The sequence below is a fragment of the Salmo salar genome, chromosome ssa26 (assembly GCF_905237065.1).
Source record: "Salmo salar chromosome ssa26, Ssal_v3.1, whole genome shotgun sequence".
NCBI classification, from domain to species: domain Eukaryota; kingdom Metazoa; phylum Chordata; class Actinopteri; order Salmoniformes; family Salmonidae; genus Salmo; species Salmo salar.
This window is the reverse complement of record NC_059467.1, coordinates 45,821,064-45,892,752: the sequence shown is the minus strand read 5'-3', so window position 1 is coordinate 45,892,752 and position 71,689 is coordinate 45,821,064.

Sequence of the window (71,689 nt, the reverse complement as noted above, 5' to 3'; positions counted from 1 at the left end):
TATCCTCGTCTCAGTTTGCAGGTACTGAAGAGGTTGCCACATGCGGACGCGGTGGTGACTGACAGACCTCGACAGCCACTGAGGGTGTTGAAGCACAAACAACCAGGAGATTTGGTTGAAAGGTTACAGCCATTCTCATAATAACGCGGCCACTGACAACTCGTACATAGGGTCCGACCTTTTCGTTTGCGCCTCGGACACCAACGCCACCCGCTGGTGGGGGTTCCCGAGACACAAAGGGGGGGAATAGTAGCCCAGACCCATGATGAGCCTCATCGAGGCCGGTGGGGGGGTCGAGCCTACGGACAACACCGTACGAGGCCGCCAGAGCATAAATCAAATCTAGTTGTAAACTCCCCTATGAGAACAGTGAGGAGCAGACAGGCCCCTAGACGGGGATTATCTTAGAACACATCTAAGATAGTTCTGAGGTGTACCACACTGGTCGTAAAGGAAGTCCAGTGGACTTGTCCACCTCCAAAACAAATGGCAACAATAATCATTCCTTGCCATGTGTAGGTTCAACTACAATACAACTAGTAATATGCTCCAATCATGTGTTCCGGTAGATAATATTTCAGAATAAATCGGTAGGACAACTGGACCCCTTGAATACCAGTACCAATACCACAGTCAGTCCAGCAACACTCAGTAAGAGGATTAGTAACCTCACAAGTTAAATTGCTATTGATAATAGCAACATAGGAGTCACTCAGAGTGCAACACGGGGAAGGGAATCTCCATTGCACTCTTCCAATGGTTAACACATGCCACTAATAAATAGAACCCTCCATTCAGGAGAAAAGTTATTAGAAGTCATGAACCATGATCACACCACGTACGACTGGTCTAATACTTAGAGTACTTCCGTCGTGAGGTTAGCTCCTCCGTGGATAACATAGCTATGAAATAGACTTCATACCTACCGCCAGTACAATAGTGGAAGACACAGTGACTTGTAGAAAAACTACTACAGACTCCCTTGACACCAATTCTGACTGACCTCCAGGCATTGACCTGAAAATTACCTGACTACGTCAGACTCATTCTGAACAAGTTGTAATCTGCCAGGATACTTGGTTTTCTTCCCTTGACATGCGTGATTGTGTAAGCATAAACGCACATGCACAACGGAACATCCAATTAGGATTTATGCTAGGAACACTTAAGGGTCCAAGCAAAATACCAGCCTTAGTAAAGTTGAACATTTACTTCTAGGCCTTTGACTCTACAGCACTCACCAGTTTTCTAACCAGAAGTCCATAGGTCATCCCTGTAGACTGCCCAAAACTAGTGCCTTACAGCTGTAGACTTATCATATAGTTGTCAACTTAGGATAGTACCCTAAGGGCCACCCCGCAAATTAGGAAAGCCCTAGATATGACATTAAACAATGCCATGATAGGGTCATTTTGCCAAGAACATGGACGTAGATGGAATACAGTCCAATTAGATTATTAAGGTGGCATAACTATATTTTGTTTTGTTTATGCTTTCATTCATTTTGTTTCATTTTCTTCGGCACATAGAAAGTGATAGAGCCATAAACAACTCCCCCATACAACCATCAGTTAGTGCCACAACGCCGCTCATTTGGGAGGAAATGTAATGATATATTTCATGAGTGTGTGTGCGTTGTTAACATCTGCCTAAGTTACTGCCCAGATATTCCAGTCTGGACGACCAGACGACGGGTCCGGAACGGCGATCCCAATCCGGACATCCGCTGCCGAGCCATGGAACGGACATCTTCATTTGCAGAGACCCTACCCGGGTCGACCACCAGAGGGGGGACTGCAATAGCAACCACCAACTGGACATCTGCTGTCCTGAAGGACTGCTGTCCTGTTAAATATAGAGTCAGGGAACATCAAACAAATGGGGAAAGGAACCATATTTTGGTAATAAAACCAGTTGGAAATATGCTTTGGAACGTAATGAGTATGTATGTCAGTTCGGTTGTCATCTGAGACATTATGACTGATGACAGGACGACATAAACTGTACCTGGGAAAGTATACACCCTCTAGTTATCAGAGTCACATGGAATTGTTATGCAATTGAAATGTTTGATATTGAAATTGTTTGTTAGGAGATTAAATGTAATTTTAGCTTCCAAATGAGAGAATTGGGTTTTCATAAGGAAAGTGCCCTGCTTGATCAGTGGCCCACCCCTGTGAAGAGACAGGGGTTATAAACGATGAAACACATCCTTCCCCCTCTCCACTATATAAGCCTTTGACGAAAAGATAACCACATGTTCCAGTACGTGAGGTCTGCAGCCTCTACGTTAGAAGGACACACGTCAAGTACAGAACTAAGCCAACCTAGGCGTGAGCTTTGGTGGCGAATGGTATGAACTTTGAGCTTATTCACTACAGAAGTGATACTTCCTAGCCGTTGAGTTAGCAGCGGCCGCTGTAGACGTGTGCTAGGAAAGGACGGACGACGGATCCAGTCTAACAGACAGACGAAGATACCACCACGTATCCAATTTACCACCAGAGACATTCTTCCGAGGACAGGAAGATCTGTTGGCCAACCCGGCCAGCATCTACGACCAATCTACCGAAGCGCAGCTCAGAGTAAATATTTATTGCATTTTCCTTTTCCAAATGGGCGGTAATTTAGAATGCATAAGATAATGTATTTACGATAGCATAGCTGCTGTTTCTTTGTTCCTAAGTCTTCCCGCTCTTTCATTCAAGCCCAACCCCCTTTCCTTTGTGTAACCAGCCATCATGTATGACATCATTTGTATTTGGTGTATTTGTAATTCTGTGTGATTAGTTTAGGTATTTAGTAAATAAATAATTAAACCCAATTTTGTATTGCTGATTCAACTTGTTAGCCAGGGTTCGTGAAGATAGCCAAGAATTTACAACTTTCATTATGAGACTGAAAATAAGATAAGGGTTAATATTGACTGCTATCGATGTAAAATATGACTATGTATTTTAAGAGTTTATTCGGAAGATAACGGCTCTATAAACGTTCTTCCGTGGTGCCCCGACTTTCTAATTAATTACATTTACATGATTAGCTTAATCAGGTAATATTAATTACAGAGAAAGGATTTTATAGGTTAGCATGTCATATCACTTAATCCGGCATAGCCAAAGACACGACAACTATATAGGGAATAGGGCTCTGCTCTATAGTAGTGCACTATATAGGGAATAGGGCTCTGGTCTATAGTAGTACCACTATATAGGGAATAGGGCTCTGGTCTATAGTAGTGCACTATATAGGGAATAGGGCTCTGATCTATAGTAGTGCATTATATAGGGAATAGGGCTCTGGTCTATAGTAGTGTTCTATATAGGGAATAGGGCTCTGGTCTATAGTAGTACCACTATATAGGGAATAGGGCTCTGGTCTATAGTAGTACCACTATATAGGGAATAGGGCTCTGGTCTATAGTAGTGCACTATATAGGGAATAGGGCTCTGGTCTTTAGTAGTACCACTATATAGGGAATAGGGCTCTGGTCTATAGTAGTACCACTATATAGGGAATAGGGCTCTGGTCTATAGTAGTACCACTATATAGGGAATGGGGGCCATTTTGACTAACCCGTGCCTTTCTCTAACTACCAGATACCACAGCACATTGACTCGGTACCGGTACTCCTTGGATATAGCTTCCTGATTGTTATTGTATTGTGTTACTATTTTTACTATTTATTTAGCACATTTTCCATGATGACTTTTTAAACTCTGCGTTGTTGGGTATCAGGTCTTAATGTAAATCCAGGTTGACGGTTTAGCTTTAATGGAAGACTTGTCATGGTGTATTTGTTGAAATTCCTGTGTTTCTATGTCAAACAGTTTTGTTATAGTTCAGTCTTCTGTACTGTATATAAAGTGTAATATTGGGATGTAAACTCAAAATGTAATACATTTCAACTCTATATCTGACGTGATCTTCTGTTTGTTAAGCCCATAACCATGTGTGTGAGGTGTAAACTTTTGTTTCAAAGTAGATTTAAGACCAAGAAGCACTCTGTGTGACCGTGATTTAGCCCACTGCAGTAAAAGGTTCTGTGTGACCCTGATTTAGCCCACTGCAGTAAAAGGTTCTGTGTGACCCTGATTTAGCCCACTGCAGTAAAATGTTCTGTGTGACCCTGAATCAGCCCACTGCAGTAAAAGGTTCTGTGTGACCCTGATTTAGCCCACTGCAGTAAAAGGTTCTGTGTGACCCTCAATCAGCCCACTGCAGTAAAATGTTCTGTGTGACCCTGAATCAGCCCACTGCAGTAAAAGGTTCTGTGTGACCCTGAATCAGCCCACTGCAGTAAAAGGTTCTCTGTGACCCTCAATCAGCCCACTGCAGTAAAAGGTTCAGTGTGACCCTGAATCAGCCCACTACAGTAAATGGTTCTGTGTGACCCTCAATCAGCCCACTGCAGTAAAAGGTTCTGTGTGACCCTGAATCAGCCCACTACAGTAAAAGGTTCTGTGTGACCCTCAATCAGCCCACTGCAGTAAAAGGTTCTGTGTGACCCTGAATCAGTCCACTGCAGTAAAAGGTTCTGTGTGACCCTGAATCAGCCCACTGCAGTAAAAGGTTCTGTGTGACCCTGATTCAGCCCACTGCAGTAAAAGGTTCTGTGTGACCCTGAATCAGCCCACTGCAGTAAAAGGTTCTGTGTGACCCTCAATCAGCCCACTGCAGTAAAAGGTTCTGTGTGACCCTGAATCAGCCCACTGCAGTAAAAGGTTCTGTGTGACCCTGAATCAGCCCACTGCAGTAAAAGGTTCTGTGTGACCCTGATTCAGCCCACTGCAGTAAAAGGTTCTGTGTGACCCTGATTCAGCCCACTGCAGTAAAAGGTTCTGTGTGACCCTGATTTAGTCTGGGTTCAGTGGGTTATGGTTAGTGATCTCTGTCTACCCCCCCCTCTCTGCCTCTGTCTACCCCACCCCCCTCTCTCTGCCTCTGTCTACCCCACCCTCCTCTCTCTCTCTCTGCCTCTGTCTACCCCACCCCCCTCTCTCTGCCTCTGTCTACCCCACCCTGCTCTCTCTGCCTCTGTCTACCCCACCCCCCCCTCTCTGCCTCTGTCTACCACCCCCCCTCTCTTTGCCTCTGTCTACCCCCCCTCTCTCTGCCTCTGTCTACCCCACCCTCCTCTCTCTGCCTCTGTCTACCCCACCCTCCTCTCTCTGCCTCTGTCTACCCCACCCTCCTCTCTCTGCCTCTGTCTACCCCACCCCCCCTCTCTCTGCCTCTGTTTACCCCCCCTCATCTCTGTCTCAGTCCATGCGGGGCTAGGTAGAGGAGAGGAGAGGAGAGGAGAGGAGAGGAGAGGAGAAGAGGAGAGGAGAGGAGAGGAGAGTTCCCTTCTGTCCCCAGGTCAGGTGCTCAGGTGCTCAGGTGCTCTCTCTCATCCCAACATTAAACACTAAAGGCTGTCCTGTCCTGTCCTCCCGTCCTGTCCTATCCTGTCCTCCTGTCCTGTCCTCCTGTCCTGTCCTGTCCTCCTGTCCTGTCTTGTCCTGTCCTATCCTGTCCTCCTGTCCTGTCCCGTCCAGTCCCGTCATGTCCTGTCCTGTCCTCCTGTCCTGTCATCCTGTCCTGTCCTCCTGTCCTGTCCTCCTGTCGTCCTGTCCTGTCGTCCTGTCCTGTCCCGTCCCGTCCTGTCATGTCCTGTCCTCCTGTCCTGTCCTGTCGTCCTGTCCTGTCGTCCTGTCCTGTCCTCCTGTCCTGTCCTCCTGTCCTGTCCTCCTGTCCTGTCCTCCTGTCCTGTCTACCCTTGTTCAGCCCAGTGGTGACTCAACAGATCTGTTAGGACACACTAGCTCTACTCTTATTGGCTCTCAAGCCAATGAGTCCAGCCCAGCTGTGATTAGCTGTGACCTAATTGATCCAAACGCTCCACCCAATATGGCCGCTCCACCCACCATAAATGTAAATATCCGTTGTACTGATTGTAAGAACAAGTCACACACTGTTCTGTGCCAGTTAACCAGGATACTAGGTTAATCCTTAACCAGCAATATCAGTACTATAAAGGCCTGGACGACAGGACAGAGCAGTGGAAAAAACCCTCGGTTTGTGTGTGTGTGTGTGTGTGTGTGTGTGTGTGTGTGTGTGTGTGTGTGTGTGTGTGTGTGTGTGTGTGTGTGTGTGTGTGTGTGTGTGTGTGTGTGTGTTATCCCAGCTGTACCTCAGTGTGGTGCTGATAGGTTCAGAACATAGAGCTCTACCTCACCATAGCTACCCAGGAACAGCTGTACCTCAGTGTGGTGCTGATAGGTTCAGAACATAGAGCTCTACCTCACCATAGCAACCCAGGAACAGCTGTACCTCAGTGTGGTGCTGATAGGTTCAGAACATAGAGCTCTACCTCACCATAGCTACCCAGGAACAGCTGTACCTCAGTGTGGTGCTGATAGGTTCAGAACATAGAGCTCTACCTCACCATAGCAACCCAGGAACAGCTGTACCTCAGTGTGGTGCTGATAGGTTCAGAACATAGAGCTCTACCTCACCATAGCAACCCAGGAACAGCTGTACCTCAGTGTGGTGCTGATAGGTTCAGAACATAGAGCTCTACCTCACCATAGCTACCCAGGAACAGGGGTTCTTACTCCGTCCTCCATGGCTGTGGAAATTAATACATGAAACAAGATAACAGACTGATGTGCCTTCCAAATGGCACCCTATACCCTATATAGTGCGCTACCCCATAGGGCTCTGGTCAAAAGTAGTGCACTATATAGGGAATAGGGCTCTGGTCAAAAGTAATGCACTATATAGGGAATAGGGCTCTGGTCAAAAGTTGCACTATATAGGGAATAGGGTACCATTTTGGACATAAACTGAATCCTAGCTAGAGAAGCAACAAGCTCTCACAGTCTCTCACAGAGAATCTGACGTTTGTCCACAAACATCACATTTCGAACGTTAAAGTTTAGGTTTGGGATAGGGTTCAAACAAAAAAATAAAAATCGAATGCCTCAGCACGGGGACCCTCGGAGCCAGAGCTCACGGCTTACGCCCATCCGTCCACGACGCCCTAGCAAAACCAAAGCCTACTTTTACAGTGATAGCGCTCACCGTTGCCCCTAGTGGCCAGTTTTGAAGTCATCTTCCGACATACTGCTTACCTGGACATACGTTGAATTTTGCAGTGGATCTTGAGCGACCTGACTGAGAGAAGATCCTGTAATGTGAAGAACTGAACACAGTAGTGATATTGACCCTGTTGTTTTATCTGTAATGTGAAGAACTGAACACAGTAGTGATATTGACCCTGTTGTTGTATCTGTAATGTGAAGAACTGAACACAGTAGTGATATTGACCCTGTTGTTTTATCTGTAATGTGAAGAACTGAACACAGTAGTGATATTGACCCTGTTGTTGTATCTGTAATGTGAAGAACTGAACACAGTAGTGATATTGACCCTGTTGTTGTATCTGTAATGTGAAGAACTGAACACAGTAGTGATATTGACCCTGTTGTTGTATCTGTAATGTGAAGAACTGAACACATGTCACGTCCTGACCAGCAGATGGAGCTGTTGTAGTTTTGGGGTCAGGACGTGGCAGTCTTGTGTGTGTGATTGTTCTGTGTTGGTCTTGTGACTCCTGATCAGGAACAGCTGGGGATCGTTGTTCCTGATTGGGAGTCATATATGTAGGAGTATGTTTGTCACTTGGTTTTGTGGGTAGTTGTTTTTGCACTGCGTGTTGTGTGCCTGCAAAACTGTTCCTGTCTTATATATTGTTTGAATTATTAAGTGGATGCTCTACTCCTTTATTTTAAATAAAGATGAGTATTCACATACCTGCTGCGCCTTGGTCCATTTTTACAGAAGACAGCCGTTACAGAACTACCCACCACCAAAGGACCAAGCAGCGGAGAAGAGGACAGAGGCAAGTGAGGGAGGAATGTTGGAGGCAGCCCCAATAATTTTTTAGGGGGGGCACAAGGGCTATTTGGCGGGGCGAGATTACAGCCCCAGGCCAGCTCCCCGTACCCTTGTAGGGCAGACTGGACAGGTCCCGTGCTTTGGGGTTGGGGCTGTGGTGAGGCCTGGGATTTTCAGGCCGGTAGGCAAGGTACCAGCGCCCCGCATGTGCCAGGGCGAAGTAAGCATCGAGCCGGAAGGGGTGATGCCAACCCTGCGCTCAAGACCGCCAGTGCGCCCTTTCGGTCCGGTGTTTCCCGCCAGACGCACTAGCATGGAGGTGCGTGTCTCCAGGCTGGCACGTCCTATACCAGCCCCACGCATCAGGAGTCTAGTGTGTCAACCCAGCCTCGCCAGTCAACAGTCACCGGAGCTGCCCGCCAGTCAACAGTCGTCAGAGCTGCCCGCCAGTCAACAGTCACCAGAGCTGCCCGCCAGTCAACAGTCACCAGAGTTGCCCGCCAGTCAACAGTCGTCAGAGTTGCCCGCCAGTCAACAGTCGTCGGAGCTGCCCGCCAGTCAACAGTCGTCGGAGCTGCCCGCCAGTCAACAGTCGTCGGAGCTGCCCGCCAGTCAACAGTCGCCGGAGCTGCCCGCCAGTCAACAGTCGTCGGAGCTGCCCGCCAGTCAACAGTCGTCGGAGCTGCCCGCCAGTCAACAGTCGTCGGAGCTGCCCGCCAGTCAACAGTCGTCGGAGCTGCCCGCCAGTCAACAGTCGTCGGAGCTGCCCGCCAGTCAACAGTCGTCGGAGCTGCCCGCCAGTCAACAGTCGTCGGAGCTGCCCGCCAGTCAACAGTCGTCGGAGCTGCCCGCCAGTCAACAGTCGCCGGAGTGGCCGGACTGCGCTGAACTGCTGGAGTGGCCGGACTGCGCTGAACTGCCGGAGTGGCCGGACTGCCCTGAACTGCCGGAGTGGCCGGACTGCCCTGAACTGCCGGAGTGGCCGGACTGCCCTGAACTGCCGGAGTGGCCGGACTGCCCTGAACTGCCGGAGTGGCCGGACTGCCCTGAACTGCCGGAGTGGCCGGACTGCCCTGAACTGCCGGAGTGGCCGGACTGCCCTGAACTGCCGGAGTGGCCGGACTGCCCTGAACTGCCGGAGTGGCCGGACTGCCCTGAACTGCCGGAGTGGCCGGACTGCCCTGAACTGCCGGAGTGGCCGGACTGCCCTGAACTGCCGGAGTGGCCGGACTGCCCTGAACTGCCGGAGTGGCCGGACTGCCCTGAACTGCCGGAGTGGCCGGACTGCCCTGAACTGCCGGAGTGGCCGGACTGCCCTGAACTGCCGGAGTGGCCGGACTGCCCTGAACTGCCGGAGTGGCCGGACTGCCCTGAACTGCCGGAGTGGCCGGACTGCCCTGAACTGCCGGAGTGGCCGGACTGCCCTGTTCTGCCGGAGTGGCCGGACTGCCCTGTTCTGCCAGAGTGGCCGGACTGCCCGGTTCTGCCAGAGGTGCCCGCCTGCCCTGATCTGCCAGGGTGCCCGGCCTGTCAGGATCAGCCCGAGTGGTCCTCCTGCCCTCCGGTCCAGCCCGAGTGGTCCTCCTGCCCTCCGGTCCAGCCCGAGTGGTCCTCCTGCCCTCCGGTCCAGCCCGAGTGGTCCTCCTGCCCTCCGGTCCAGCCCGAGTGGTCCTCCTGCCCTCCGGTCCAGCCCGAGTGGTCCTCCTGCCTTCCGGCCCAGCCCGAGTGGCCCGCATGCCTTCCGGCCCAGCCCGAGTGGCCCGCATGCCTTCCGGCCCAGCCCGAGTGGCCCGCATGCCTTCCGGCCCAGCCCGAGTGGCCCGCATGCCTTCCGGCCCAGCCCGAGGGGCCCTCCTGCTCTCCGGCCCGGCCCGAGGGGCCCTCCTGTCCCCCGGCCCGGCCCGAGGGGCCCTCCTGTCCTCCGGTCCGGCTCGAGGGGTCCGTCTGCCTGGCGCAGCTATCGGCTCCACCGAAGTGGGCGACGCCGAGGGTGGAGCAGGGTCCACGTCCTGCACCGGAGCCACCTCCAGGATAGGTGGGTTGGGGAGGGAGGGTGTAGCACAGTGCCGTCGTTGACGGCAGCCACCCTCCCTTCCCTCCCTTATTGTTTAGGGGTTATTGTTTATGGGTTTTGTTGGGGATTTTGTTTGTTGGTGTTTTTTCGTTGTTAGGTGCATTCCGGGGTCTGCACCTTGAGGGGGGTACTGTCACGTCCTGACCAGCAGATGGAGCTGTTGTAGTTTTGGGGTCAGGACGTGGCAGTCTTGTGTGTGTGATTGTTCTGTGTTGGTCTTGTGACTCCTGATCAGGAACAGCTGGGGATCGTTGTTCCTGATTGGGAGTCATATATGTAGGAGTATGTTTGTCACTTGGTTTTGTGGGTAGTTGTTTTTGCACTGCGTGTTGTGTGCCTGCAAAACTGTTCCTGTCTTATATATTGTTTGAATTATTAAGTGGATGCTCTACTCCTTTATTTTAAATAAAGATGAGTATTCACATACCTGCTGCGCCTTGGTCCATTTTTACAGAAGACAGCCGTTACAACACAGTAGTGATATTGACCCTGTTGTTTTATCTGTAATGTGAAGAACTGAACACAGTAGTGATATTGACCCTGTTGTTGTATCTGTAATGTGAAGAACTGAACACAGTAGTGATATTGACCCTGTTGTTGTATCTGTAATGTGAAGAACTGAACACAGTAGTGATATTGACCCTGTTGTTTTATCTGTAATGTGAAGAACTGAACACAGTAGTGATATTGACCCTGTTGTTTTATCTGTTAGAGCTGTTACCATGGTGCTGGATTAGACTGGAATGGGGTTGAAGGGAAATTTAACCACTAATCTATAATCTCATTCTGAACTACTGGGACAGAATGAATGTCTGGTAACCCAGGTTACATAAGAGAGGAGGACAGAATGACTGTCTGGTAACCCAGGTTACATAAGAGAGGAGGACAGAATGACTGTCTGGTAACCCAGGTTACATAAGAGAGGAGGACCGAATGACTGTCTGGTAACCCAGGTTACATAAAAGAGGAGGACATAATGACTGTCTGGTAACCCAGGTTACATAAGAGAGGAGGACAGAATGACTGTCTGGTAACCCAGGTTACATAGAAGAGGAGGACAGAATGACTGTCTGGTAACCCAGGTTACATAAGAGAGGAGGACAGAATGACTGTCTGGTAACTCAGGTTACATAAGAGAGGAGGACAGAATGACTGTCTGGTAACCCAGGTTACATAAAAGAGGAGGACAGAATGACTGTCTGGTAACCCAGGTTACATAAAAGAGGAGGACAGAATGACTGTCTGGTAACCCAAGTTACATAAAAGAGGAGGACAGAATGACTGTCTGGTAACCCAGGTTACATAAGAGAGGAGGATAGAATGACTGTCTGGTAACCCAGGTTACATAAGAGAGGAGGACAGAATGACTGTCTGGTAACTCAGGTTACATAAGAGAGGAGGACAGAATGACTGTCTGGTAACCCAGGTTACATAAGAGAGGAGGACAGAATGACTGTCTGGTAACCCAGGTTACATAAGAGAGGAGGACAGAATGACTGTCTGGTAACTCAGGTTACATAGAAGAGGAGGACAGAATGACTGTCTGGTAACCCAGGTTACATAAGAGAGGACAGAATGACTGTCTGGTAACCCAGGTGACATAAGAGAGGAGGACAGAATGACTGTCTGGTAACCCAGGTGACATAAGAGAGGAGGACAGAATGACTGTCTGGTAACCCAGGTGACATAAGAGAGGAGGACAGAATGACTGTCTGGTAACCCAGGTGAAATAAGAGAGGAGGACAGAATGACTGTCTGGTAACCCAGGTGACATAAGAGAGGAGGACAGAATGACTGTCTGGTAACCCAGGTGACATAAGAGAGGAGGACAGAATGACTGTCTGGTAACCCAGGTGAAATAAGAGAGGAGGACAGAATGACTGTCTGGTAACCCAGGTGACATAAGAGAGGAGGACAGAATAGAGAGGAGTCTCTCTTTCTCTGTGTGTGCCTGAAGGTTCTCTGAGGTCACAACCATAATTACTGTAATAATGGGACAGATCAATAACGAGTGGCCTGTTGTGTGTGGCAGACAGAGGAGGATAGTATCAGAGATGGAGACAGAGGAGAACAGTATCGGAGATGGAGACAGAGGAGGACAGTATCGGAGATGGAGACAGAGGAGGACAGTATCAGAGATGGAGACAGAGGACAGTATCGGAGATGGAGACAGAGGACAGTATCGGAGATGGAGACAGAGGAGGACAGTATCAGAGATGGAGACAGAGGAGGACAGTATCAGAGATGGAGACAAAGGAGGACAGCATCAGAGATGAAGACAGAGGAGGACAGTATCAGAGATGGAGACAGAGGAGGACAGTATCGGAGATGGAGACAGAGGAGGACAGTATCAGAGATGGAGACAGAGGAGGACAGTATCGGAGATGGAGACAGAGGAGGACAGTATCAGAGATGGAGACAGAGGACAGTATCAGAGATGGAGACAGAGGAGGACAGTATCACAGATGGAGACAGAGGAGGACAGTATCAGAGATGGAGACAGAGGACAGTATCAGAGATGGAGACAGAGGAGGACAGTATCAGAGATGGAGACAGAGGAGGACAGTATCAGAGATGGAGACAGAGGAGGACAGTATCGGAGATGGAGACAGAGGAGGACAGTATCAGAGATGGAGACAGAGGACAGTATCAGAGATGGAGACAGAGGACAGTATCGGAGATGGAGACAGAGGACAGTATCAGAGATGGAGACAGAGGAGGACAGTATCAGAGATGAAGACAGAGGAGGACAGTATCAGAGATAGAGACAGAGGACAGTATCGGAGATGGAGACAGAGGAGGACAGTATCAGAGATGGAGACAGAGGAGGACAGTATCAGAGATGGAGACAGAGGAGGACAGTATCAGAGATGGAGACAGAGGACAGTATCAGAGATGGAGACAGAGGACAGTATCAGAGATGGAGACAGAGAACAGTATTTGAGATGGAGACAGAGGACAGTATCAGAGATGGAGACAGAGGACAGTATTTGAGATTGAGACATAGGACAGTATCAGAGATGGAGACAGAGGACAGTATTTGAGATGGAGACAGAGGACAGTATCAGAGATGGAGACAGAGGATAGTATCAGAGATGGAGACAGAGGACAGTATCAGAGATGGAGACAGAGGAGGACAGTATCAGAGATGGAGACAGAGGACAGTATCAGAGATGGAGACAGAGGAGGACAGTATCAGAGATGGAGACAAAGAACAGTATTTGACATGGAGACAGAGGACAGTATTTGAGATGGAGACAGAGGACAGTATCAGAGATGGAGACAGAGGATAGTATCAGAGATGGAGACAGAGGATAGTATCAGAGATGGAGGCAGATGAGAACAGTATTTGAGATGGAGACAGAGGACAGTAGCAGAGATGGAGACAGAGGAGGACAGTATCAGAGATGGAGACAGAGGAGGACAGTATCAGAGATGGAGACAGAGGAGGACAGTATCAGAGATGGAGACAGATGAAGCCATGACTGCAGGGGACAGTTTCCTGCACCCACATTAAGCCTTCTCCTGGACGTACGGATAAAACGTTGCTCAGTAAAGAATCTAAATGAAGTGCTTTTTAGTCCGGGATTGGCTTCATTTGGGTCCGCTAAACGATTTGTGACTCAGATATCTTCAATGGCAAAAGTACAAGAAAAGAGAAATGTAAAATGTACAATTAGCATTGAGTTAAGTGCAGCTGAGCCATGAAAATCTATTTTTATTACTCAGTGGAGACATTGTGTACGTATTTTCAGTAATGTGGCAGGCTTGATTTGTGCCTCAGACGCTGCGTTGGTTACTTTTAAAGGGCAGAAGGAGCTGAAACATGATGCCCCCTCTCACTGGAGTCCTTTTTACAGACTGCGTAACTCTTCTTAGTCATGCATGAGTGGTGGTTGTCTCACACACACACACACACACACACACACACACACACACACACACACACACACACACACACACACACACACACACACACACACACACACACACACACACACACACACACACACACACACACACACACACACACACACACTCACACAAAAAGACACACACACACACACACACACACTCACACACACCTCTGAGAGCTGGATGAACACATCTTGTAGAATTCCACCGGTCTATATTACATGTTGTTGAAACACACCAAGTTTATTGGGCACGTGTCTAACCTGAATACAAAATAGACTTTCTGTCTTGTGTGTGTCCTACTTACCGGCCTGGATAGCCTCTTCTGGGAGAGCGTTGTTGTGAAACTTTCCATCCCAAATGGAACCCTATTCCCTATATAGTGCACTACTTTAGACCAGAGCCCTATGGGTCCTGATCAAATGAAGTGAACTATGCAGGAAATAGGGTGCCATTTGGGATGGAAACAAAGTCTGACAGGAGGAAACGACTGAGCAGGAAGTCTACTGTTACAGGTGACTGACAGGAGGAAACGACTGAGCAGGAAGTTTACTGTTACAGGTGACTGACAGGAGGAAACGACTGAGCAGGAAGTCTACTGTTACAGGTGACTGACAGGAGGAAACGACTGAGCAGGAAGTCTACTGTTACAGGTGACTGACAGGAGGAAACGACTGAGCAGGAAGTTTACTGTTACAGGTGACTGACAGGAGGAAACGACTGAGCAGGAAGTCTACTGTTACAGGTGACTGACAGGAGGAAACGACTGAGCAGGAAGTCTACTGTTACAGGTGACTGACAGGAGGAAACGACTGAGCAGGAAGTCTACTGTTACAGGTGACTGACAGGAGGAAACGACTGAGCAGGAAGTTTACTGTTACAGGTGACTGACAGGAGGAAACGACTGAGCAGGAAGTCTACAGTTACAGGTGACTGACAGGAGGAAACGACTCAGCAGGAAGTCTACTGTTACATCCGTTCACCTACTCTGTGTCTCACAAAGACACAGCGGTTGGTACCAAAAATCGCAAATTCGGACTTATCAGACCAAAGGACAGATTCTCACTGGTCTAATGTCCGTTGCTCGTGTTTCTTGGCCCAAGCAAGTCTCTTCTTATTATTGGTGTTCTTTAGTAGTGGTTTCTTTGCAGCAATTCGACCATGAAGGCCTGATTCACTCAGTCTCCTCTGAACAGTTGATGTTGAGCTGTGTCATTTATTTGGGCTGTTATTTCTTAGGCTGGTAACTCTAATGAGCAGTCCTTATGTGGCGGTCCTCATGAGAGCCAGTTTAATTATAGCGCTTGACATTTTCCGGATTGACTGACCTTCATGTCTGAAAGTAATGATGGACTGTCGTTTCTCTTTGCTCATTTGAGCTGTTCTTGCCGTAATATGGACTTGGTCTTTTACCAAATAGGGCTATCTTCTATATACCACCCTTACCTTGTCACAACACAACTGATTGGCTCAAACGCATTAAGAAGGAAAGAAATTCCACAAATTAACAAGGCACAGCTATTCATTGTAATGCATTCCAGGTGACTACCTCATGAAGCTGGTTGAGAGAATGTCAAGAGTGTGCAAAGCTGTCATCAAGGCAAAGGGTGGCTACTTTGAAGAATTTGTTTACCACTTTTTTGGTTACTACATGATTCCATATGTGTTATTTCATAGTTTTGATGTCTTCACTATTATTCTACAATGTAGAAAATAGTCAAAAATAGTTAAAAAAAACGTATCGAATTTTTATGAGTAGGTGTGTCCAAACTTTTGACTGGTACTGTATATACAGTACATGGTTAGGTCCCAAATGGCACCCTATTACCTATATAGTGCATTACTTCAGACTTGTAACACGGGTCGTATAAAGGGGACCAAGGCGCGGCGTGTAGAGTGCTCATATTTACTTTAATGATAACACTTAAACAAAAAACAACAAAACGACAGCCAACAGTTCCGTCAGGTGATACTCACAAAACGTTACAGAACTACCCACCATGATTGGATCAAACGGCGTGCCCAGGCAGAAATGGACACCTGGTCACATAAGGAGTGGATAGAAAGGAGAAACTGGACTTGGGGGCAAGTGATAGAGAGATATCGGAGCCTACCTGGGAAGAACAGGAGGCACCCCCAAAAAATGTTTTGGGGGGGCACACGGGTAGTTTGGCTGGGCCAGGACTGAGACCTGAGCCAACTCCCCGTGCTTATTGTGGTGAGCATGTGCCTGCCTCCCGCGCTCTCTCTCCAGTGCGTCTCCGTAGCCCAGTACGTCCTGTGCCTGCTCATCGCGCTCTCCCTCCAGTGCGCTTCCATAATCCAGTACATCCTGTGCCTGCTCCTCGCGCTCTCCCTCCAGTTCGCCTCCATAGCCCAGTACGGCCGGTGCCTGCTTTGAGCACTCGGTCCTCAGTGCGTCTTCCTAGTCCGGTGAGACCTGTTTCAGCTCCACGATCTAAGCCTCTAGTGATAAGCAATGGTTCGAAGCCTATAGAGATGATTCGTGGCACGAAGCATCTAGTGATGATCCATGGCCCGGAGCCTGTAGGGATGTTCCATGGCACAACGCCTCGAGATGTAATCCATGGCCCGGAGCCTGTAGAAATAATCCTTGGCAAGAAGTCTGAAGGGATTATAAATGGTCCGGAGCCTGTAGGGATAAACCCTGGCACGAAGCCTGTAGGAATAATCCATGGCCCGGCACCTGTAGAGATCATCCATGTTATGAAGCCTCCTGTGATGATCCATGGCACGGAACCTGTAGAGATGATCCATGGCATGGAGCCAGCAGCAGTGGTCAATAGACTGGAACCGATAATGACGCTTCCCAGTCCGGAGCCTCCGGCGACGCTCCTCTGTCCGGAGCCTCCAGCGACACTCCTCAGTCCAGAGCCTCCAGCAACGCTCCCCAGGTCCGGAGCTTCCAGCAACGCTCCTCAGTCCGGAGCCTCCAGCGACGCTCCTCAGTCCGGAGCCTCCAGCGACGCTCCTCAGTCCGGAGCCTCTAGCGACGCTTCCCAGTCCAGAGCCTCCAGCGACGCTTCCCAGTCGGGAGCCTCCAGCGACGCTCCTCAGCCCGGAGCCTCCAGCGACGCTCCCCAATCCGGAGTCTTCAGCGACGGTCTGCAGCCCAGAGCCTTCAGCGGCGGCCTTCAGCTCAGAGTCTTCAGCGGCAGTTGGCGTTTCAGATCCTCCAGCGATGACCCACGGTCTGGTTCCTCCGGACATACAGAAGCGGGGGGATCAGCGGGCGGTGGGGGTGCTACGCCCCGAACCAGAGCCGCCGCCGAGTACAGATGCCCACCCGGACCCTCCCCTATAGGTTCAGGTTTGCAGCCGGGAGTCCGCACCTTTGGGGAGGGGGGGGTACTGTCACGCTCTGACCTATGAGAGCTGTTTTTTCTCTGGTTAGTTTGGTCAGGGTATGATATGGGTGGGCAGTCTATGTTTTTTGTTTCTATGTTTTGTTCTTGTTTTTCTATTTCTAGGTTGAGTTTTGGATGATCTCCAATTAGAGGCAGCTGGTTCGTGTTGTCTCTAATTGGAGATCATATTTAAGTTGGGGTTTGTCTATGGGGTTTTGTGGGTAGTTGTTTTCCGTTTTGTGAGTATCACCTGACGGAACTGTTGGCTGTCGTTTTGTTGTTTTTGTTTAAGTGTTATCATTAAAGTAAATATGAGCACTCTACACGCCGCGCCTTGGTCCTCTTTATACGACCCGCGTTACAGCCCTATTCCCTATATAGTGCACTACTTTAGACCAGCGCCCTATTCCCTATATAGTGCACTACTTTAGACCAGGGCATGTAGGGGGAAATATAGGGTGCCATCACTATGGGCTATAGGGTGCTATTTGGGACACAGTCTGAGAAACCCATGTGTCTTGTCTTGGTGGTTGACCTATCTAGCTCTAATGATGTGATGTGTAACCTTGTCACAGAGCATTCCCCCATACACATTACATTAATAACCTGTCACAGAGCATTTCCCCATACACATTACATTAATAACCTGTCACAGAGCATTTCCCCATACACATTACATTAATAACCTGTCACAGAGCATTCCCCCATACACATTACATGAATAACCTGTCACAGAGCATTCCCCCATACACATACATGAATAACCTGTCACAGAGCATTCCCCCATACACATTACATTAATAACCTGTCACAGAGCATTCCCCCATACACATTACATTAATAACCTGTCACAGAGCATTCCCCCCATACACATTACATTAATAACCTGTCACAGAGCATTTCCCCATACACATTACATTAATAACCTGTTGGGGCTAGGGGGCAGTATTGACACGGCCGGATAAAAAACGTACCCGATTTAATCTGGTTACTACTCCTGCCCAGTAACTAGAATATGCATATAATTATTGGCTTTGGATAGAAAACACACTAAAGTTTCTAAAACTGTTTGAATGGTGTCTGTGAGTATAACAGAACTCATATGGCAGGCAAAAACCTGAGAAGATTCCTTACAGGAAGTGCCCTCTCTGACAAGATCTTGTTCTTCTTGTCTCTGTTTATTGAAGACTGAGGATCTTTGCTGTAACGTGACATTTCCTACGGCTCCCATAGGCTCTCAGAGCCCGGGAAAAAGCTGAATGATATCGAGGCAGCCCCAGGCTGAAACACATTATCGCTTTTGGCAAGTGGCCGATCAGAGGACAATGGGCTTAGGCGCGTGCACGAGTCGACCCCGTGCTTTATTTTCTTTCGTCTTTTTACCTAAACGCAGATTCCCGGTCGGAATATTATCGCTTTTTTACGAGAAAAATGGCATAAAAATTGATTTTAAACAGCGGTTGACATGCTTCGAAGTACGGTAATGGAATATTTAGAATTTTTTTGTCACGAAATGCGCCGTGCTCGTCACCCTTCTTTACCCTTTGTTTGGATATAACTATGGATTATTTGGGACCAAACCAACATTTGTTATTGAAGTAGAAGTCCTGGGAGTGCATTCTGACGAAGAACACCAAAGGTAATCAAACTTTTCTAATAGTAAATCGGAGTTTGGTGAAGGCTAAACTTGCTGGGTGTCTAAATAGCTAGCCCTGTGATGCCGGGCTATCTACTTAGAATATTGCAAAATGTGCTTTCACCGAAAAGCTATTTTAAAATCGGACATATCGAGTGCATAGAGGAGTTCTGTATCTATAATTCTTAAAATAATTGTTATGCTTTTTGTGAACGTTTATCGTGAGTAATTTAGTACATTTTTTGTAAATTCACTGGAAGTTTGCGGGGGGTATGCTAGTTCTGAACGTCACATGCTAATGTAAAAAGATGGTTTTTGATATAAATATGAACTTGATTGAACAAAACATGCATGTATTGTATAACATAATGTCCTAGGGTTGTCATCTGATGAAGATCATCAAAGGTTAGTGCTGCATTTAGCTGTCTTCTGGGTTTTTGTGACATTATATGCTAGCTTGAAAAATGGGTGTCTGATTATTTATGGCTGGGTACTCTGCTGACATAATCTAATGTTTTGCTTTCGTTGTAAAGCCTTTTTGAAATCGGACAGTGTGGTTAGATTAACGAGAGTCTTGTCTTTAAAATGGTGTAAAATAGTCATATGTTTGAGAAATTGAAGTAATAGCATTTCTAAGGTATTTGAATAACGCGCCACGGGATTTCACTGGCTGTTACGTAGGTGGGACGAAATCGTCCCACTGGCCCTAGAGAAGATAACCTGTCACAGAGCATTTCCCCATACACATTACATTAATAACCTGTATATATTTCCAGGTGAGTATAAAGAGATCTTACCAGAGTTGTTATATTCTGTTGTTTAGTACAGTAGATCTGAATCAGAGTCATGTATACTGATATCAGTGGAGGCTGCTGAGGGGAGGAGGGCTCATAATGTCACGTCCTCTCCCACTCCACATCTCTCAAAGCGGTCCTGGCAACCCATCATTATGCAAACCCTGGCAACCCATCATTATGCCCACCTGGCATCCTATCGTTATGCCCACCTGGAAACCAATCATTATGCCCACCTGGCAACCCATCGTTATGCCTACCTGGCAACCAATCGTTATGCACACCTGGCAACCCATCGTTATACACACCTGGCAACCCATCGTTATGCACACCTGCGCCTCCTCATTAGGCATACCTGGACTTCATCACTTCCCTGATTTCTTCCCCTTTATTTAGCCCTCTGTGTTCATCAGTCCTTAGGTGTTATTGATTGTCTCTCACGTTCAGTAGGCTTCCATGATTGTTATTTTGTATCTGTTAAGTATTAAACTCACCTTCTGCACCTGCTTTCTGACTCCCGGCGTACACGTAACACATAATAATTGCTGGAATGGAGTAAATGGAATAGCATCAAAAACATGGTTTTCATGGGTTTGATACCGTTCCATTACACTCCGTCCCATCCCTTACACTCCGTCCCATCCCTTACACTCCTGTCACGTCCTGACCAGTAAAGGGGCTGTTTGTTATTGTAGTTTGGTCAGGGCGTGGCAGGGGGTGTTTGTTTAGTGTGGTTCGGGTTTGTTTGGGTTATGTTCTATGTTAGTGTATTTCTATGTTATTTCTAGTTGGTCTATTTCTATGTGGTGTTTATTGGGTTGACCTTCAATTGGAGGCAGCTGCTTCTCGTTGCCTCTGATTGAAGGTCCTATTTATAGGGGTGTTTGTTCTATGGGGGTTTGTGGGTAGTTGTTTCCTGTTTAGTGTTTGTTGCACCTGACGGGACTGTTTGGAGTCGTTTGTTTTGTATACGTGTTTATTTTGTTTTTCCTTCTTCAAATAAAAAAAGAAGATGAGTATACATTTTCCCGCTGTGTTTTGGTCCACTCCTTACGACAATCGTGACAACTCCGTCCCATCCATTACACTCCGTTCCATCCCTTACACTCCGTTCCATCCATTACACTCCGTTCCATCCCTTAGACTCCGTTCCATCCATTACACTCCATTCCATCCCTTATTCTCCGTTCCATCCCTTATACTCCGTTCCATCCCTTATTCTCCATTCCATCCCTTATTCTCCATTCCATCCCTTATTCTCCGTTCCATCCCTTATTCTCCATTCCATCCCTTATTCTCCATTCCATCCCTTATTCTCCATTCCATCACCTTATTCTGCATTTCATCCCTTACACTCCATTCCATCCCTTATTCTCCATTCCATCCCTTATTCTCCATTCCATCCCTTACACTCCGTTCCATCCCTTACACTCCGTTCCATCCCTTACACTCCATTCCATCCCTTATTCTCCATTCCATCCCTTATTCTCCATTCCATCCCTTATTCTCCATTCCATCCCTAACACTCCATTCCATCCCTTATACTCCATTCCATCCCTTACACTCATTCCATCCCTTATTCTCCATTCCATCCCATATTCTCCATTCCATCCCTTACACTCCATTCCATCCCTTATTCTCCGTTCCATCCCTTATTCTCCATTCCATCCCTAACACTCCATTCCATCCCTTATTCTCCATTCCATCCCTAACACTCCATTCCATCCCATATTCTCCATTCCATCCCTTACACTCCATTCCATCCCTTATTCTCCGTTCCATCCCTTATTCTCCATTCCATCCCTAACACTCCATTCCATCCCTTATTCTCCATTCCATCCCTTATTCTCCATTCCATCCCCTACACTCCATTCCATCCCTTATTCTCCGTTCCATCCCTTATTCTCCATTCCATCCCTAACACTCCATTCCATCCCTTATTCTCCATTCCATCCCTTACACTCCGTTCCATCCCTTATTCTCCATTCTATCCCTTATTCTCCATTCCATCCACTGCACTCCGTTCCATCCCTTACACTCCGTTCCATCCCTTACACTTCATTCCATCCCTTATTCGCCATTCCATCCCTTACACTCCGTTCCATCCCTTACACTCCATTCCATCCCTTATTCTCCATTCCATCCCATATTCTCCATTCCATCCCTTACTCTCCATTCCATCCCTTATTCTCCATTCCATCCCTTATTCTCCATTCCATCCCTTATTCTCCATTCCATCCATTACACTCCGTTCCATCCCTTACTCTCCATTCCATCCCTTATTCTCCATTCCATCCCTTACTCTCCATTCCATCCCTTATTCTCCATTCCATCCCTTACACTCCATTACATCATTTATTCTCCATTCCATCCCTTATTCTCCATTCCATCCCTTATTCTCCATTCCATCCCTTATTCTCCATTCCATCCCTTACACTCCATTACATCATTTATTCTCCATTCCATCCCTTATTCTCCATTCCATCCATTATTCTCCATTCCATCCCTTATTCTCCATTCCATCCCTTACACTCCATTACATCATTTATTCTCCATTCCATCCCTTATTCTCCATTCCATCCCTTACACTCCATTACATCATTTATTCTCCATTCCATCCCTTATTCTCCATTACATCATTTATTCTCCATTCCATCCCTTATTCTCCATTCCATCCCCTACACTTCATTCCATCCCTTATTCGCCATTCCATCCCTTACACTCCGTTCCATCCCTTACTCTCCATTCCATCCCCTACACTCCATTCCATCCCTTATTCTCCGTTCCATCCCTTACACTCCGTTCCATCCCTTATTCTCCATTCCATCCCTTACACTCCATTCCATCCCTTATTCTCCGTTCCATCCCTTATTCTCCATTCTATCCCTTATTCTCCATTCCATCCCTTACACTCCGTTCCATCCCTTACACTCCATTCCATCTCTTACTCTCCATTCCATCCCTTACTCTCCGTCCCATCCCTTACACTCCATTACATCATTTATTCTCCATTCCATCCCTTACACTCCATTCCATCCCTTATTCTCCATTCCATCCCTTACTCTCCATTCCATCCCTTACTCTCCATTCCATCCCTTATTCTCCATTCCATCCCTTATTCTCCATTCCATCCCTTATTCTCCATTCCATCCCTTACACTCCATTACATCATTTATTCTCCATTCCATCCCTTATTCTCCATTCCATCCCTTATTCTCCATTCCATCCCTTATTCTCCATTCCATCCCTTATTCTCCATTCCATCCCTTATTCTCCATTCCATCCCTTATTCTCCATTCCATCCCTTACACTCCATTCCATCCCTTATTCTCCTTTCCATCCCTTACACTCCATTCCATCCCTTATTCTCCATTCCATCCCTTACACTCCATTCCATCCCTTATTCTCCATTGCATCCCTTACTCTCCATTCCATCCCTTATTCTCCATTACATCCCTTATTCTCCATTACATCCCTTACACTCCATTCCATCCCTTATTCTCCGTTCCATCCCTTACACTCCGTTCCATCCCTTATTCTCCATTCTATCCCTTATTCTCCATTCCATCCACTGCACTCCGTTCCATCCCTTATACTCCGTTCCATCCCTTACACTTCATTCCATCCCTTATTTGCCATTCCATCCCTTATTCTCCATTTCATCCCTTACACTCCATTCCATCCCTTAGTCTCCATTCCATCCCTTACTCTCCATTCCATCCCTTACTCTCCATTCCATCCCTTACTCTCCGTCCCATCCCTTACTCTCCATTCCATCCCTTATTCTCCATTCCATCCCTTATTCTCCATTCCATCCCTTATTCTCCATTCCATCCCTTACACTCCATTACATCATTTATTCTCCATTCCATCCCTTATTCTCCATTCCATCCCTTATTCTCCATTCCATCCCTTATTCTCCATTCCATCCCTTATTCTCCATTCCATCCCTTACACTCCATTCCATCCCTTATTCTCCATTCCATCCCTTATTCTCCATTCCATCCCTTACACTCCATTACATCATTTATTCTCCATTCCATCCCTTATTCTCCATTCCATCCCTTATTCTCCATTCCATCCCTTATTCTCCATTCCATCCCTTATTCTCCATTCCATCCCTTATTCTCCATTCCATCCCTTACACTCCATTCCATCCCTTATTCTCCATTCCATCCCTTATTCTCCATTCCATCCCTTATTCTCCATTCCATCCCTTATTCTCCATTCCATCCCTTACACTCCATTCCATCCCTTATTCTCCATTCCATCCCTTATTCTCCATTACATCCCTTATTCTCCATTCCATCCCTTACACTACATTCCATCCCTTATTCTCCATTCCATCCCTTATTCTCCATTCCAGCCATTATTATGAGGCTCCACTGACTGATATGTAGATACAGGGCCTTTGGCATTATGGGGTATTCTGTGTAGGCCAGTGGCAAAATCTCAATTTAATCCAGTTTAAATTCAGGCTATGACACAACAAAATGTGGAAAGAAGACACTGTATGTAGTGGCATTGGTTGACCTGATGTGTGTGTGCTCTTTATGTAATTTAAATGATCCTGTGGCGGTGTTATGATGCACGGACGCCCTCAGACCACCTCAGTAGAGAATTATATAACTCTGAAAAATATAAACTGACAAAATAACCCCCCCCACACACACACACACACACACATTTCATCAACGCACTAACAAACATCACAGTCAAAATATAAGTCAATATTAGTATCTCTCCCTGGTCCTAAACAGAGAGCCCCAGGGTCAGTCAGTTCTCATGACAAGCTTACTATATATCCAGTCACATGGAATTCAGATGATCTGGCAAAACTCCTCAGCTATTTCTGCACTGTGTTGGTGCCAGTGTGTGTCTCTGTGTGGGTTTGTCTATGCTTTCTGTACACAGTGAATACTGTTTCTTTATCTGTCTCTCTCACTTTCTCTCTCTCTCTCTTTCACACACACACACAGACAGACACACATACACACACACAGACACAGACACACACACACATACACACACACATACACACACCTCCTCTGCAGTTCTTTTAATAAAGCCATCCATATATTTTCTGTGGATTCCTGAGAAAGTTCTCTGTCAGACTAAGAATAGTGGTCTGACTGTACAGTTATTTGGTCTGCCTGTCTAAGGGAGCTAAGACCACCCTACATGTCCTCTGAGCCCCTGGCAGTCCAGTCACGGCTATATAGCCTGTCTGTCTGGGGGAGCTAAACTTAACCCTACATGTCCTCTGAGCCCCTGGCAGTCCAGTCATGGCTATATAGCCTGTCTGTCTGGGGGAACTAAACTTAACCCTACATGTCCTCTGAGCCCCTGGCAGTCCAGTCATGGCTATATAGCCTGTCTGTCTGGGGGAACTAAACTTAACCCTACATGTCCTCTAAGCCCCTGGCAGTCCAGTCACGGCTATATAGCCTGTCTGTCTGGGGGAACTAAACTTAACCCTACATGTTCTCTGAGCCCCTGGCAGTCCAGTCATGGCTATATAGCCTGTCTGTCTGGGGGAACTAAACTTAACCCTACATGTCCTCTGAGCCCCTGGCAGTCCAGTCATGGCTATATAGCCTGTCTGTCTGGGGGAACTAAACTTAACCCTACATGTTCTCTGAGCCCCTGGCAGTCCAGTCATGGCTATATAGCCTGTCTGTCTGGGGGAACTAAACTTAACCCTACATGTCCTCTGAGCCGCTGGCAGTCCAGTCATGGCTATATAGCCTGTCTGTCTGGGGGAACTAAACTTAACCCTACATGTTCTCTGAGCCCCTGGCAGTCCAGTCATGGCTATATAGACTGTCTGTCTGGGGGAACTAAACTTAACCCTACATGTCCTCTGAGCCCCTGGCAGTCCAGTCATGGCTATATAGCCTGTCTGTCTGGGGGAACTAAACTTAACCCTACATGTCCTCTGAGCCGCTGGCAGTCCAGTCATGCCTATATAGCCTGTCTGTCTGGGGGAACTAAACTTAACCCTACATGTCCTCTGAGCCCCTAGCAGTCCAGTCATGCCAGAAATGACAAAGGTACGTAACACTTTTGTAACATCATACAGTGAGTAGCATTTGATTTTAACATCAAACCTATAACCATAACTATAACTCTATAACCATAACTCTATAACCAACCCTCTAACCATAACTCTATAACCATAACTCTATAACCATAACTATAACTCTATAACCATAACCATAACTCTATAACCAACCCTCTAACCATAACTCTATAACTATAACTCTATAACCAACCCTCTAACCATAACTCTATAACCATAACTCTATAACCATAACTATAACTCTATAACCAACTCTATTACCATAACTCTATAACCATAACTCTATAACCAACTCTATTACCATAACTATATAACCATAACTCTATAACCATAACTCTATAACCATAACTCTATAACTTTAACTCTATAACCATAACCCTATAACCATAACTCTATAACCATAACTCTATAACCATAACTCTATAACCATAACTCTATAACCATAACTATAACTCTATAACCAAACCTATAACCAAAACTCTATAACCATAACTCTAGAACCATAACTATAACTCTAGAACCATACCTCTATAACCATAACTCTATAACCATAACCATAACCATAACTTTATAACCATAACTCTATAACCATAAATATAACACTATAACCACAACTATATAACCAACCCTATAACCATAACCATAACTCTATAACCATAAATATAACTCTATAACCACAACTATATAACCAACCCTATAACCATAACCATAACTCTATAACCATAAATATAACTCTATAACCACAACTATATAACCAACCCTATAACCATAACCATAACTCTATAACCATAACTCTATAACCATAACTCTATAACCATAACCATAACTCTATAACAATAACTCTATAACCATTACCACATAACCAACTCTATAACCATAACTCTATAACCATAACTCTATAACCATAACTCTATAACTATAATTCTATAACCATACATCTATAACCATAACTATAACTCTATAAACATAAATCTATAACCATAACTCTATAACCATAACTCTATAACCAACTCTATAACCATATCTATATAACCATAACCCCATAACCATAACCATAACCCTATAACCATAACTCTATAACCATAACTCTATAACCAACTCTATAACCATATCTATATAACCATAACCCCATAACCATAACCATAACTCTCTAACCATAACTCTATAACCATAACTCTATAACCATAACCATAACTCTATAACCAAACCTATAACCATAACTCTATAACCAAACCTATTACCATAACTCTATAACCATAACCATAACTCTATAACCATAACTCTATTACCAAACCTATAACCATAACTATAACTCTATAACCAAACCTATAACCATAACCATAACTCTATAACCATAACTATAACTCTATAACCAAACCTATAACCATAACTCTATAACCAAACCTATAACCATAACCATAACTCTATAACCATAACCATAACTTTATAACCACATTTATAACCATAACTCTATAACCAAATCTATAACCATAACTCTATAACCAAACCTATAACCATAACCATTACTCAATAACCAAACCTATAACCATAACTTGAAGACAACTAGCTCATGTACTAGTCCATGATCAAATCAAATCAAATCAAATGTATTTATATAGCCCTTCGTACGTCAGCTGATATCTCAAAGTGCTGTACAGAAACCCAGCCTAAAACCCCAAACAGCAAGCAATGCATGTGAAAGAAGCACGGTGGCTAGGAAAAACTCCCTAGGAAAAACTCCCTAGAAAGGCCAAAAACCTAGGAAGAAACCTAGAGAGGAACCAGGCTATGAGGGGTGGCCAGTCCTCTTCTGGCTGTGCCGGGTGGATATTATAACAGAACATGGTCAAGATGTTAAAATGTTCATAAATGACCAGCATGGTCAAATAATAATAATCATAGTAGTTGTCGAGGGTGCAACAAGCACGTCCGGTGAACAGGTCAGGGTTCCATAGCCGCAGGCAGAACAGTTGAAACTGGAGCAGCAGCACGGCCAGGTGGACTGGGGACAGCAAGGAGTCATCATGCCAGGTAGTCCTGAGGCATGGTCCTAGGGCTCAGGTCCTCCGAGAGAAAGAAAGAAAGAGAGAAAGAGAGAATTAGAGAGAGCATATTTAAATTCACACAGGACACCGGATAAGACAAGAGAAATACTCCAGATGTAACAGACTGACCCTAGCCCCCCGACACATAAACTACTGCAGCATAAATACTGGAGGCTGAGACAGGAGGGATCAGGAGACACTGTGGCCCCATCCGATGAAACCCCCGGACAGGGCCAAACAGGCAGGATATAACCCCACCCACTTAGCCAAAGCACAGCCCCCACACCACTAGAGGGATGTCTCCAACCACCAACTTGTCCTTTCTGACAATGCCATCTACTGACTACTCAGAGAGGACCTCCAGTCTGGGAACTTGTCCACTGCAGTCCACCTCATGCTATTTCCCCACGGTGTAAAGAACAGCAGAGGACCTTTAGCTCTCCATACCATGGTGTAAAGAACAGCAGCCCTCCATACCACGGTGTAAAGAACAGCAGCTCTCCCTACCACGGTGTAAAGAACAGCAGAGGACTTTTAGCTCTCCATACCACGGTGTAAAGAACAGCAGCTCTCCATACCATGGTGTAAAGAACAGCAGAGGACCTTTAGCTCTCCATACCAAGGTGTAAAGAACAGCAGCTCTCCATACCACGGTGTAAAGAACAGCAGCTCTCCCTACCACGGTGTAAAGAACAGCAGCCCTCCATACCACGGTGTAAAGAACAGCAGAGGACTTTTAACTCTCCATACCACGGTGTAAAGAACAGCAGCTCTCCATACCACGGTGTAAAGAACAGCAGCTCTCCATACCATGGTGTAAAGAACAGCAGAGGACTTTTAGCTCTCCATACCACGGTGTAAAGAACAGCAGCTCTCCATACCACGGTGTAAAGAACAGCAGCTCTCCATACCACGGTGTAAAGAACAGCAGCTCTCCATACCACGGTGTAAAGAACAGCAGCCCTCCATACCACGGTGTAAAGAACAGCAGCTCTCCATACCATGGTGTAAAGAACAGCAGAGGACCTTTAGCTCTCCATACCATAGTGTAAAGAACAGCAGCTCTCCAGACCATAGTGTAAAGAACAGCAGAGGACCTTTAGCCCCCCATACCATAGTGTAAAGAACAGCAGCTCTCCATACCATGGGAACCAGGCAGCAGGCCGTCATTGTAAATAAGAATTTGTTCTTAACTGGCTTGCCTAGTTTTAAATAAAGATTAAATAAAAAAATATTTTAAAAAGCAGCAGCATATACAGGGCATGGGATACTGCATGACTCGCCAGGGAAGAATGAGAACAAAAGAGAGAGAGTTAGAGAGACAGAGAGAAAGAGAGAGAGAAAGAGAGAGAGAGAGAGAGAGAAAGAGATCACAGAGAGGGGTGTTTTAGCCATGGAGACTTTCAACGACCAGTAACGATGTGGTCTAGTCTGCCTGGCTAATCACTCTAGTGACAGGCCAGAGAAAACAACGGTCACACTTTATTTGGATGGTCATGATTTTCCATGTGGAGATGCTCTACAGATGGTCATACTATCAACAAACTATCCGCTGATAGGCAACTGCTTGCTATGGTTACGGTTAGGGTTAGGTTTAGAATAAGGGTTAAGTTTAGGGTTAAGGTTAGGGTTAGTAGATAGTTAGTTGAAATGTTACTGATAGTCCATCTGGAGATGCTCTACAGACTATCTAAATAAAGTGTCAGCAAAGCAGCCAGATGTGGTGACTATAAGTGAGGAGGTGACCGATAACCCACAGTGGAATCCAGCACCACAAGCACGGATGGAAATTAAACCAGCCCGCTTGCCCGAGGCTAGTACTTTTCATGACGGGCTGGTAGAAAATGTGCCAAATTAGCCCAGCTGTGCAAAAACCTCAACTACATTCCTGACTACTAAATGCAGTACAGATGTGGGATCTTAATTTGATTACCCTGTTGTATGAGAGGTTTAAAAAAATATTATTTTCTTACTGTAGCAAACTGGCTCAAATTAAGATCCTACATCTGTACATCCACAGCCGCTTAACTATCTCTGTTACATCAACGTCTAACCACAGAACAGAACCCTCAGAGGGACTGGAGAAGCTTTCGTTTCCGTCAGCAAAAAGAAAACTGTTGAGTCATTTATTGTATGAGGGACTGAGACTGAGGCTGCAGACGATAGTAAATAATTAGAAATGAACATTAACATTTTGGTCTGAACACTAAACCCTGACAGTCTAACATGTACTGAACATCAACTGACTGACTGAATGACAATGACTGAATGACTGAATGACTGGGTGTGAGGTATAAGGACAGAACAGGAGGACAGGACAGAACAGGTCAGGACAGGGTTTGGCTGACTCCTTAACCTCTACACACGCAGAGATATCAATCTCCACACGCCTCTACCTCTCCTTCCCTCTCCTTCCCTCTCTTTCCGTCTCTACTTCTCCTTCCCTCTCCTTCCCTCTCTTTCCGTCTCTACCTCTCCTTCCCTCTCCTTCCCTCTCCTTCCCTCTCCTTCCTCCTTTCCCTCTCCTTCCTCCTCTACCTCTCCTTCCCTCACCTTCCTCCTCTACCTCTCCTTCCCTCTCCTTCCCTCTCTTTCCGTCTCTACTTCTCCTTCCCTCTCCTTCCTCCTCTACCTCTCCTTCCCTCTCCTTCCTCCTCTCCCTCTCCTTCCCTATCCTTCCCTCTCCTTCCTCCTCTACCTCTCCTTCCCTCTCCTTCCCTCTCCTTCCTCCTCTACCTCTCCTTCCCTCTCCTTCCTCCTCTACCTCTCGTTCCCTCTCCTTCCTCCTATCCCTCTCCTTCCCTCTCCTTCCTCCTCTACCTCTCCTTCCCACTCCTTCCTCCTCTACCTCTCCTTCCCTCTCCTTCCCTCTCCTTCCTCCTCTCCCTCTCCTTCCCTCTCCTTCCTCCTCTACCTCTCCTTCCCTCTCCATCCTCCTCTACCTCTCCTCTACCTCTCCTTCCCTCTCCTTCCTCCTCTACCTCTCCTTCCCTCTCCTTCCTTCTCTACCTCTCCTTCCCTCTCCTTCCCTCTCTTTCCTCCTCTACCTCTCCTTCCCTCTCCTTCCTACTCTACCTCTCCTTCCCTCTCCTTCCCTCTCCTTCCTCCTCTACCTCTCCTTCCCTCTCCTTCCTCCTCTACCTCTCCTTCCCTCTCCTTCCTCCAATACCTCTCCTTCCCTGTCTAACAGACCTCAGCAGACCACAGACCCCATCACAACACAACAGACCCCAACACAACACAACAGACCCCAACACAACACACATATACACACACACACACACAAAACGGTATGATATCCTAAGAATGGGTAGTATGGGAGGTGTCAGTAGAACCCAGTAGTAAAGGCTGTGTTCTGCAGTAAAACGCTGAGCTGTAGGCTCATGACATGTTGATCATGTGTTGTTGAAACAAACACTACTAATCTCCCAGTGGAGGTATGTAGGTGGGCACAGAACCTTCCAGATCAATCCTGACCTGCTAGTTAAACTGATTATGTCCGAACCAAATGTTAAAGTCCTGACACACGATCTAGCAGGTCAGGTCAGACCCAAAACACGGTTAGAGAACACAATCTGTGTCCCAAATTGCACCCTGTTCCCTATGGGCCCTGATCAAATGTAGTGCACTATATAGGGAATAGGGCATTGGTAAAATCTAGTGCACTATGTAGGGAATAGAGCCCTGGTCAAAAGTAGTGCACTATATAAGGAATAGGGCCCTGGTCAAAAGTAGTGCACTATATAGGGAATAGGGCTCTGGTCCATAGTATTGCACTATATAGGGAATAGGGCCCTGGTCAAAAGTAGTGCACTATATAGGGAATAGGGCCCTGGTCAAAAGTAGTGCACTATATAGGGAATAGGGCTCTGGTCCATAGTATTGCACTATATAGGGAATAGGGCCCTGGTCAAACGTAATTTACTATATAGGGAATAGGGTGCTATTTGGGACACAGACACAGTTTGAGGCTGATTAGCTACAAGGTTTACAGTTGTTATCCCCTAAAGCTCGACTGGCAACAGACTGTACAGGAGACCACGCTGAGCATAATGGTTACATGACTACAACTGTCTTAATACTGTAACAACACAGTCATTATGAGCACTGAGTGTGGAAAATGTGCTGAACAAATTAAATATGGGGAGGGAGGGGGGGGGGTATGAAAAAGGTATGAACTCACTACTGTAAATTGCTCTGGATAAGAGTGTAAGGAGCCATTTGGGACCCAGTCTTGGAGTGAAGGTGGTCCCGTGTGGCTTAGTTGGTAGAGTATGGCGCTTGTGATGCCTGGGTCGTGGGTTTGATTCTCACCGGGCGGCCTGTATGAAACATGTATGAACTGTGTGAGTCGCTCTGGATAAGAGTGTCTGCTAAATGACTAGAATGTAAAGTGAGGATCTCTGTTCTAACTAATGCCAGGACAGTGTGGGTGTGTTTGATATCCTGAACACTCACAGAACTACAGGTGGCTCATCTCTCCGTTGGTGTGGGATATACTTTTCCCATGAGGCTGTTGATCATCGTTGATGTCTATCCTCTGATTGGGAGAGTTTTTTCCTCCTGTATCCTGATTCAGCGTGTGTAAATGTGTCCCCGTCTTATTGACTCTGCCTCTCTGTAATCTGTGGTTATGAAACGGCCCTGCAGTGAACTACATAAGGAGATGCAGTAGTTCTGCTCCCTGCATATACAGAGCATTCACAGTATTCAGACCCCTTCCCTTTTTACACATTTTCTTACATTACAGCCTTATTCTAAAATGGATAAAAAAATTGTTTTCCCTCATCAATCTCCACACAGTATTCAGACCCTTTGCTATGAGACTCGAAATTGAGCTCAGGTGCATCCTGTTTCCATTCATCATCCTTGAGATGTTTCTACAACTTCATTGGTTCACCTGTGGCAAAATAAATTGATTGGACATGATATAGAAAGGCACACACCTGTCTATATAAGGTCCAACAGTTGACAGTGCATGTCAGAGCAAGGACCTCAGACTGGGTCGAAGGTTCACCTTCCAACAGGACAACGACCCTAAGCACACAGCCAAGACAACGCAGGACTGGCTTCGGTACAAGTCTCTGAATGTCCTTAAGTGGCCCAGCCATAACCCAGACTTGAACTCGATCTAACATCTCTGGAGAGACCTAAAAATAGCTATGCAGCGACGCTCACCATCCATCCTGACAGAGCTTGAGAGGATCTGCAGAGAACAATGGGAGAATCTCCCCAAATTCAGGCTGTAATTGCTGCCAAAGGTGCTTCAACAAAGTACTCAGTAAAGGGCGTGAATACTTATGTAAATGTCATATTTCTAATGTTTTTAGTTTTTTTTTACATTTGCAAACATTTCTAAAAACCTGTTTTTGCTTTGTCATTATGGGGTATTGTGTGTTGGTTGATGTGGAAAATCAATATTTTTTTATACATTTTAGAATGAGGCTGTAATGTAATAAAATGTGGAAAAGGTCAAGGGGTCTGAATACTTTCTGAATGCACTGTATGTAGAAATAATGCCCCAGTGATCTATTTCCTGTGTTTATATATAAATAATGCCCCAGTGATCTATTTCCTGTGTTTATATATAAATAATGCCCCTGTGATCTATTTCCTGTGTTTATATATAAATAATGCCCCTGTGATCTATTTCCTGTGTTTATATATAAATAATGCCCCAGTGATCTATTTCCTGTGTTTATATATAAATAATGCCCCTGTGATCTATTTCCTGTGTTTATATATAAATAATGCCCCTGTGATCTATTTCCTGTGTTTATATATAAATAATGCCCCAGTGATCTATTTCCTGTGTTTATATATAAATAATGCCCCTGTGATCTATTTCCTGTGTTTATATATAAATAATGCCCCTGTGATCTATTTCCTGTGTTATATATATAAATAATGCCCCTGTGATCTATTTCCTGTGTTTATATATTTAAATAATGCCCCTGTGATCTATTTCCTGTGTTTATATATAAATAATGCCCCTGTGATCTATTTCCTGTGTTTATATATAAATAATGCCCCTGTGATCTATTTCCTGTGTTTATATATATAAATAATGCCCCTGTGATCTATTTCCTGTGTTATATTCCCTCTTCCTTTACTGTGTCCCTCCTTCAGAGAATCAGACACAGTCATGCCACCAGTAGAGCCCTCTGTTAAAGTGGTCTAATATAAATCCTCACTCTTGACATTAACATTAACAAGAAGAAGTGTTACATTAATTCAGGACATCTGACTCAGTCGCTCTGTTTTTTATTATGTTCTATGGACACAAACTGTTTTTAGAACATACGATTGATTGAAGCTGGATCGGATTCATTAAGTAGTTAAATGACGCAAGTACCCCAAAAAGGTTAGACATTAGAGATGTGATTTGACATCATCGTACAGGCACACAGTGTATTTAGGCTAAGGAGCGACTCCCAGGGTGAGTCCAAAATGGCACCCTATTCTCTATGGGCCCGGGTCAAATGTAGTGCACTATATAGGTTTAGGAAGTAGGGTGCCATTTGGGACGGACCGGTGCTGTGTGATAAATCCCCCCCCCCCACTACTTCTAAATCTGGTTTCATTTGAATGTACATAGCATTCAGATGACTCTTGACATTAACGATGAGATGTGTTACACCAATACAAACACAGCCATGATGGGAAAGACCTCGTTCAGGGGCGGACTGGGACTAGAACATTTCTAACACACCGGACTATTTCCTTCCCTGTGGCACCACCCACTATTAGCCACTATTAAGATGGACCAGCCCAGCTGGCATTTGCCGAAACTACACAATGGCCAGTTCATTTCTGACCTTGTCTGGTAATATTTCATAACTGATGTGTAGATATAAAAAAGCATTTCAGAAAAGAGGATTGATATACAAAACGATTTGTGTAATACAGTCACTTTGAGGTGGCAGGTTGGGACAGTAACTGAAAGGTCACTAGTTCAAGTCCCTGAGCTGACAAGGTGAAGTCTGTTGATGTGCTGTTAAGCTGTTAACCCCTAAATTGCTCCAGAGTTGCTGTTGATAATGGCAGACCCAGGTTGTGACCCCACTCTCAGGGGGAGTCAGAATATGCAAAAAAAAAACACATTTCCAATTCACACTTGTACATGTGTGAAATGGGACAAATATAAGCACCCACGAAATTAATATGCACAATTATTGGCACCCTTGATGAAAAATACAAACACTGAGCTATATTGTATGATATAAAAAAATGGGAAATTATATAATTTTATACTAATACAATTTCTCAGAGAACAATATATAGTTTAACAAGTAGTATTTTTTATTTTTCTCTAAAAGATAGGTGTCAAAATATTGGCACTCCTAAAAATTCGTATAAATAAAATTAGGGCAACAATTAAGAAGTTTAAAGCCACTGGAACAGTGTATCTGTAACAGTCGTCGTATATAGTGGACCAAGGCGCAGCGGGTTGAGTGCTCATATTAACTTTTATTAGAACACTTACAAAAACAAAACAAGAAAACGAACGAACGAACAGTATTGCAGGCTAACACAGCAGTGCAAAAACAACTTCCCACAAAGGACAGGTGAAAACAGGGCTACCTAAGTATGACTCCCAATCAGCAACAACGATGTACAGCTGTTCCTGATTGAGAGCCATACCAGGCCAACACAAAGAAATACACAACATAGACAGAGCATAGAAATACAAAACATAGAACATAACCAAAAACCCCGGAATACTCTAAACAAACACCCCTCTACATAAACACATATCCCAACAAACCCCGAACCACATAAAACAAACACCCCCCTGCCACGTCCTGACCAAACTACAATAACAAATAACCCCTTTACTGGTCAGGACGTGAAAGTATCTTGTTCCCAAGCACAGCGAGGAAGTTGGTTCGGGAGGCAAATAGAAACTCCTGGAGTTTGTTTAACGGCATTGGATTGGAACCGTTGCTGTGGTCAGATCAGACAAAAATAGAGGTCTTTGGCCACGCACACCAGCGGTGGGTTTGGCCTTTAAAAAAAGAATGCATGAGCAGAAAATAACCTCATCTCTACTGTAACATATGGTGGTGGATCTTTGATGTTATGGGTCATCTCTACTGTAACACATGGTGGTGGATCTTTGATGTTATAGGTCATCTCTACTGTAACATATGGTGGTGGATCTTTGATGTTATGGGTCATCTCTACTGTAACACATGGTGGTGGATCTTTGATGTTATAGGTCATCTCTACTGTAACACATGGTGGTGGATCTTTGATGTTATGGGTCATCTCTACTGTAACACGTGGTGGTGGATCTTTGATGTTATGGGTCATCTCTACTGTAACATATGGTGGTGGATCTTTGATGTTATGGGTCATCTCTACTGTAACATATGGTGGTGGATCTTTGATGTTATGGGTCATCTCTACTATAACACGTGGTGGTGGATCTTTGATGTTACGGACTGTTTTGCTTCCACAGGTCCTGGAGCTCTTGATAAGTTCAACAGCATCATGAACTTCACCTAGTAACAGGACCTTTTAGCCAGAACAACCTGATTGCCTCTGCCAGGAGGCTGAAACTTGGCCACAGGTGGATCTTCCAGCAAGACATTAACCCCAAGAACACGTCAAAATCCACAAAGAAATGGTTAATTGACCACAAAATTTACATTTTGCAAAGTCCATTTCAGTCTCTGGACTTGAACCCCATTGAAAACCTTTGAATTTAAGAGGGCAGACTGAAGGATATAAAAGATCTGGAAAGATTCTGTATGGAGGAATGGTCTCAGATCCTTCAATCGATAAAAAACATGATAGAAAAAGTGTTTTTATCCTCGCAAGGGGAGGGTGCACAAAGTATTTAAAACAAGGTGCCAATAATTTGGGATTTTAGATTTGGATTTTTGTATTACTAAACTAAATCTCTTTCTCTGAGCCATTGTATTACTATAAAATTATATAATTTCCCACTCTAATTTTGTTGCATACAATATAGCTCAGTATTCTTTGCTCATTTTTATCAAGGGTGCAAGTCTTTTCGATTTAACAAAAAGTAGCAGACTCATACTTGTCCAACACACATTGGCCTTTTCTAGATTTTCTGTTTGGCTCCAATGTCAGTCTCAAAGCAAAGCCAACAGACAAACCAACAGACACGTGCCATTACAGTTATTTCAAAGCAGAACATTCATGACAGCGGCAGGGTAGCCTAGTGGTTAGAGCGTTGGACTAGTAACCAGCAGGTAGCCTAGTGGTTAGAGCATTGGACTAGTAACCAGCAGGTAGCCTAGTGGTTAGAGCGTTGGACTAGTAACCAGCAGGTAGCCTACTGGTTAGAGTGTTGGGCCAGTAACCAGCAGGTAGCCTAGTGGTTAGAGCGTTGGATAATAACCAGCAGGTAGCCTAGTGGTTAGAGCATTGGACTAGTAACCAGCAGGTAGCCTAGTGGTTAGAGCGTTGGACTAGTAACCAGCAGGTAGCCTACTGGTTAGAGTGTTGGGTCAGTAACCAGCAGGTAGCCTAGTGGTTAGAACGTTGGATAGTAACCAGCAGGTAGCCTAGTGGTTAGAGCGTTGGACTAGTAACCAGCAGGTAGCCTAGTGGTTAGAGCGTTGGACTAGTAACCAGCAGGTAGCCTAGTGGTTAGAGCGTTGGACTAGTAACCAGCAGGTAGCCTAGTGGTTAGAGCGTTGGACTAGTAACCAGCAGGTAGCCTAGTGGTTAGAACGTTGGATAGTAACCAGCAGGTAGCCTAGTGGTTAGAACGTTGGATAGTAACCAGCAGGTAGCCTAGTGGTTAGAGCGTTGGACTAGTAACCAGCAGGTAGCCTAGTGGTTAGAGCGTTGGACTAGTAACCAGCAGGTAGCCTAGTGGTTAGAGCGTTGGACTAGTAACCAGCAGGTAGTCTAGGGGTTAGAGCGTTGGACTAGTAACCAGCAGGTATCCTAGTGGTTAGAGCGTTGGGCCAGTAACCAGTAGGTAGCCTAGTGGTTAGAGCGTTGGACTAGTAACCAGCAGGTAGCCTAGTGGTTAGAGCGTTGGACTAGTAACCAGCAGGTAGCCTAGTGGTTAGAGCGTTGGACTAGTAACCAGCACGTAGCCTAGTGGTTAGAGCGTTGGACTAGTAACCAGCAGGTAGCCTAGTGGTTAGAGCGTTGGACTAGTAACCAGCAGGTAGTCTAGGGGTTAGAGCGTTGGACTAGTAACCAGCAGGTATCCTAGTGGTTAGAGCGTTGGGCCAGTAACCAGTAGGTAGCCTAGTGGTTAGAGCATTGGACTAGTAACCAGCAGGTATCCTAGTGGTTAGAGCGTTGGACTAGTAACCAGCAGGTAGCCTAGTGGTTAGAGTGTTGGGCCAGTAACCAGCAGGTAGCCTAGTGGTTAGAGCGTTGGACTAGTAACCAGCAGGTAGCCTTGTGGTTGGACTAGTAACCAGCAGGTATCCTAGTGGTTAGAGCGTTGGACTAGTAACCAGCAGGTATCCTAGTGATTAGAGCGTTGGACTTGTAACCAGCAGGTAGTCTAGTGGTTAGAGCTTTGGGCCAGTATTCAGCAGGTATCCTAGTGGTTAGAGCGTTGGACTAGTAACCAGCAGGTATCCTAGTGGTTAGAGCGTTGGACTAGTAACCAGCAGGTATCCTAGTGGTTAGAGCGTTGGACTAGTAACCAGCAGGTAGTCTAGTGGTTAGAGCGTTGGGCCAATAACCAGCAGGTATCCTAGTGGTTAGAGTGTTGGGCCAATAACCAGCAGGTAGCCTAGCGGTTAGAGCGTTGGACTAGTAACCAGCAGCTAGTCTAGTTGTTAGGGCATTGGACTAGTAACCAGCAGGTAGCCTAGCGGTTAGAGTGTTGGGCCAGTAACCAGCAGGTAGCCTAGTGGTTAGAGCGTTGGACTAGTAACCAGCAGGTAGCCTAGTGGTTAGAGTGTTGGGCCAGTAACCAGCAGGTAGCCTAGTGGTTAGAGCGTTGGACTAGTAACCAGCAGGTAGCCTAGTGGTTAGAGCGTTGGACTAGTAACCAGCAGGTAGCCTAGTGGTTAGAGCGTTGGACTAGTAACCAGCAGGTAGCCTAGTGGTTAGAGCGTTGGACTAGTAACCAGCAGGTAGTCTAGGGGTTAGAGCGTTGGACTAGTAACCAGCAGGTATCCTAGTGGTTAGAGCGTTGGGCCAGTAACCAGTAGGTAGCCTAGTGGTTAGAGCGTTGGACTAGTAACCAGCAGGTAGCCTAGTGGTTAGAGCGTTGGGCCAGTAACCAGTAGGTAGCCTAGTGGTTAGAGCGTTGGACTAGTAACCAGCAGGTAGCCTAGTGGTTAGAGCGTTGGACTAGTAACCAGCAGGTAGCCTAGTGGTTAGAATGTTGGACTAGTAACCAGCAGGTATCCTAGTGGTTAGAGCGTTGGACTAGTAACCAGCAGGTAGTCTAGTGGTTAGAGTGTTGGGCCAGTAACCAGCAGGTATCCTAGTGGTTAGAGCGTTGGACTACTAACCAGCAGGTATCCTAGTGGTTAGAGCGTTGGACTAGTAACCAGCAGGTATCCTAGTGGTTAGAGCGTTGGACTAGTAACCAGCAGGTAGTCTAGTGGTTAGAGCGTTGGGCCAATAACCAGCAGGTATCCTAGTGGTTAGAGTGTTGGGCCAATAACCAGCAGGTAGCCTAGCGGTTAGAGCGTTGGACTAGTAACCAGCAGGTAGTCTAGTTGTTAGGGCATTGGACTAGTAACCAGCAGGTAGCCTAGCGGTTAGAGTGTTGGGCCAGTAACCAGCAGGTAGCCTAGTGGTTAGAGCGTTGGACTAGTAACCAGCAGGTAGCCTAGTGGTTAGAGTGTTGGGCCAGTAACCAGCAGGTAGCCTAGTGGTTAGAGCGTTGGACTAGTAACCAGCAGGTATCCTAGTGATTAGAGCGTTGGACTTGTAACCAGCAGGTAGTCTAGTGGTTAGAGCTTTGGGCCAGTATTCAGCAGGTATCCTAGTGGTTAGAGCGTTGGACTAGTAACCAGCAGGTATCCTAGTGGTTAGAGCGTTGGACTACTAACCAGCAGGTATCCTAGTGGTTAGAGCGTTGGACTAGTAACCAGCAGGTAGTCTAGTGGTTAGAGCGTTGGGCCAATAACCAGCAGGTATCCTAGTGGTTAGAGTGTTGGGCCAATAACCAGCAGGTAGCCTAGCGGTTAGAGCGTTGGACTAGTAACCAGCAGCTAGTCTAGTTGTTAGGGCATTGGACTAGTAACCAGCAGGTAGCCTAGCGGTTAGAGTGTTGGGCCAGTAACCAGCAGGTAGCCTAGTGGTTAGAGCGTTGGACTAGTAACCAGCAGGTAGCCTAGTGGTTAGAGTGTTGGGCCAGTAACCAGCAGGTAGCCTAGTGGTTAGAGCGTTGGACTAGTAACCAGCAGGTAGCCTAGTGGTTAGAGCGTTGGACTAGTAACCAGCAGGTAGCCTAGTGGTTAGAGCGTTGGACTAGTAACCAGCAGGTAGCCTAGTGGTTAGAGCGTTGGACTAGTAACCAGCAGGTAGTCTAGGGGTTAGAGCGTTGGACTAGTAACCAGCAGGTATCCTAGTGGTTAGAGCGTTGGGCCAGTAACCAGTAGGTAGCCTAGTGGTTAGAGCGTTGGACTAGTAACCAGCAGGTAGCCTAGTGGTTAGAGCGTTGGGCCAGTAACCAGTAGGTAGCCTAGTGGTTAGAGCGTTGGACTAGTAACCAGCAGGTAGCCTAGTGGTTAGAGCGTTGGACTAGTAACCAGCAGGTAGCCTAGTGGTTAGAATGTTGGACTAGTAACCAGCAGGTATCCTAGTGGTTAGAGCGTTGGACTACTAACCAGCAGGTATCCTAGTGGTTAGAGCGTTGGACTAGTAACCAGCAGGTATCCTAGTGGTTAGAGCGTTGGACTAGTAACCAGCAGGTAGTCTAGTGGTTAGAGCGTTGGGCCAATAACCAGCAGGTATCCTAGTGGTTAGAGTGTTGGGCCAATAACCAGCAGGTAGCCTAGCGGTTAGAGCGTTGGACTAGTAACCAGCAGGTAGTCTAGTTGTTAGGGCATTGGACTAGTAACCAGCAGGTAGCCTAGCGGTTAGAGTGTTGGGCCAGTAACCAGCAGGTAGCCTAGTGGTTAGAGCGTTGGACTAGTAACCAGCAGGTAGCCTAGTGGTTAGAGTGTTGGGCCAGTAACCAGCAGGTAGCCTACTGGTTAGAGCGTTGGACTAGTAACCGAAAGTTTGCACAGTTAGAATCCCCGAGCTGACAAGGTAAACATCTGTCGTTCTGCTCCTGAACAAGGTAGATAGTTAGTTGTTTCTAGGCCGTCATTGAAAATTAGAATTTGTTCTTAACTGACTTGCCTAGTTAAATAAAGGTAAAACAAGACTCCCCTTTGATTTCCTGTTAGAAGTGCTAGAAATGGAATCTCTCAATATAGACAACTCTCTACCCATCACAACATTGATCATCTCAATAAACAGTTAGTCTAACATATTGAAACCATGTATGACTGGACATTAACATACTGCTCTTATGTTTTGACTGTTGCTGGGTCAAGTACTGTGTTTTCTTTCTGTCTTATGGCCGTGTTTATAAAAAGCATGGCCTGGGAAAACGGTCAAACTGTTCTATCAGAAACATAACAAAAACAGACCACGCTGTGTTCTTAGGTTGTTGTGTTCTGATTTCATCACATTCAGTCTTGATTTGTTTTTGAATTCATTTATGTGTTTATGTAGAAATTGAGGCACTTTAATATAACCATTTAGCCTGCTCTCTCTGCTCTCTGACACTGTTATGATGTTGGCCCATATAGGTCATCTACTGCTGCAGTTCTCTACCAGTTATCTAACCGGTCAGATGGTGAGAGAGAGAGGCGGTTAGAGAGAGAGAGAACGAGGGGGGGTTAGAGAGAGATAGACCTGAGACAGGAGAGAGAATGAGAGAGGCAGAGAGACAGAGGGAGAGATGGGCCTACTACCGAGAGAGGGGGACAGAGAGAGAGAAAGAGAGAGAGATGGGCCTACTACAGAGAGAGAGAGAGAGAGAGAGAGAGAGAGAGAGAGAGAGAGAGAGAGAGAGGGTAAGAGAGAGATGGGCCTGAGACAGGAGAGAGAAAGAGAGAGGCAGATGCAGAGAGAGGGAGGGAGGGAGAGAGAGATGGGCCTACTACAGAGAGAGACAGGGAGGGAGAGAGAGATGGGCCTACTACAGAGAGAGAGAGAGAGAGGGAGAGAGAGAGAGGGAGATGGGCCTACTACAGAGAGAGAGAGGGAGAGAGATGGGCCTACAACAGAGAGGGAGAGAGAGAGAGAGAGATGGGTCTACTACAGAGAGAGAGAGAGAGAGAGAGAGAGAGAGAGATGGGCATACTACAGAGAGAGGGAGAGACAGCACATAGAGAGAGCAATAGAGCGAGAGAAGGAGCGAGAGAGGAAGAGATAGATAGATGAGCTGGCAGTGGTAAAGGAGGAGATAGATAAACAGAGGTTAGTGGTAGAGGAGGAGGTAGATGAGGAGGTAGAGGAGGTGGTAGAGGAGGAGGTAGATAACCAGGGGTTAGTGGTAGAGGAGGAGGTAGATAACCAGAGGTCAGTGGTAGAAGAGGAGGTAGAGGAGGAGGTAGATAAGGTGGTAGATAACCAGAGGTCAGTGGTAGAGGAGGAGGTAGATAACCAGAGGTTAGTGGTAGAGGAGGAGGTAGATCACCAGAGATCAGTGGTAGAGGAGGTGGTAGATAACCAGAGGTCAGTGGTAGAGGAGGAGGTAGAGGAGGAGGTAGATAACCAGAGGTTAGTGGTAGAGGAGGAGGTAGAGGAGGTGGTAGATAACCAGAGGTTAGTGGTAGAGGAGGAGGTAGATAACCAGAGGTTAGTGGTAGAGGAGGAGGTAGATAACCAGAGATCAGTGGTAGAGGAGGAGGTAGATAACCAGAGGTTAGTGGTAGAGGAGGAGGTAGATAACCAGAGGTCAGTGGTAGAGGAGGAGGTAGAGGAGGAGGTAGATAACCAGAGGTTAGTGGTAGAGGAGGAGGTAGATAACCAGAGGTTAGTGGTAGAGGAGGAGGTAGAGGAGGTGGTAGATAACCAGAGGTTAGTGGTAGAGGAGGAGGTAGATAACCAGAGGTTAGTGGTAGAGGAGGAGGTAGATAACCAGAGATCAGTGGTAGAGGAGGAGGTAGATAACCAGAGGTTAGTGGTAGAGGAGGAGGTAGATAACCAGAGGTCAGTGGTAGAGGAGGAGGTAGAGGAGGAGGTAGATAACCAGAGGTTAGTGGTAGAGGAGGAGGTAGAGGAGGTGGTAGATAACCAGAGGTTAGTGGTAGAGGAGGAGGTAGATAACCAGAGGTTAGTGGTAGAGGAGGAGGTAGATAACCAGAGATCAGTGGTAGAGGAGGAGGTAGATAACCAGAGGTTAGTGGTAGAGGAGGAGGTAGATAACCAGAGGTCAGTGGTAGAGAAGGAGGTAGATAACCAGAGGTCAGTGGTAGAGGAGGAGGTAGAGGAGGAGGTAGATAACCAGAGATCAGTGGTAGAGGTGGTGGTAGATAATCAGAGGTCAGTGGTAGAGGAGGAGGTAGATAACCAGAGGTCAGTGGTAGAGGAGGAGATAGATAACCAGAGGTCAGTGGTAGAGGAGTTGGTAGATAACCAGAGGTCAGTGGTAGAGGAGGAGGTAGATAACCAGAGGTCAGTGGTAGAGGAGGTGGTAGATAACCAGAGGTTAGTGGTAGAGGAGGAGGTAGAGGAGGTGGTAGATAACCAGAGGTCAGTGGTAGAGGAGGAGGTAGATAACCAGAGGTTAGTGGTAGAGGAGGAGGTAGATAACCAGAGGTCAGTGGTAGAGGAGGTGGTAGAAAAGGAGGTAGATAACCAGAGGTTAGTGGTAGAGGAGGAGGTAGATAACCAGAGGTCAGTGGTAGAGGAGGAGGTAGATAACCAGAGGTCAGTGGTAGAGGAGGTGGTAGATAACCAGAGGTTAGTGGTAGAGGAGGAGGTAGATAACCAGAGGTTAGTGGTAGAGGAGGCGGTAGAGGAGGTGGTAGAGGAGGAGGTAGATAACCAGAGGCTAGTGGTAGAGGAGGCGGTAGAGGAGGTGGTAGATAACCAGAGGTTAGTGGTAGAGGAGAAGGTAGATAACCAGAGGTTAGTGGTAGAGGAGAAGGTAGATAACCAGAGGTTAGTGGTAGAGGAGAAGGTAGATAACCAGAGGTCAGTGGTAGAGAAGGAGGTAGAGGAGGTGGTAGAGGAGGAGGTAGATAACCAGAGGCTAGTGGTAGAGGAGGCAGTAGAGGAGGTGGTAGATAACCAAAGGTTAGTTGTAGAGGAGGTGGTAGAGGAGGTGGTAGATAACCAGAGGCTAGTGGTAGAGGAGGCGGTAGAGGAGGTGGTAGAGGAGGAGGTAGAGGAGGTGGTAGATAACCAGAGGTTAGTGGTAGAGGAGGAGGTAGATAACCAGAGGTCAGTGGTAGAGGAGGAGGTAGATAACAAGAGGTTAGTGGTAGAGGAGGAGGTAGATAACCAGAGGTTAGTGGTAGAGGAGGAGGTAGAGGAGGAGGTAGATAACCAGAGGTTAGTGGTAGAGGAGGTGGTAGAGGAGGAGGTAGATAACCAGAGGTTAGTGGTAGAGGAGGTGGTAGAGGAGGAGGTAGATAACCAGAGGTTAGTGGTAGAGGAGGAGGTAGATAACCAGAGGTTAGTGGTAGAGAAGGTGGTAGAGGAGGAGGTAGATAACCAGAGGTTAGTGGTAGAGGAGGAGGTAGATAACCAGAGGTCAGTGGTAGAGGAGGAGGTAGAGGAGGAGGTAGATAACCAGAGGTTAGTGGTAGAGGAGGAGGTAGATAACCAGAGGTTAGTGGTAGAGGAGGAGGTAGATAACCAGAGGTCAGTGGTAGAGGAGGTGGTAGAGGAGGAGGTAGATAACCAGAGGTTAGTGGTAGAGGAAGAGGTAGATAACCAGAGGTCAGTGGTAGAGGAGGAGGTAGATAACCAGAGGTTAGTGGTAGAGAAGGAGGTAGAGGAGGTGGTAGATAACCAGAGGTTAGTGGTAGAGGAGGAGGTAGATAACCAGAGGATAGTGGTAGAGGAGGAGGTAGATAACCAGACGTCAGTGGTATAGGAGCTGGTAGATAACCAGAGGTCAGTGGTAGAGGAAGTGGTAGATAACCAGAGGTCAGTGGTATAGGAGCTGGTAGATAACCAGAGGTTAGTGGTAGAGGAGGAGGTAGATAACCAGAGGTCAGTGGTAGAGGAGGAGGTAGAGGAGGTGGTAGATAACCAGAGGTCAGTGGTAGAGGATGTGGTAGATAACCAGAGGTCAGTGGTAGAGGAGGAGGTAGATAACCAGAGGTTAGTGGTAGAGGAGGAGGTAGAGGAGGTGGTAGATAACCAGAGGTTAGTGGTAGAGGAGGAGGTAGATAACCAGAGGTCAGTGGTAGAGGAGGAGGTAGATAACCAGAGGTCAGTGGTAGAGGAGGAGGTAGAGGAGGAGGTAGATAACCAGAGATCAGTGGTAGAGGAGGAGGTAGATAACCAGAGGTCAGTGGTAGAGGAGGTGGTAGATAACCAGAGGTCAGTGGTAGAGGAGGAGGTAGAGGAGGTAGTAGATAACCTGAGGTCAGTGGTAGAGGAGGTGGTAGATAACCAGAGGTCAGTGGTAGAGGAGGAGGTAGATAACCAGAGGTTAGTGGTAGAGGAGGAGGTAGAGGAGGTGGTAGATAACCAGAGGTTAGTGGTAGAGGAGGAGGTAGATAACCAGAGGTCAGTGGTAGAGAAGGAGGTAGATAACCAGAGGTCAGTGGTAGAGGAGGAGGTAGAGGAGGAGGTAGATAACCAGAGATCAGTGGTAGAGGTGGAGGTAGATAACCAGAGGTCAGTGGTAGAGGAGGTGGTAGATAACCAGAGGTCAGTGGTAGAGGAGGAGGTAGGGGAGGAGGTAGATAACCAGAGGTCAGTGGTAGAGGAGGAGATAGATAACCAGAGGTCAGTGGTAGAGGAGTTGGTAGATAACCAGAGGTCAGTGTTAGAGGAGGAGGTAGATAACCAGAGGTCAGTGGTAGAGGAAGAGGTAGAGGAGGAGGTAGATAACCAGAGGTCAGTGGTAGAGGAGGTGGTAGAGGAGGTGGTAGATAACCAGAGGTCAGTGGTAGAGGAGGAGGTAGATAACCAGAGGTCAGTGGTAGAGGAGGTGGTAGATAACCAGAGGTTAGTGGTAGAGGAGGAGGTAGAGGAGGTGGTAGATAACCAGAGGTCAGTGGTAGAGGAGGAGGTAGATAACCAGAGGTTAGTGGTAGAGGAGGAGGTAGATAACCAGAGGTCAGTGGTAGAGGAGGTGGTAGAGGAGGAGGTAGATAACCAGAGGTTAGTGGTAGAGGAGGAGGTAGATAACCAGAGGTCAGTGGTAGAGGAGGAGGTAGATAACCAGAGGTCAGTGGTAGAGGAGGTGGTAGATAACCAGAGGTTAGTGGTAGAGGAGGAGGTAGATAACCAGAGGTTAGTGGTAGAGGAGGCGGTAGAGGAGGTGGTAGAGGAGGAGGTAGATAACCAGAGGCTAGTGGTAGAGGAGGCGGTAGAGGAGGTGGTAGATAACCAGAGGTTAGTGGTAGAGGAGAAGGTAGATAACCAGAGGTTAGTGGTAGAGGAGAAGGTAGATAACCAGAGGTTAGTGGTAGAGGAGAAGGTAGATAACCAGAGGTCAGTGGTAGAGAAGGAGGTAGAGGAGGTGGTAGAGGAGGAGGTAGATAACCAGAGGCTAGTGGTAGAGGAGGCAGTAGAGGAGGTGGTAGATAACAAAAGGTTAGTTGTAGAGGAGGTGGTAGAGGAGGTGGTAGATAACCACAGGCTAGTGGTAGAGGAGGCGGTAGAGGAGGTGGTAGAGGAGGAGGTAGAGGAGGTGGTAGATAAACAGAGGTTAGTGGTAGAGGAGGAGGTAGATAACCAGAGGTCAGTGGTAGAGGAGGAGGTAGATAACAAGAGGTTAGTGGTAGAGGAGGAGGTAGATAACCAGAGGTTAGTGGTAGAGGAGGAGGTAGAGGAGGAGGTAGATAACCAGAGGTTAGTGGTAGAGGAGGTGGTAGAGGAGGAGGTAGATAACCAGAGGTTAGTGGTAGAGGAGGAGGTAGATAACCAGAGGTTAGTGGTAGAGAAGGTGGTAGAGGAGGAGGTAGATAACCAGAGGTTAGTGGTAGAGGAGGAGGTAGATAACCAGAGGTCAGTGGTAGAGGAGGAGGTAGAGGAGGAGGTAGATAACCAGAGGTTAGTGGTAGAGGAGGAGGTAGATAACCAGAGGTTAGTGGTAGAGGAGGAGGTAGATAACCAGAGGTCAGTGGTAGAGGAGGTGGTAGAGGAGGAGGTAGATAACCAGAGGTTAGTGGTAGAGGAAGAGGTAGATAACCAGAGGTCAGTGGTAGAGGAGGAGGTAGATAACCAGAGGTTAGTGGTAGAGAAGGAGGTAGAGGAGGTGGTAGATAACCAGAGGTTAGTGGTAGAGGAGGAGGTAGATAACCAGAGGATAGTGGTAGAGGAGGAGGTAGATAACCAGACGTCAGTGGTATAGGAGCTGGTAGATAACCAGAGGTCAGTGGTAGAGGAAGTGGTAGATAACCAGAGGTCAGTGGTATAGGAGCTGGTAGATAACCAGAGGTTAGTGGTAGAGGAGGAGGTAGATAACCAGAGGTCAGTGGTAGAGGAGGAGGTAGAGGAGGTGGTAGATAACCAGAGGTCAGTGGTAGAGGATGTGGTAGATAACCAGAGGTCAGTGGTAGAGGAGGAGGTACATAACCAGAGGTTAGTGGTAGAGGAGGAGGTAGAGGAGGTGGTAGATAACCAGAGGTTAGTGGTAGAGGAGGAGGTAGATAACCAGAGGTCAGTGGTAGAGGAAGAGGTAGATAACCAGAGGTCAGTGGTAGAGGAGGAGGTAGAGGAGGAGGTAGATAACCAGAGATCAGTGGTAGAGGAGGAGGTAGATAACCAGAGGTCAGTGGTAGAGGAGGTGGTAGATAACCAGAGGTCAGTGGTAGAGGAGGAGGTAGAGGAGGAGGTAGATAACCAGAGGTCAGTGGTAGAGGAGGTGGTAGAGGAGGTGGTAGATAACCAGAGGTCAGTGGTAGAGGAGGAGGTAGATAACCAGAGGTCAGTGGTAGAGGAGGTGGTAGATAACCAGAGGTCAGTGGTAGAGGAGGAGGTAGATAACCAGAGATCAGTGGTAGAGGAGGAGGTAGATAACCAGAGGTTAGTGGTATAGGAGGAGGTAGAAGGGGAGGTAGATAACCAGAGGTCAGTGGTAGAGGAGGAGGTAGATAACCAGAGGTCAGTGGTAGAGGAGGAGGTAAAGGAGGCGGTAGATAACCAGAGGTTAGTGGTAGAGGAGGAGGTAGATAACCAGAGGTTAGTGGTAGAGGAGGAGGTAGATAACCAGAGGTTAGTGGTAGAGGAGGAGGTAGAGGAGGAGGTAGATAACCAGAGGTTAGTGGTAGAGGAGGTGGTAGAGGAGGAGGTAGATAACCAGAGGTTAGTGGTAGAGGAGGAGGTAGATAACCAGAGGTTAGTGGTAGAGAAGGTGGTAGAGGAGGAGGTAGATAACCAGAGGTTAGTGGTAGAGGAGGAGGTAGAGGCGGTGGTAGATAACCAGAGGTTAGTGGTAGAGGAGGAGGTAGATAACCAGAGGTTAGTGGTAGAGGAGGAGGTAGATAACCAGAGGTTAGTGGTAGAGGAGGAGGTAGATAACCAGAGGTTAGTGGTAGAGGAGGAGGTAGATAACCAGAGGTTAGTGGTAGAGTAGGGAGGTAGATAACCAGAGGTTAGTGGTAGAGAAGGTGGTAGAGGAGGAGGTAGATAACCAGAGGTCAGTGGTAGAGGAGGTGGTAGAGGAGGAGGTAGATAACCAGAGGTTAGTGGTAGAGGAGGAGGTAGATAACCAGAGGTCAGTGGTAGAGGAGGAGGTAGATAACCAGAGGTCAGTGGTAGAGGAGGAGGTAGAGGAGGAGGTAGATAACCAGAGATCAGTGGTAGAGGAGGAGGTAGATAACCAGAGGTCAGTGGTAGAGGAGGTGGTAGATAACCAGAGGTCAGTGGTAGAGGAGGAGGTAGAGGAGGAGGTAGATAACCAGAGGTCAGTGGTAGAGGAGGTGGTAGAGGAGGTGGTAGATAACCAGAGGTCAGTGGTAGAGGAGGAGGTAGAAGGGGAGGTAGATAACCAGAGATCAGTGGTATAGGAGGAGGTAGATAACCAGAGGTCAGTGGTAGAGGAGGTGGTAGATAACCAGAGGTCAGTGGTAGAGGAGGAGGTAGAGGAGGAGGTAGATAACCAGAGGTCAGTGGTAGAGGAGGTGGTAGAGGAGGTGGTAGATAACCAGAGGTCAGTGGTAGAGGAGGAGGTAGATAACCAGAGGTCAGTGGTAGAGGAGGTGGTAGATAACCAGAGGTCAGTGGTAGAGGAGGAGGTAGATAACCAGAGATCAGTGGTAGAGGAGGAGGTAGATAACCAGAGGTTAGTGGTAGAGGAGGAGGTAGAAGGGGAGGTAGATAACCAGAGGTCAGTGGTAGAGGAGGAGGTAGATAACCAGAGGTCAGTGGTAGAGGAGGAGGTAAAGGAGGCGGTAGATAACCAGAGGTTAGTGGTAGAGGAGGAGGTAGATAACCAGAGGTTAGTGGTAGAGGAGGAGGTAGATAACCAGAGGTTAGTGGTAGAGAAGGTGGTAGAGGAGGAGGTAGATAACCAGAGGTTAGTGGTAGAGGAGGAGGTAGAGGCGGTGGTAGATAACCAGAGGTTAGTGGTAGAGGAGGAGGTAGATAACCAGAGGTTAGTGGTAGAGGAGGAGGTAGATAACCAGAGGTTAGTGGTAGAGGAGGAGGTAGATAACCAGAGGTTAGTGGTAGAGAAGGTGGTAGAGGAGGAGGTAGATAACCAGAGGTTAGTGGTAGAGGAGGAGGTAGAGGCGGTGGTAGATAACCAGAGGTTAGTGGTAGAGGAGGAGGTAGATAACCAGAGGTTAGTGGTAGAGGAGGAGGTAGATAACCAGAGGTTAGTGGTAGAGGAGGAGGTAGATAACCAGAGGTTAGTGGTAGAGGAGGAGGTAGATAACCAGAGGTTAGTGGTAGAGTAGGAGGTAGATAACCAGAGGTTAGTGGTAGAGAAGGTGGTAGAGGAGGAGGTAGATAACCAGAGGTCAGTGGTAGAGGAGGTGGTAGAGGAGGAGGTAGATAACCAGAGGTTAGTGGTAGAGGAGGAGGTAGATAACCAGAGGTCAGTGGTAGAGGAGGAGGTAGATAACCAGAGGTCAGTGGTAGAGGAGGAGGTAGAGGAGGAGGTAGATAACCAGAGATCAGTGGTAGAGGAGGAGGTAGATAACCAGAGGTCAGTGGTAGAGGAGGTGGTAGATAACCAGAGGTCAGTGGTAGAGGAGGAGGTAGAGGAGGAGGTAGATAACCAGAGGTCAGTGGTAGAGGAGGTGGTAGAGGAGGTGGTAGATAACCAGAGGTCAGTGGTAGAGGAGGAGGTAGATAACCAGAGGTTAGTGGTAGAGGAGGAGGTAGAGGAGGTGGTAGATAACCAGAGGTTAGTGGTAGAGGAGGAGGTAGATAACCAGAGGTCAGTGGTAGAGGAGGAGGTAGATAACCAGAGGTCAGTGGTAGAGGAGGAGGTAGAGGAGGAGGTAGATAACCAGAGATCAGTGGTAGAGGAGGAGGTAGATAACCAGAGGTCAGTGGTAGAGGAGGTGGTAGATAACCAGAGGTCAGTGGTAGAGGAGGAGGTAGAGGAGGTAGTAGATAACCTGAGGTCAGTGGTAGAGGAGGTGGTAGATAACCAGAGGTCAGTGGTAGAGGAGGAGGTAGATAACCAGAGGTTAGTGGTAGAGGAGGAGGTAGAGGAGGTGGTAGATAACCAGAGGTTAGTGGTAGAGGAGGAGGTAGATAACCAGAGGTCAGTGGTAGAGAAGGAGGTAGATAACCAGAGGTCAGTGGTAGAGGAGGAGGTAGAGGAGGAGGTAGATAACCAGAGATCAGTGGTAGAGGTGAAGGTAGATAACCAGAGGTCAGTGGTAGAGGAGGTGGTAGATAACCAGAGGTCAGTGGTAGAGGAGGAGGTAGAGGAGGAGGTAGATAACCAGAGGTCAGTGGTAGAGGAGGAGATAGATAACAGAGGGGGAGTTTAGATAACAGAGGTCAGTGGTAGAGGAGGAGGTAGAAACCAGAGGCGTTAGAGGAGGAGGTAGATAACCAGAGGTCAGTGGTAGAGGAGGTGGTAGAGGAGGTGGTAGATAACCAGAGGTCAGTGGTAGAGGAGGAGGTAGATAACCAGAGGTCAGTGGTAGAGGAGGTGGTAGATAACCAGAGGTTAGTGGTAGAGGAGGAGGTAGAGGAGGTGGTAGATAACCAGAGGTCAGTGGTAGAGGAGGAGGTAGATAACCAGAGGTTAGTGGTAGAGGAGGAGGTAGATAACCAGAGGTCAGTGGTAGAGGAGGTGGTAGAGGAGGAGGTAGATAACCAGAGGTTAGTGGTAGAGGAGGAGGTAGATAACCAGAGGTCAGTGGTAGAGGAGGAGGTAGATAACCAGAGGTCAGTGGTAGAGGAGGTGGTAGATAACCAGAGGTTAGTGGTAGAGGAGGAGGTAGATAACCAGAGGTTAGTGGTAGAGGAGGCGGTAGAGGAGGTGGTAGAGGAGGAGGTAGATAACCAGAGGCTAGTGGTAGAGGAGGCGGTAGAGGAGGTGGTAGATAACCAGAGGTTAGTGGTAGAGGAGAAGGTAGATAACCAGAGGTTAGTGGTAGAGGAGAAGGTAGATAACCAGAGGTTAGTGGTAGAGGAGAAGGTAGATAACCAGAGGTCAGTGGTAGAGAAGGAGGTAAAGGAGGTGGTAGAGGAGGAGGTAGATAACCAGAGGCTAGTGGTAGAGGAGGCAGTAGAGGAGGTGGTAGATAACAAAAGGTTAGTTGTAGAGGAGGTGGTAGAGGAGGTGGTAGATAACCACAGGCTAGTGGTAGAGGAGGCGGTAGAGGAGGTGGTAGAGGAGGAGGTAGAGGAGGTGGTAGATAAACAGAGGTTAGTGGTAGAGGAGGAGGTAGATAACCAGAGGTCAGTGGTAGAGGAGGAGGTAGATAACAAGAGGTTAGTGGTAGAGGAGGAGGTAGATAACCAGAGGTTAGTGGTAGAGGAGGAGGTAGAGGAGGAGGTAGATAACCAGAGGTTAGTGGTAGAGGAGGTGGTAGAGGAGGAGGTAGATAACCAGAGGTTAGTGGTAGAGGAGGAGGTAGATAACCAGAGGTTAGTGGTAGAGAAGGTGGTAGAGGAGGAGGTAGATAACCAGAGGTTAGTGGTAGAGGAGGAGGTAGATAACCAGAGGTCAGTGGTAGAGGAGGAGGTAGAGGAGGACGTAGATAACCAGAGGTTAGTGGTAGAGGAGGAGGTAGATAACCAGAGGTTAGTGGTAGAGGAGGAGGTAGATAACCAGAGGTCAGTGGTAGAGGAGGTGGTAGAGGAGGAGGTAGATAACCAGAGGTTAGTGGTAGAGGAAGAGGTAGATAACCAGAGGTCAGTGGTAGAGGAGGAGGTAGATAACCAGAGGTTAGTGGTAGAGAAGGAGGTAGAGGAGGTGGTAGATAACCAGAGGTTAGTGGTAGAGGAGGAGGTAGATAACCAGAGGATAGTGGTAGAGGAGGAGGTAGATAACCAGACGTCAGTGGTATAGGAGCTGGTAGATAACCAGAGGTCAGTGGTAGAGGAAGTGGTAGATAACCAGAGGTCAGTGGTATAGGAGCTGGTAGATAACCAGAGGTTAGTCGTAGAGGAGGAGGTAGATAACCAGAGGTCAGTGGTAGAGGAGGAGGTAGAGGAGGTGGTAGATAACCAGAGGTCAGTGGTAGAGGATGTGGTAGATAACCAGAGGTCAGTGGTAGAGGAGGAGGTACATAACCAGAGGTTAGTGGTAGAGGAGGAGGTAGAGGAGGTGGTAGATAACCAGAGGTTAGTGGTAGAGGAGGAGGTAGATAAACAGAGGTCAGTGGTAGAGGAAGAGGTAGATAACCAGAGGTCAGTGGTAGAGGAGGAGGTAGAGGAGGAGGTAGATAACCAGAGATCAGTGGTAGAGGAGGAGGTAGATAACCAGAGGTCAGTGGTAGAGGAGGTGGTAGATAACCAGAGGTCAGTGGTAGAGGAGGAGGTAGAGGAGGAGGTAGATAACCAGAGGTCAGTGGTAGAGGAGGTGGTAGAGGAGGTGGTAGATAACCAGAGGTCAGTGGTAGAGGAGGAGGTAGATAACCAGAGGTCAGTGGTAGAGGAGGTGGTAGATAACCAGAGGTCAGTGGTAGAGGAGGAGGTAGATAACCAGAGATCAGTGGTAGAGGAGGAGGTAGATAACCAGAGGTTAGTGGTAGAGGAGGAGGTAGAAGGGGAGGTAGATAACCAGAGGTCAGTGGTAGAGGAGGAGGTAGATAACCAGAGGTCAGTGGTAGAGGAGGAGGTAAAGGAGGCGGTAGATAACCAGAGGTTAGTGGTAGAGGAGGAGGTAGATAACCAGAGGTTAGTGGTAGAGGAGGAGGTAGATAACCAGAGGTCAGTGGTAGAGGAGGTGGTAGATAACCAGAGGTCAGTGGTAGAGGAGGAGGTAGAGGAGGAGGTAGATAACCAGAGGTCAGTGGTAGAGGAGGTGGTAGAGGAGGTGGTAGATAACCAGAGGTCAGTGGTAGAGGAGGAGGTAGATAACCAGAGGTTAGTGGTAGAGGAGGAGGTAGAGGAGGTGGTAGATAACCAGAGGTTAGTGGTAGAGGAGGAGGTAGATAACCAGAGGTCAGTGGTAGAGGAGGAGGTAGATAACCAGAGGTCAGTGGTAGAGGAGGAGGTAGAGGAGGAGGTAGATAACCAGAGATCAGTGGTAGAGGAGGAGGTAGATAACCAGAGGTCAGTGGTAGAGGAGGAGGTAGAGGAGGAGGTAGATAACCAGAGGTCAGTGGTAGAGGAGGTGGTAGATAACCAGAGGTCAGTGGTAGAGGAGGAGGTAGAGGAGGTAGTAGATAACCTGAGGTCAGTGGTAGAGGAGGTGGTAGATAACCAGAGGTCAGTGGTAGAGGAGGAGGTAGATAACCAGAGGTTAGTGGTAGAGGAGGAGGTAGAGGAGGTGGTAGATAACCAGAGGTTAGTGGTAGAGGAGGAGGTAGATAACCAGAGGTCAGTGGTAGAGAAGGAGGTAGATAACCAGAGGTCAGTGGTAGAGGAGGAGGTAGAGGAGGAGGTAGATAACCAGAGATCAGTGGTAGAGGTGGAGGTAGATAACCAGAGGTCAGTGGTAGAGGAGGTGGTAGATAACCAGAGGTCAGTGGTAGAGGAGGAGGTAGAGGAGGAGGTAGATAACCAGAGGTCAGTGGTAGAGGAGGAGATAGATAACCAGAGGTCAGTGGTAGAGGAGTTGGTAGATAACCAGAGGTCAGTGGTAGAGGAGGAGGTAGATAACCAGAGGTCAGTGGTAGAGGAAGAGGTAGAGGAGGAGGTAGATAACCAGAGGTCAGTGGTAGAGGAGGTGGTAGAGGAGGTGGTAGATAACCAGAGGTCAGTGGTAGAGGAGGAGGTAGATAACCAGAGGTCAGTGGTAGAGGAGGTGGTAGATAACCAGAGGTTAGTGGTAGAGGAGGAGGTAGAGGAGGTGGTAGATAACCAGAGGTCAGTGGTAGAGGAGGAGGTAGATAACCAGAGGTTAGTGGTAGAGGAGGAGGTAGATAACCAGAGGTCAGTGGTAGAGGAGGTGGTAGAGGAGGAGGTAGATAACCAGAGGTTAGTGGTAGAGGAGGAGGTAGATAACCAGAGGTCAGTGGTAGAGGAGGAGGTAGATAACCAGAGGTCAGTGGTAGAGGAGGTGGTAGATAACCAGAGGTTAGTGGTAGAGGAGGAGGTAGATAACCAGAGGTTAGTGGTAGAGGAGGCGGTAGAGGAGGTGGTAGAGGAGGAGGTAGATAACCAGAGGCTAGTGGTAGAGGAGGCGGTAGAGGAGGTGGTAGATAACCAGAGGTTAGTGGTAGAGGAGAAGGTAGATAACCAGAGGTTAGTGGTAGAGGAGAAGGTAGATAACCAGAGGTTAGTGGTAGAGGAGAAGGTAGATAACCAGAGGTCAGTGGTAGAGAAGGAGGTAGAGGAGGTGGTAGAGGAGGAGGTAGATAACCAGAGGCTAGTGGTAGAGGAGGCAGTAGAGGAGGTGGTAGATAACAAAAGGTTAGTTGTAGAGGAGGTGGTAGAGGAGGTGGTAGATAACCACAGGCTAGTGGTAGAGGAGGCGGTAGAGGAGGTGGTAGAGGAGGAGGTAGAGGAGGTGGTAGATAAACAGAGGTTAGTGGTAGAGGAGGAGGTAGATAACCAGAGGTCAGTGGTAGAGGAGGAGGTAGATAACAAGAGGTTAGTGGTAGAGGAGGAGGTAGATAACCAGAGGTTAGTGGTAGAGGAGGAGGTAGAGGAGGAGGTAGATAACCAGAGGTTAGTGGTAGAGGAGGTGGTAGAGGAGGAGGTAGATAACCAGAGGTTAGTGGTAGAGGAGGAGGTAGATAACCAGAGGTTAGTGGTAGAGAAGGTGGTAGAGGAGGAGGTAGATAACCAGAGGTTAGTGGTAGAGGAGGAGGTAGATAACCAGAGGTCAGTGGTAGAGGAGGAGGTAGAGGAGGAGGTAGATAACCAGAGGTTAGTGGTAGAGGAGGAGGTAGATAACCAGAGGTTAGTGGTAGAGGAGGAGGTAGATAACCAGAGGTCAGTGGTAGAGGAGGTGGTAGAGGAGGAGGTAGATAACCAGAGGTTAGTGGTAGAGGAAGAGGTAGATAACCAGAGGTCAGTGGTAGAGGAGGAGGTAGATAACCAGAGGTTAGTGGTAGAGAAGGAGGTAGAGGAGGTGGTAGATAACCAGAGGTTAGTGGTAGAGGAGGAGGTAGATAACCAGAGGATAGTGGTAGAGGAGGAGGTAGATAACCAGACGTCAGTGGTATAGGAGCTGGTAGATAACCAGAGGTCAGTGGTAGAGGAAGTGGTAGATAACCAGAGGTCAGTGGTATAGGAGCTGGTAGATAACCAGAGGTTAGTGGTAGAGGAGGAGGTAGATAACCAGAGGTCAGTGGTAGAGGAGGAGGTAGAGGAGGTGGTAGATAACCAGAGGTCAGTGGTAGAGGATGTGGTAGATAACCAGAGGTCAGTGGTAGAGGAGGAGGTACATAACCAGAGGTTAGTGGTAGAGGAGGAGGTAGAGGAGGAGGTAGATAACAAGAGGTTAGTGGTAGAGGAGGAGGTAGATAACCAGAGGTTAGTGGTAGAGGAGGAGGTAGAGGAGGAGGTAGATAACCAGAGGTTAGTGGTAGAGGAGGTGGTAGAGGAGGAGGTAGATAACCAGAGGTTAGTGGTAGAGGAGGAGGTAGATAACCAGAGGTTAGTGGTAGAGAAGGTGGTAGAGGAGGAGGTAGATAACCAGAGGTTAGTGGTAGAGGAGGAGGTAGATAACCAGAGGTCAGTGGTAGAGGAGGAGGTAGAGGAGGAGGTAGATAACCAGAGGTTAGTGGTAGAGGAGGAGGTAGATAACCAGAGGTTAGTGGTAGAGGAGGAGGTAGATAACCAGAGGTCAGTGGTAGAGGAGGTGGTAGAGGAGGAGGTAGATAACCAGAGGTTAGTGGTAGAGGAAGAGGTAGATAACCAGAGGTCAGTGGTAGAGGAGGAGGTAGATAACCAGAGGTTAGTGGTAGAGAAGGAGGTAGAGGAGGTGGTAGATAACCAGAGGTTAGTGGTAGAGGAGGAGGTAGATAACCAGAGGATAGTGGTAGAGGAGGAGGTAGATAACCAGACGTCAGTGGTATAGGAGCTGGTAGATAACCAGAGGTCAGTGGTAGAGGAAGTGGTAGATAACCAGAGGTCAGTGGTATAGGAGCTGGTAGATAACCAGAGGTTAGTCGTAGAGGAGGAGGTAGATAACCAGAGGTCAGTGGTAGAGGAGGAGGTAGAGGAGGTGGTAGATAACCAGAGGTCAGTGGTAGAGGATGTGGTAGATAACCAGAGGTCAGTGGTAGAGGAGGAGGTACATAACCAGAGGTTAGTGGTAGAGGAGGAGGTAGAGGAGGTGGTAGATAACCAGAGGTTAGTGGTAGAGGAGGAGGTAGATAACCAGAGGTCAGTGGTAGAGGAAGAGGTAGATAACCAGAGGTCAGTGGTAGAGGAGGAGGTAGAGGAGGAGGTAGATAACCAGAGATCAGTGGTAGAGGAGGAGGTAGATAACCAGAGGTCAGTGGTAGAGGAGGTGGTAGATAACCAGAGGTCAGTGGTAGAGGAGGAGGTAGAGGAGGAGGTAGATAACCAGAGGTCAGTGGTAGAGGAGGTGGTAGAGGAGGTGGTAGATAACCAGAGGTCAGTGGTAGAGGAGGAGGTAGATAACCAGAGGTCAGTGGTAGAGGAGGTGGTAGATAACCAGAGGTCAGTGGTAGAGGAGGAGGTAGATAACCAGAGATCAGTGGTAGAGGAGGAGGTAGATAACCAGAGGTTAGTGGTAGAGGAGGAGGTAGAAGGGGAGGTAGATAACCAGAGGTCAGTGGTAGAGGAGGAGGTAGATAACCAGAGGTCAGTGGTAGAGGAGGAGGTAAAGGAGGCGGTAGATAACCAGAGGTTAGTGGTAGAGGAGGAGGTAGATAACCAGAGGTTAGTGGTAGAGGAGGAGGTAGATAACCAGAGGTCAGTGGTAGAGGAGGTGGTAGATAACCAGAGGTCAGTGGTAGAGGAGGAGGTAGAGGAGGAGGTAGATAACCAGAGGTCAGTGGTAGAGGAGGTGGTAGAGGAGGTGGTAGATAACCAGAGGTCAGTGGTAGAGGAGGAGGTAGATAACCAGAGGTTAGTGGTAGAGGAGGAGGTAGAGGAGGTGGTAGATAACCAGAGGTTAGTGGTAGAGGAGGAGGTAGATAACCAGAGGTCAGTGGTAGAGGAGGAGGTAGATAACCAGAGGTCAGTGGTAGAGGAGGAGGTAGAGGAGGAGGTAGATAACCAGAGATCAGTGGTAGAGGAGGAGGTAGATAACCAGAGGTCAGTGGTAGAGGAGGTGGTAGATAACCAGAGGTCAGTGGTAGAGGAGGAGGTAGAGGAGGTAGTAGATAACCTGAGGTCAGTGGTAGAGGAGGTGGTAGATAACCAGAGGTCAGTGGTAGAGGAGGAGGTAGATAACCAGAGGTTAGTGGTAGAGGAGGAGGTAGAGGAGGTGGTAGATAACCAGAGGTTAGTGGTAGAGGAGGAGGTAGATAACCAGAGGTCAGTGGTAGAGAAGGAGGTAGATAACCAGAGGTCAGTGGTAGAGGAGGAGGTAGAGGAGGAGGTAGATAACCAGAGATCAGTGGTAGAGGTGGAGGTAGATAAACCAGAGGTCAGTGGTAGAGGAGGTGGTAGATAACCAGAGGTCAGTGGTAGAGGAGGAGGTAGAGGAGGAGGTAGATAACCAGAGGTCAGTGGTAGAGGAGGAGATAGATAACCAGAGGTCAGTGGTAGAGGAGTTGGTAGATAACCAGAGGTCAGTGGTAGAGGAGGAGGTAGATAACCAGAGGTCAGTGGTAGAGGAAGAGGTAGAGGAGGAGGTAGATAACCAGAGGTCAGTGGTAGAGGAGGTGGTAGAGGAGGTGGTAGATAACCAGAGGTCAGTGGTAGAGGAGGAGGTAGATAACCAGAGGTCAGTGGTAGAGGAGGTGGTAGATAACCAGAGGTTAGTGGTAGAGGAGGAGGTAGAGGAGGTGGTAGATAACCAGAGGTCAGTGGTAGAGGAGGAGGTAGATAACCAGAGGTTAGTGGTAGAGGAGGAGGTAGATAACCAGAGGTCAGTGGTAGAGGAGGTGGTAGAGGAGGAGGTAGATAACCAGAGGTTAGTGGTAGAGGAGGAGGTAGATAACCAGAGGTCAGTGGTAGAGGAGGAGGTAGATAACCAGAGGTCAGTGGTAGAGGAGGTGGTAGATAACCAGAGGTCAGTGGTAGAGGAGGAGGTAGATAACCAGAGGTTAGTGGTAGAGGAGGCGGTAGAGGAGGTGGTAGAGGAGGAGGTAGATAACCAGAGGCTAGTGGTAGAGGAGGCGGTAGAGGAGGTGGTAGATAACCAGAGGTTAGTGGTAGAGGAGAAGGTAGATAACCAGAGGTTAGTGGTAGAGGAGAAGGTAGATAACCAGAGGTTAGTGGTAGAGGAGAAGGTAGATAACCAGAGGTCAGTGGTAGAGAAGGAGGTAGAGGAGGTGGTAGAGGAGGAGGTAGATAAACCAGAGGCTAGTGGTAGAGGAGGCAGTAGAGGAGGTGGTAGATAACAAAAGGTTAGTTGTAGAGGAGGTGGTAGAGGAGGTGGTAGATAACCACAGGCTAGTGGTAGAGGAGGCGGTAGAGGAGGTGGTAGAGGAGGAGGTAGAGGAGGTGGTAGATAAACAGAGGTTAGTGGTAGAGGAGGAGGTAGATAACCAGAGGTCAGTGGTAGAGGAGGAGGTAGATAACAAGAGGTTAGTGGTAGAGGAGGAGGTAGATAACCAGAGGTTAGTGGTAGAGGAGGAGGTAGAGGAGGAGGTAGATAACCAGAGGTTAGTGGTAGAGGAGGTGGTAGAGGAGGAGGTAGATAACCAGAGGTTAGTGGTAGAGGAGGAGGTAGATAACCAGAGGTTAGTGGTAGAGAAGGTGGTAGAGGAGGAGGTAGATAACCAGAGGTTAGTGGTAGAGGAGGAGGTAGATAACCAGAGGTCAGTGGTAGAGGAGGAGGTAGAGGAGGAGGTAGATAACCAGAGGTTAGTGGTAGAGGAGGAGGTAGATAACCAGAGGTTAGTGGTAGAGGAGGAGGTAGATAACCAGAGGTCAGTGGTAGAGGAGGTGGTAGAGGAGGAGGTAGATAACCAGAGGTTAGTGGTAGAGGAAGAGGTAGATAACCAGAGGTCAGTGGTAGAGGAGGAGGTAGATAACCAGAGGTTAGTGGTAGAGAAGGAGGTAGAGGAGGTGGTAGATAACCAGAGGTTAGTGGTAGAGGAGGAGGTAGATAACCAGAGGATAGTGGTAGAGGAGGAGGTAGATAACCAGACGTCAGTGGTATAGGAGCTGGTAGATAACCAGAGGTCAGTGGTAGAGGAAGTGGTAGATAACCAGAGGTCAGTGGTATAGGAGCTGGTAGATAACCAGAGGTTAGTGGTAGAGGAGGAGGTAGATAACCAGAGGTCAGTGGTAGAGGAGGAGGTAGAGGAGGTGGTAGATAACCAGAGGTCAGTGGTAGAGGATGTGGTAGATAACCAGAGGTCAGTGGTAGAGGAGGAGGTACATAACCAGAGGTTAGTGGTAGAGGAGGAGGTAGAGGAGGTGGTAGATAACCAGAGGTTAGTGGTAGAGGAGGAGGTAGATAACCAGAGGTCAGTGGTAGAGGAAGAGGTAGATAACCAGAGGTCAGTGGTAGAGGAGGAGGTAGAGGAGGAGGTAGATAACCAGAGATCAGTGGTAGAGGAGGAGGTAGATAACCAGAGGTCAGTGGTAGAGGAGGTGGTAGATAACCAGAGGTCAGTGGTAGAGGAGGAGGTAGAGGAGGAGGTAGATAACCAGAGGTCAGTGGTAGAGGAGGTGGTAGAGGAGGTGGTAGATAACCAGAGGTCAGTGGTAGAGGAGGAGGTAGATAACCAGAGGTCAGTGGTAGAGGAGGTGGTAGATAACCAGAGGTCAGTGGTAGAGGAGGAGGTAGATAACCAGAGGTTAGTGGTAGAGGAGGAGGTAGAAGGGGAGGTAGATAACCAGAGGTCAGTGGTAGAGGAGGAGGTAGATAACCAGAGGTCAGTGGTAGAGGAGGAGGTAAAGGAGGCGGTAGATAACCAGAGGTTAGTGGTAGAGGAGGAGGTAGATAACCAGAGGTTAGTGGTAGAGGAGGAGGTAGATAACCAGAGGTTAGTGGTAGAGGAGGAGGTAGAGGAGGAGGTAGATAACCAGAGGTCAGTGGTAGAGGAGGTGGTAGAGGAGGTGGTAGATAAACCAGAGGTCAGTGGTAGAGGAGGAGGTAGATAACCAGAGGTTAGTGGTAGAGGAGGAGGTAGAGGAGGTGGTAGATAACCAGAGGTTAGTGGTAGAGGAGGAGGTAGATAACCAGAGGTCAGTGGTAGAGGAGGAGGTAGATAACCAGAGGTCAGTGGTAGAGGAGGAGGTAGAGGAGGAGGTAGATAATCAGAGATCAGTGGTAGAGGAGGAGGTAGATAACCAGAGGTCAGTGGTAGAGGAGGTGGTAGATAACCAGAGGTCAGTGGTAGAGGAGGAGGTAGAGGAGGTAGTAGATAACCTGAGGTCAGTGGTAGAGGAGGTGGTAGATAACCAGAGGTCAGTGGTAGAGGAGGAGGTAGAGGAGGAGGTAGATAACCAGAGGTCAGTGGTAGAGGAGGAGATAGATAACCAGAGGTCAGTGGTAGAGGAGTTGGTAGATAACCAGAGGTCAGTGGTAGAGGAGGAGGTAGATAACCAGAGGTCAGTGGTAGAGGAAGAGGTAGAGGAGGAGGTAGATAACCAGAGGTCAGTGGTAGAGGAGGTGGTAGAGGAGGTGGTAGATAACCAGAGGTCAGTGGTAGAGGAGGAGGTAGATAACCAGAGGTCAGTGGTAGAGGAGGTGGTAGATAACCAGAGGTTAGTGGTAGAGGAGGAGGTAGAGGAGGTGGTAGATAACCAGAGGTCAGTGGTAGAGGAGGAGGTAGATAACCAGAGGTTAGTGGTAGAGGAGGAGGTAGATAACCAGAGGTCAGTGGTAGAGGATGTGGTAGATAACCAGAGGTCAGTGGTAGAGGAGGAGGTACATAACCAGAGGTTAGTGGTAGAGGAGGAGGTAGAGGAGGTGGTAGATAACCAGAGGTTAGTGGTAGAGGAGGAGGTAGATAACCAGAGGTCAGTGGTAGAGGAAGAGGTAGATAACCAGAGGTCAGTGGTAGAGGAGGAGGTAGAGGAGGAGGTAGATAACCAGAGATCAGTGGTAGAGGAGGAGGTAGATAACCAGAGGTCAGTGGTAGAGGAGGTGGTAGATAACCAGAGGTCAGTGGTAGAGGAGGAGGTAGAGGAGGAGGTAGATAACCAGAGGTCAGTGGTAGAGGAGGTGGTAGAGGAGGTGGTAGATAACCAGAGGTCAGTGGTAGAGGAGGAGGTAGATAACCAGAGGTCAGTGGTAGAGGAGGTGGTAGATAACCAGAGGTCAGTGGTAGAGGAGGAGGTAGATAACCAGAGATCAGTGGTAGAGGAGGAGGTAGATAACCAGAGGTCAGTGGTAGAGGAGGTGGTAGAGGAGGTGGTAGATAACCAGAGGTCAGTGGTAGAGGAGGAGGTAGATAACCAGAGGTCAGTGGTAGAGGAGGTGGTAGATAACCAGAGGTTAGTGGTAGAGGAGGAGGTAGAGGAGGTGGTAGATAACCAGAGGTCAGTGGTAGAGGAGGAGGTAGATAACCAGAGGTTAGTGGTAGAGGAGGAGGTAGATAACCAGAGGTCAGTGGTAGAGGAGGTGGTAGAGGAGGAGGTAGATAACCAGAGGTTAGTGGTAGAGGAGGAGGTAGATAACCAGAGGTCAGTGGTAGAGGAGGAGGTAGATAACCAGAGGTCAGTAGTAGAGGAGGTGGTAGATAACCAGAGGTTAGTGGTAGAGGAGGAGGTAGATAACCAGAGGTTAGTGGTAGAGGAGGCGGTAGAGGAGGTGGTAGAGGAGGAGGTAGATAACCAGAGGCTAGTGGTAGAGGAGGCGGTAGAGGAGGTGGTAGATAACCAGAGGTTAGTGGTAGAGGAGAAGGTAGATAACCAGAGGTTAGTGGTAGAGGAGAAGGTAGATAACCAGAGGTTAGTGGTAGAGGAGAAGGTAGATAACCAGAGGTCAGTGGTAGAGAAGGAGGTAGAGGAGGTGGTAGAGGAGGAGGTAGATAACCAGAGGCTAGTGGTAGAGGAGGCAGTAGAGGAGGTGGTAGATAACAAAAGGTTAGTTGTAGAGGAGGTGGTAGAGGAGGTGGTAGATAACCACAGGCTAGTGGTAGAGGAGGCGGTAGAGGAGGTGGTAGAGGAGGAGGTAGAGGAGGTGGTAGATAAACAGAGGTTAGTGGTAGAGGAGGAGGTAGATAAACCAGAGGTCAGTGGTAGAGGAGGAGGTAGATAACAAGAGGTTAGTGGTAGAGGAGGAGGTAGATAACCAGAGGTTAGTGGTAGAGGAGGAGGTAGAGGAGGAGGTAGATAACCAGAGGTTAGTGGTAGAGGAGGTGGTAGAGGAGGAGGTAGATAACCAGAGGTTAGTGGTAGAGGAGGAGGTAGATAACCAGAGGTTAGTGGTAGAGAAGGTGGTAGAGGAGGAGGTAGATAACCAGAGGTTAGTGGTAGAGGAGGAGGTAGATAACCAGAGGTCAGTGGTAGAGGAGGAGGTAGAGGAGGAGGTAGATAACCAGAGGTTAGTGGTAGAGGAGGAGGTAGATAACCAGAGGTTAGTGGTAGAGGAGGAGGTAGATAACCAGAGGTCAGTGGTAGAGGAGGTGGTAGAGGAGGAGGTAGATAACCAGAGGTTAGTGGTAGAGGAAGAGGTAGATAACCAGAGGTCAGTGGTAGAGGAGGAGGTAGATAACCAGAGGTTAGTGGTAGAGAAGGAGGTAGAGGAGGTGGTAGATAACCAGAGGTTAGTGGTAGAGGAGGAGGTAGATAACCAGAGGATAGTTGTAGAGGAGGAGGTAGATAACCAGACGTCAGTGGTATAGGAGCTGGTATATAACCAGAGGTCAGTGGTAGAGGAAGTGGTAGATAACCAGAGGTCAGTGGTATAGGAGCTGGTAGATAACCAGAGGTTAGTGGTAGAGGAGGAGGTAGATAACCAGAGGTCAGTGGTAGAGGAGGAGGTAGAGGAGGTGGTAGATAACCAGAGGTCAGTGGTAGAGGATGTGGTAGATAACCAGAGGTCAGTGGTAGAGGAGGAGGTACATAACCAGAGGTTAGTGGTAGAGGAGGAGGTAGAGGAGGTGGTAGATAACCAGAGGTTAGTGGTAGAGGAGGAGGTAGATAACCAGAGGTCAGTGGTAGAGGAAGAGGTAGATAACCAGAGGTCAGTGGTAGAGGAGGAGGTAGAGGAGGAGGTAGATAACCAGAGATCAGTGGTAGAGGAGGAGGTAGATAACCAGAGGTCAGTGGTAGAGGAGGTGGTAGATAACCAGAGGTCAGTGGTAGAGGAGGAGGTAGAGGAGGAGGTAGATAACCAGAGGTCAGTGGTAGAGGAGGTGGTAGAGGAGGTGGTAGATAACCAGAGGTCAGTGGTAGAGGAGGAGGTAGATAACCAGAGGTCAGTGGTAGAGGAGGTGGTAGATAACCAGAGGTCAGTGGTAGAGGAGGAGGTAGATAACCAGAGATCAGTGGTAGAGGAGGAGGTAGATAACCAGAGGTTAGTGGTAGAGGAGGAGGTAGAAGGGGAGGTAGATAACCAGAGGTCAGTGGTAGAGGAGGAGGTAGATAACCAGAGGTCAGTGGTAGAGGAGGAGGTAAAGGAGGCGGTAGATAAACCAGAGGTTAGTGGTAGAGGAGGAGGTAGATAACCAGAGGTTAGTGGTAGAGGAGGAGGTAGATAAACCAGAGGTTAGTGGTAGAGGAGGAGGTAGAGGAGGAGGTAGATAACCAGAGGTCAGTGGTAGAGGAGGTGGTAGAGGAGGTGGTAGATAACCAGAGGTCAGTGGTAGAGGAGGAGGTAGATAAACCAGAGGTTAGTGGTAGAGGAGGAGGTAGAGGAGGTGGTAGATAACCAGAGGTTAGTGGTAGAGGAGGAGGTAGATAACCAGAGGTCAGTGGTAGAGGAGGAGGTAGATAACCAGAGGTCAGTGGTAGAGGAGGAGGTAGAGGAGGAGGTAGATAACCAGAGATCAGTGGTAGAGGAGGAGGTAGATAACCAGAGGTCAGTGGTAGAGGAGGTGGTAGATAACCAGAGGTCAGTGGTAGAGGAGGAGGTAGAGGAGGTAGTAGATAACCTGAGGTCAGTGGTAGAGGAGGTGGTAGATAACCAGAGGTCAGTGGTAGAGGAGGAGGTAGAGGAGGAGGTAGATAACCAGAGGTCAGTGGTAGAGGAGGAGATAGATAACCAGAGGTCAGTGGTAGAGGAGTTGGTAGATAACCAGAGGTCAGTGGTAGAGGAGGAGGTAGATAACCAGAGGTCAGTGGTAGAGGAAGAGGTAGAGGAGGAGGTAGATAACCAGAGGTCAGTGGTAGAGGAGGTGGTAGAGGAGGTGGTAGATAACCAGAGGTCAGTGGTAGAGGAGGAGGTAGATAACCAGAGGTCAGTGGTAGAGGAGGTGGTAGATAACCAGAGGTTAGTGGTAGAGGAGGAGGTAGAGGAGGTGGTAGATAACCAGAGGTCAGTGGTAGAGGAGGAGGTAGATAACCAGAGGTTAGTGGTAGAGGAGGAGGTAGATAACCAGAGGTCAGTGGTAGAGGAGGTGGTAGAGGAGGAGGTAGATAACCAGAGGTTAGTGGTAGAGGAGGAGGTAGATAACCAGAGGTCAGTGGTAGAGGAGGAGGTAGATAACCAGAGGTCAGTGGTAGAGGAGGTGGTAGATAACCAGAGGTTAGTGGTAGAGGAGGAGGTAGATAACCAGAGGTTAGTGGTAGAGGAGGCGGTAGAGGAGGTGGTAGAGGAGGAGGTAGATAACCAGAGGCTAGTGGTAGAGGAGGCGGTAGAGGAGGTGGTAGATAACCAGAGGTTAGTGGTAGAGGAGAAGGTAGATAACCAGAGGTTAGTGGTAGAGGAGAAGGTAGATAACCAGAGGTTAGTGGTAGAGGAGAAGGTAGATAACCAGAGGTCAGTGGTAGAGAAGGAGGTAGAGGAGGTGGTAGAGGAGGAGGTAGATAACCAGAGGCTAGTGGTAGAGGAGGCAGTAGAGGAGGTGGTAGATAACAAAAGGTTAGTTGTAGAGGAGGTGGTAGAGGAGGTGGTAGATAACCACAGGCTAGTGGTAGAGGAGGCGGTAGAGGAGGTGGTAGAGGAGGAGGTAGAGGAGGTGGTAGATAAACAGAGGTTAGTGGTAGAGGAGGAGGTAGATAACCAGAGGTCAGTGGTAGAGGAGGAGGTAGATAACAAGAGGTTAGTGGTAGAGGAGGAGGTAGATAACCAGAGGTTAGTGGTAGAGGAGGAGGTAGAGGAGGAGGTAGATAACCAGAGGTTAGTGGTAGAGGAGGTGGTAGAGGAGGAGGTAGATAACCAGAGGTTAGTGGTAGAGGAGGAGGTAGATAACCAGAGGTTAGTGGTAGAGAAGGTGGTAGAGGAGGAGGTAGATAACCAGAGGTTAGTGGTAGAGGAGGAGGTAGATAACCAGAGGTCAGTGGTAGAGGAGGAGGTAGAGGAGGAGGTAGATAACCAGAGGTTAGTGGTAGAAGAGGAGGTAGATAACCAGAGGTTAGTGGTAGAGGAGGAGGTAGATAACCAGAGGTCAGTGGTAGAGGAGGTGGTAGAGGAGGAGGTAGATAACCAGAGGTTAGTGGTAGAGGAAGAGGTAGATAACCAGAGGTCAGTGGTAGAGGAGGAGGTAGATAACCAGAGGTTAGTGGTAGAGAAGGAGGTAGAGGAGGTGGTAGATAACCAGAGGTTAGTGGTAGAGGAGGAGGTAGATAACCAGAGGATAGTGGTAGAGGAGGAGGTAGATAACCAGAGATCAGTGGTAGAGGAGGAGGTAGATAACCAGAGGTCAGTGGTAGAGGAGGTGGTAGATAACCAGAGGTCAGTGGTAGAGGAGGAGGTAGAGGAGGAGGTAGATAACCAGAGGTCAGTGGTAGAGGAGGTGGTAGAGGAGGTGGTAGATAACCAGAGGTCAGTGGTAGAGGAGGAGGTAGATAACCAGAGGTCAGTGGTAGAGGAGGTGGTAGATAACCAGAGGTCAGTGGTAGAGGAGGAGGTAGATAACCAGAGATCAGTGGTAGAGGAGGAGGTAGATAACCAGAGGTTAGTGGTAGAGGAGGAGGTAGAAGGGGAGGTAGATAACCAGAGGTCAGTGGTAGAGGAGGAGGTAGATAACCAGAGGTCAGTGGTAGAGGAGGAGGTAAAGGAGGCGGTAGATAAACCAGAGGTTAGTGGTAGAGGAGGAGGTAGATAACCAGAGGTTAGTGGTAGAGGAGGAGGTAGATAACCAGAGGTTAGTGGTAGAGGAGGAGGTAGAGGAGGAGGTAGATAACCAGAGGTCAGTGGTAGAGGAGGTGGTAGAGGAGGTGGTAGATAACCAGAGGTCAGTGGTAGAGGAGGAGGTAGATAACCAGAGGTTAGTGGTAGAGGAGGAGGTAGAGGAGGTGGTAGATAACCAGAGGTTAGTGGTAGAGGAGGAGGTAGATAACCAGAGGTCAGTGGTAGAGGAGGAGGTAGATAACCAGAGGTCAGTGGTAGAGGAGGAGGTAGAGGAGGAGGTAGATAACCAGAGATCAGTGGTAGAGGAGGAGGTAGATAACCAGAGGTCAGTGGTAGAGGAGGTGGTAGATAACCAGAGGTCAGTGGTAGAGGAGGAGGTAGAGGAGGTAGTAGATAACCTGAGGTCAGTGGTAGAGGAGGTGGTAGATAACCAGAGGTCAGTGGTAGAGGAGGAGGTAGATAACCAGAGGTTAGTGGTAGAGGAGGAGGTAGAGGAGGTGGTAGATAACCAGAGGTTAGTGGTAGAGGAGGAGGTAGATAACCAGAGGTCAGTGGTAGAGAAGGAGGTAGATAACCAGAGGTCAGTGGTAGAGGAGGAGGTAGAGGAGGAGGTAGATAACCAGAGATCAGTGGTAGAGGTGGAGGTAGATAACCAGAGGTCAGTGGTAGAGGAGGTGGTAGATAACCAGAGGTCAGTGGTAGAGGAGGAGGTAGAGGAGGAGGTAGATAACCAGAGGTCAGTGGTAGAGGAGGAGATAGATAACCAGAGGTCAGTGGTAGAGGAGTTGGTAGATAACCAGAGGTCAGTGGTAGAGGAGGAGGTAGATAACCAGAGGTCAGTGGTAGAGGAAGAGGTAGAGGAGGAGGTAGATAACCAGAGGTCAGTGGTAGAGGAGGTGGTAGAGGAGGTGGTAGATAACCAGAGGTCAGTGGTAGAGGAGGAGGTAGATAAACCAGAGGTCAGTGGTAGAGGAGGTGGTAGATAACCAGAGGTTAGTGGTAGAGGAGGAGGTAGAGGAGGTGGTAGATAACCAGAGGTCAGTGGTAGAGGAGGAGGTAGATAACCAGAGGTTAGTGGTAGAGGAGGAGGTAGATAACCAGAGGTCAGTGGTAGAGGAGGTGGTAGAGGAGGAGGTAGATAACCAGAGGTTAGTGGTAGAGGAGGAGGTAGATAACCAGAGGTCAGTGGTAGAGGAGGAGGTAGATAACCAGAGGTCAGTGGTAGAGGAGGTGGTAGATAACCAGAGGTTAGTGGTAGAGGAGGAGGTAGATAAACCAGAGGTTAGTGGTAGAGGAGGCGGTAGAGGAGGTGGTAGAGGAGGAGGTAGATAACCAGAGGCTAGTGGTAGAGGAGGCGGTAGAGGAGGTGGTAGATAACCAGAGGTTAGTGGTAGAGGAGAAGGTAGATAACCAGAGGTTAGTGGTAGAGGAGAAGGTAGATAACCAGAGGTTAGTGGTAGAGGAGAAGGTAGATAACCAGAGGTCAGTGGTAGAGAAGGAGGTAGAGGAGGTGGTAGAGGAGGAGGTAGATAACCAGAGGCTAGTGGTAGAGGAGGCAGTAGAGGAGGTGGTAGATAACAAAAGGTTAGTTGTAGAGGAGGTGGTAGAGGAGGTGGTAGATAACCACAGGCTAGTGGTAGAGGAGGCGGTAGAGGAGGTGGTAGAGGAGGAGGTAGAGGAGGTGGTAGATAAACAGAGGTTAGTGGTAGAGGAGGAGGTAGATAACCAGAGGTCAGTGGTAGAGGAGGAGGTAGATAACAAGAGGTTAGTGGTAGAGGAGGAGGTAGATAACCAGAGGTTAGTGGTAGAGGAGGAGGTAGAGGAGGAGGTAGATAACCAGAGGTTAGTGGTAGAGGAGGTGGTAGAGGAGGAGGTAGATAACCAGAGGTTAGTGGTAGAGGAGGAGGTAGATAACCAGAGGTTAGTGGTAGAGAAGGTGGTAGAGGAGGAGGTAGATAACCAGAGGTTAGTGGTAGAGGAGGAGGTAGATAACCAGAGGTCAGTGGTAGAGGAGGAGGTAGAGGAGGAGGTAGATAACCAGAGGTTAGTGGTAGAGGAGGAGGTAGATAACCAGAGGTTAGTGGTAGAGGAGGAGGTAGATAACCAGAGGTCAGTGGTAGAGGAGGTGGTAGAGGAGGAGGTAGATAACCAGAGGTTAGTGGTAGAGGAAGAGGTAGATAACCAGAGGTCAGTGGTAGAGGAGGAGGTAGATAACCAGAGGTTAGTGGTAGAGAAGGAGGTAGAGGAGGTGGTAGATAACCAGAGGTTAGTGGTAGAGGAGGAGGTAGATAACCAGAGGATAGTGGTAGAGGAGGAGGTAGATAACCAGACGTCAGTGGTATAGGAGCTGGTAGATAACCAGAGGTCAGTGGTAGAGGAAGTGGTAGATAACCAGAGGTCAGTGGTAGAGGAGGAGGTAGAGGAGGTAGTAGATAACCTGAGGTCAGTGGTAGAGGAGGTGGTAGATAACCAGAGGTCAGTGGTAGAGGAGGAGGTAGATAACCAGAGGTTAGTGGTAGAGGAGGAGGTAGAAGGGGAGGTAGATAACCAGAGGTCAGTGGTAGAGGAGGAGGTAGATAACCAGAGGTCAGTGGTAGAGGAGGAGGTAAAGGAGGCGGTAGATAACCAGAGGTTAGTGGTAGAGGAGGAGGTAGATAACCAGAGGTTAGTGGTAGAGGAGGAGGTAGATAACCAGAGGTTAGTGGTAGAGGAGGAGGTAGAGGAGGAGGTAGATAACCAGAGGTCAGTGGTAGAGGAGGTGGTAGAGGAGGTGGTAGATAACCAGAGGTCAGTGGTAGAGGAGGAGGTAGATAACCAGAGGTTAGTGGTAGAGGAGGAGGTAGAGGAGGTGGTAGATAACCAGAGGTTAGTGGTAGAGGAGGAGGTAGATAACCAGAGGTCAGTGGTAGAGGAGGAGGTAGATAACCAGAGGTCAGTGGTAGAGGAGGAGGTAGAGGAGGAGGTAGATAACCAGAGATCAGTGGTAGAGGAGGAGGTAGATAACCAGAGGTCAGTGGTAGAGGAGGTGGTAGATAACCAGAGGTCAGTGGTAGAGGAGGAGGTAGAGGAGGTAGTAGATAACCTGAGGTCAGTGGTAGAGGAGGTGGTAGATAACCAGAGGTCAGTGGTAGAGGAGGAGGTAGATAACCAGAGGTTAGTGGTAGAGGAGGAGGTAGAGGAGGTGGTAGATAACCAGAGGTTAGTGGTAGAGGAGGAGGTAGATAACCAGAGGTCAGTGGTAGAGAAGGAGGTAGATAACCAGAGGTCAGTGGTAGAGGAGGAGGTAGAGGAGGAGGTAGATAACCAGAGATCAGTGGTAGAGGAGGTGGTAGAGGAGGTGGTAGATAACCAGAGGTCAGTGGTAGAGGAGGAGGTAGATAACCAGAGGTCAGTGGTAGAGGAGGAGGTAGAGGAGGAGGTAGATAACCAGAGGTCAGTGGTAGAGGAGGAGATAGATAACCAGAGGTCAGTGGTAGAGGAGTTGGTAGATAACCAGAGGTCAGTGGTAGAGGAGGAGGTAGATAACCAGAGGTCAGTGGTAGAGGAAGAGGTAGAGGAGGAGGTAGATAACCAGAGGTCAGTGGTAGAGGAGGTGGTAGAGGAGGTGGTAGATAAACCAGAGGTCAGTGGTAGAGGAGGAGGTAGATAACCAGAGGTCAGTGGTAGAGGAGGTGGTAGATAACCAGAGGTTAGTGGTAGAGGAGGAGGTAGAGGAGGTGGTAGATAACCAGAGGTCAGTGGTAGAGGAGGAGGTAGATAACCAGAGGTTAGTGGTAGAGGAGGAGGTAGATAACCAGAGGTCAGTGGTAGAGGAGGTGGTAGAGGAGGAGGTAGATAACCAGAGGTTAGTGGTAGAGGAGGAGGTAGATAACCAGAGGTCAGTGGTAGAGGAGGAGGTAGATAACCAGAGGTCAGTGGTAGAGGAGGTGGTAGATAACCAGAGGTTAGTGGTAGAGGAGGAGGTAGATAACCAGAGGTTAGTGGTAGAGGAGGCGGTAGAGGAGGTGGTAGAGGAGGAGGTAGATAACCAGAGGCTAGTGGTAGAGGAGGCGGTAGAGGAGGTGGTAGATAACCAGAGGTTAGTGGTAGAGGAGAAGGTAGATAACCAGAGGTTAGTGGTAGAGGAGAAGGTAGATAACCAGAGGTTAGTGGTAGAGGAGAAGGTAGATAACCAGAGGTCAGTGGTAGAGAAGGAGGTAGAGGAGGTGGTAGAGGAGGAGGTAGATAACCAGAGGCTAGTGGTAGAGGAGGCAGTAGAGGAGGTGGTAGATAACAAAAGGTTAGTTGTAGAGGAGGTGGTAGAGGAGGTGGTAGATAACCACAGGCTAGTGGTAGAGGAGGCGGTAGAGGAGGTGGTAGAGGAGGAGGTAGAGGAGGTGGTAGATAAACAGAGGTTAGTGGTAGAGGAGGAGGTAGATAACCAGAGGTCAGTGGTAGAGGAGGAGGTAGATAACAAGAGGTTAGTGGTAGAGGAGGAGGTAGATAAACCAGAGGTTAGTGGTAGAGGAGGAGGTAGAGGAGGAGGTAGATAACCAGAGGTTAGTGGTAGAGGAGGTGGTAGAGGAGGAGGTAGATAACCAGAGGTTAGTGGTAGAGGAGGAGGTAGATAACCAGAGGTTAGTGGTAGAGAAGGTGGTAGAGGAGGAGGTAGATAACCAGAGGTTAGTGGTAGAGGAGGAGGTAGATAACCAGAGGTCAGTGGTAGAGGAGGAGGTAGAGGAGGAGGTAGATAACCAGAGGTTAGTGGTAGAGGAGGAGGTAGATAACCAGAGGTTAGTGGTAGAGGAGGAGGTAGATAACCAGAGGTCAGTGGTAGAGGAGGTGGTAGAGGAGGAGGTAGATAACCAGAGGTTAGTGGTAGAGGAAGAG